The 72,089-nt window shown below is 37.8% G+C and overlaps 3 non-coding genes across 3 annotated transcripts; all 3 read left to right on the top strand.

Moving 5' to 3' along the window:
- Positions 1 to 13,431: 13,431 nt before the first annotated feature.
- Trnat-ggu (transfer RNA threonine (anticodon GGU)) lies at positions 13,432 to 13,506 on the top strand. Its single transcript has one exon. It is a non-coding gene; the product is annotated as a tRNA-Thr (tRNA).
- Positions 13,507 to 27,045: 13,539 nt separating this feature from the next.
- On the top strand, positions 27,046 to 27,117 carry Trnat-cgu (transfer RNA threonine (anticodon CGU)). The gene has a single exon. It is a non-coding gene; the product is annotated as a tRNA-Thr (tRNA).
- Positions 27,118 to 34,319: 7,202 nt separating this feature from the next.
- Positions 34,320 to 34,392, top strand: Trnas-cga (transfer RNA serine (anticodon CGA)). The gene has a single exon. It is a non-coding gene; the product is annotated as a tRNA-Ser (tRNA).
- The last annotated feature ends 37,697 nt before the right edge of the window (positions 34,393 to 72,089 follow it).

Here is a 72,089-nt window from a genome sequence, read left to right as displayed (position 1 = left end):
GGGGCACCCGGGCGGAAAGTGTCCGTCTGGGCGTCCCAGATACCGCTGGAATGACGAAGCCCTAAAAGACCTGTCCGCTCTCGGAATACCTAACTGGCGTGAAATGGCGCAGGATAGGGCAGAGTGGCGCTATCTTGTGTCAGAGGCCAATATCCTTTTTGGGTCACTGAGCCAGTGAAGTAAGTAAGTAACTAATGCCAGTGAAGTAAGTAAGTAACATGCTAGAAATAATGCAAGATACCGTCAACTGATATTGTTTGTTCGTCTCATAAATGTACACGATTCAAATTTTATTTTTGCTTACACTTTTGTAACTACTGTTAACATAAATCCTATGCAATAATATTATGTTTGCGGGTGACGAATCTTACTTCACCGTGATACAGTTTTAACTAGTACGGGGAGTAAAGGACTCATTCTTCTCATAATGTATAACTTTGCAACTAAATTAGTTTATTTACGTACCTAAATCAGACTGATGTATGTACCTCCATCCTTACCTATTTATAAGTAATGTAACTTTTAGTTGTGTTATTGAAATAAAGAAATTTATTATTATAATTTATATCCACCTCATCTGCCCAGTTGCACCTGCTGGTAGTCTTTTAGCTAATAAATAACGGTGTAAACTAGTTTTTACATTATCTTTTTAGAATTTTTCTTTTGGAGAATTTTTAGGACTACACGTGACATGGCACTTTATTACTGGCATTTTTAATAAAATACATTTTCTCGACATGGAGTTTGAAATACGTATTTCTTATCGAATGCTAATTTTATTTACTTAATAGGATTTTCTTTCAGTGAATCAATCCGGCTGAGCTTTTTCCTTAATGGAGTAGATATAAATTTGAAAATGAATATAAAAGACTGTTTGTTTCTTAAATAAATAAATAAATAAAATAAAATAAAATAAAATAAAATTGGAAATGTTTGGAAAGGAATCGACTGAATATTACCTACGTAGTACTTGCTTTATTATTTAATTATAGAAGAAACTATGGCACAGAATAAGTAATAGTATTATCATACAGAACGGCCACGCACCGCCCCGCCCCGATTCGAATTACCTCGCCCCGCGACACCAGATTGACGAGCTTTTGGCGAACGCTCAGTTCGGTTTTCAAGCAACTTACACAAAGACGCATGACGCGTGTACAGACGTGGCGTTCACACATAGAAATGCAAATGATTTTTGATGTATGGCGTGTCCGCCCTGTGACTGTGGAATGTACTGACACCCGCGGTATTTCCGGATCGATACGACCTTCAAACCTTCAAGAAAAGAGCGTACTCCCTTAAACTTCGACGGAACATAATAATCCCACCGAAAACATTTTCATGTAAAATGTTGCCACGACGAAACCATAAGGCTCGCACTGTCAAAAAGTTATCAGATCTAATGTAGAGCCAAGCTTCTAACTCTACTAGCCCTAACTTCACAAACTACACCTTAGTCAAATTATGTGGCTTGGCCGTTTCCTTACTACAAGAACCATTGTACAGAACAACAGTGAATACATTTTTCACCTTACGCCCATATGACGATAGCCAAACACTGTATCTTAATAATTCTGAAAGTATACTTGTGTTCTAAAGTTTGCAAGTAAAATCTCTCGCCTATTATCACTAGCCTATTATCACAAGCTGTTTCAGACTAAAATTATAGGTAGGTGCTCAACTGCTATGGTTTGCACAGGACAACGCTGCGTCTTAAGCGAGGTTTAGACTAGCAAGAACTTGCATTACGTTACATTGCTGACTACTAAGGTAAACTGCATTCAAAATGTTTATCAGATACCGCAATGTAATGAAAATTGCATGCAAAGTTCTTGCTGCGGCGGGCCCACGGAGTTTGCGTTCGCAACGAGATCGCCCACGTAGAACACTTCTATAATAGGTATCATAGAGTAACTTATACTAGAGCGGTACTGTCATAGTAAATTTTGTAACCCCAGTAAATTCACTGCCATCTGTCGACACACTTTAAAACTAAAAATAAATATTTATAAAAATACGATAAAATGTATTTAAATATGGATAAATGATTTTTTTATTTGCATTAATTATTTTTATATGATTTTGACCCATGTTCTTTCACTGATATGCGTTAAAATTATAAATAACAAACGAAACAGTCAACGCCCTCTATACGAGTGTAGGCCAAAACTAGTGGCGCCATCTGATCGAGAATCAAATTTTCGTGATTTTCGAGGCACGTTTTTTCCTTAGACTGTATCCATCTATTACGGAGTTATATCTATCTTTGATAGGTATCAAAGGATCGATTCACCTCGTGCCGCATCGCTTCGCTTCGCGTTCGTCGTTCGCCTACGTATGTAAATGATAATTAGACAGATTTAACCAACTTTAACCTTTTAAGGTTTTGGTTATAGTTTGCCATTGCTAAATAATCTAGTTTCCGTAAAAAAAAATCATGGCATTCTCCTTTTACTAAAACGTGTAAAAATCAAAATCAAAACCTATAAACACTACAATTTTGCGTTACCCCCTCTCAATAAACGGCGTAAGTGAAGTAGGGGGTTGGAGGGAGGGAGGGGGCTGTGTGTCGTGAACTAGAAAATGCTTTGTAATGTAACGCGGATCGCTCAGTTGTTAGAGTTGAACTAGGCTTGAGTGGAGCCACAGAGTATTAAACAGACAGAGCATCACCACCGACTCCACCGAGCTTATTGTTCTTATATTCGTAATTTATATTTATATTTTAAAACCGTTTATTACCAATTTTAAGGAAGAGCGGTGCCTCTTAACACAGGTATAACAGGTATAAGGTAGGTAACAAAGAGGCACCAACACTTACCTGTATAAGTAATTCTTAAACGAAATAATCAATTTTTCATTTTCATTTTTTTTATTTTCGTGTCAGCGAACGGTCTCGACGAACACCTAGAGAGACTCTCGCTGGGTAGTTGGATCAAGGGTCAGATTTATTTATTATTATTTCAAATAACAAATTGCACAATATACAGCTAATGCCAAAGCGGCACAAATTAGAACAGATTAACAGATGCAGAAGGCGGTAATTTTGGACACGGCGCGTATATAGTACGTCGGTTCCTCACTGCGGTCCTGACCACCGGCAGCTTGTGCCTTGCCCCGCTGCCGGCGGCACCCTAGGTTAGGTTTTTAGGGTTCCGTACCTCAAAAGGAAAAAAACGGAACCCTTATAGGATCACTCGTGCGTTTGTCTGTCTGTCCGTCTGTCACAGCCTATTTCCTCCAAAACTACTGACCAATTAAGATGGGTATACATATGTAAGTTTGTGATCCAAAGACGGACATGTAACGTAAGTCGTAAACAAATGAATGTTAAACATGGGGGCCACTTTTGAGGGTAAATGAGAAAATAAAAAAAGAGCTTATTGTGAGAATCTCAAATATATTTTTTTTATAATTTTAGGATAAACAGTTTAGAAGTTATTCAAGAAAATAGGCAAAAAATTACAATTTTGAAAAAATACACAAAATAGTTCTTTACCTATAAATTACAAAAAAATCTATTAGAAATGTGCAGTCAAGCGGGAGTTGGACTTAATTAATTAGTTTTTGATCCGACCCCAACGGGTTATTAAATATAAAAAATAGGTACATTGTTTAAATTGTGTAATGTACCCTTGGAACGCGAGTCCGACTCGCACTTGGCCGGTTTTTATAATATGTTTATATATTTTTTGTTTTTATATTTTACTTTTATATCCATAATTATAAAAACTCTAACTTAAGAAGAAAAATAAATAAAGGAACGAATAAATAAATAAATAATAAATAAATATCAGGGGACATCTTACATAGTTCAACTTAGCTCCAAACTCAGCATATCTTGTATTAGTTTACGTAGCTAAAAAAATTAGTTTTAAATTTACCTCCGACGTTTCGAGGACGGCGTTGTCCCCGTGGTCTCGGAGAAGACTCCTATCGTCCTATGGGAAAAATCGTCCCATTGAACTGTTACTCTGCGAGATCATTACTCTGTGTAAGTGTTGCGCTTAGGGTTCATTGTTGTATGTGTTAACTAAGTGCCTATCGTAAGTATTTCAAGTGGAAACCTACCTACTTTCTATTTTTAGGGTTCCGTACCCAAAGGGTAAAAACGGGACCCTATTACTGAGACTCCGCTGTCCGGCTGTCCGTCTGTCCCTCTGCCCGTCTGCCCGTCTGTCCGCCTGTCTGTCACCAGGCTGTATCTCATGAACCGTAATAGCTAGACAGTTGAAATTTCCACAGATGATGTATTTCACTTGCCGCTATAACAAATACTAAAAACAAAATAAAATAAATATTTAGGTGGGGCTGCCATACAACAAACGTGATTTTTGCCCTTTTTTACGTAATGGTACGGAAGCCTTCGTGTGCGAGTCCGACTCGCACTTGACCGGTTTTTTAAATATATTTAACTCTGTCAACAGAAAAACGCAAATTATAAAAAAAATGGGCGTGAAGAGTTGACTTCCCATAGAAAATTAGAATTTCGCGACTTTTTTTTCTGACCAAGTGGGTGTGTTTAAGTATATATAACAATATATTTTATTATAATTTAAACATGCAACAACTCAATATAAATCTCTAAATTAATAAAATCTAAATTCTTAGCTATGTAGATCTGAGTTGGCTCTTTTTTCGTAAGAATACCGCTTAATAATATAATACGATACTCGTATCGTGTCAGCGAGTCGTGAGTCAAGAGCTCAGCAAACATTGCGAGACGACCTCTCGTCTCGAGTGCGCTCACATGTCACAATCTCACAATTTACATGTATAAATATAGAGCCATGCACGTTGGAAGGTGTGCCATCTTGAGACTTGAATTGAAAACGGGGTTCTCCGAGGAAGTGTTCGGATTAATCCCTGCCGCTTCTTTCCGCGATCGCTTCGTGACAACATTTCTATCACCACTGTGATGGTTGGCAGTCCTCAACTGTGCGTTTTTCCAGAAAATTCCTGCCTCGCACAGCTAAACCACAGAATAAGTAATAGTATTATCATACAGAACGGCCACGCACCGCCCCGCCCCGATTCGAATGAGGGCTATCGTTTTTTTGCTCACCAGTTGGCGCCTCTGTTGATGGTGGTCCAAAAGACCATGGAGACTGTATAAAGGAGCCAAATCTCTATGTATGAAAAGTGTCCATCAAAAAACAGTAATTAGGCGGCGCCACCATACACCGAAATACTACCAAAAACAACCTACGTAATTTAATCGGGTTATTTGTTGCCTTATATGGTTCATGTTATACTCATGTCCCAGAGCCTAACTAGAGCCACCGGAGAGATTAGGAACTATTATTTAAAGCTTAACGCGGTCACTTTTACAATAATTCTGCCATAAGAGATTGCGATCCTTTCTATACCATCCATACAAAAGAACAGCTGTCAGTCATTGAAGTGACAAGTGACATTTGACATTTCGAACTATGGAAAAGACCACCCACAGACCTAGAATGTTTATGCTTGTGAGACCACCATCTACACTAGCGCCCCTAGCGGCGAATTCATACGCGTTAGCCCTCATTACGCCCCGCGACAGCAGATTGACGACCTTTTGCCGACTGCTCAGTACAGTTTTTAAGCAACTTACTCACACAATGACGCATGCCGCGTGCCATTCACACAGAAACGCAAGTGATTTTTGATGTATGGCGTGTCCGCCCTGTGGCTAAACTATGGAATGAACTGTCGCCCGATACAGCCTTCAAACCTTCAAGAATTTCCCATCTTAATGGCCGGCAACGCCCTTGCAACCCCTCTAGTATTGCAGGTACCTATGGGATTCGTCTACTCGTTTGCCTCCTGTCATAAAAATATAATAAAATTAAAAACAGACTTCCCTAAGGAGCTTACGCACACATTGATGCGTATACAGACATGTACGACATAGATTCTCAAAAGATTTCCATTGTAGGTATAGTCGAAATCTTTAACTTGGCTTAAGGCTGCCTTTCCAGGCGCAGATGAGCGGAGATGAGAGATGACGGGCAGGAATCGTTAATAGCATTTGTTGTTTTTTCCGCTCCGCTCTTCTCCGTCTAAAATATGTTATCACTCCTCATAGTTATTATTACTATAGAAAGCTATACCAAACAATGAAATTGTCGCAATCGCAACCTGTACCACGCGACCAAAACGTCGTAAGCGCCGTAAAATTCATGGCGCTTACACGTTTAGGTCGCGAGACACGCTCCGCTTCTATGGTTTGTTGACAAAACAACATCAACTCACGGCGCAAAATACTGATTCTCTGTGCCGGTTCTATATGTAAGCACAGGGCGGACACGCTATACATTAAAAATCACTTGCGTATCTATGTGTGAACGGCACGTCTGTACACGCATCATGCGTCATAGTGTGAGTAAGTTGCTTAAAAATAGTACTGAGCGGCCGGCAAACGGCCATCAATCTGCTGTCGCGGGCGGGCGGGGCGGTGCGTGGCCGTTCTGTATGATAATACTATTACTTATTCTGTGACGTAAGTAAGTAAGTAAGTATTTATTTGCAAAGTAGTTACAATAGTGTCGTAGAAATAATTATCATGTCAGCCGATAGACGTCCACTGCTGTACATAGGCCTCCCCCAAGGCCCGCCACTCCGACCGATCCTGTGCCGCTCGCATCCACCGAATTCCCGCGACCTTCACCAGGTCGTCGCTCCACCTCGTTGGAGGCCTACCGGCAGGTCGTCTTCCGGTACGCGGACGCCACTCCAGAACCTTCCGGCCCCACCGGCCATCAGTTCTGCGAGCAATGTGCCCCGCCCACTGCCACTTAAGGTTTGCAATTCTGCGAGATATGTCGGTGACCCTAGTTCTACTACGGATATCATCATTTCTGATTCTATCACGCAGAGAAACCCCGAGCATAGCTCTCTCCATTGCCCTTTGCGTGACCTTGAGCCTTCTTATGAGGCCCGTTAGCGCCCACGTCTCAGATCCGTATGTCATCACTGGCAACACACACTGGTCAAAGACTTTTGACTTAAGACACTGCGGCAATTTGGACGAAAAGATACTGTGGAAAGAATAGTTCAATGAATAAAAGAATAGTTCGTAGAAATAATAGTTAAATGTAATACATACAAAAGATCATTCTCAATACTAGACAGAACGAACTTTAACCAACTTGTAGACAGGTACAAGATTTAGAACAACAAAAGTAAAGTCAAGCACTGCTAACATCTCTGATAACTAGTTTGTACTTACGTACGTGGCCGGAATGAGTTTCAAAGTTGGCCTATCTGTAGGTTTTTTAGGGTTCCGTACCCAAAGGGTAAAAACGGGACCCTATTACTAAGACTCTGCTGTCTATCTGTCCGTCTGTCTGTCACCAGGCTGTATCTCATGAACCGTGATAGCTAGACAGTTGAAATTTTTACAGATGATGTATTTCTGTTGCCGCTGTAACATAAGTCTCCGACACCGGCCCCTATTTCACCATGGTGACAGGTGCGTCAATTGCCGATATCACTCTTACTGACGTCACAGGCCTCCATAGGCTACGGTAACCGCTTACCATCAGACGGCTGGTGTGCTTGTTTGCCACCAACATTTTAATTATAAAAAGACAGAAATTTGAACCTATAGTGTAGGAAATAGTTGATTTTGCGGTGTTGGAAAATTGAACGAAATAAAGCAAAAGCGACTCTGTTCCAATTGAATAGGATTTAAATTTCATTGAACTGAAGAGATACTATAGGTAGGACCTTGGCCCTTAGGAGTGGTCGTATCCGATATCGGATCCGGCAATGCGAAAACAATGGTTGGTTGCATACAACTTGGACTCTTAAATCGGTAGATTTGCAGCAATACAATCAGCAGTAATGTGGCGTTGTAGTGTAAATCCGAACAGTACTTTTTTTTTTACGAAATAGGAGGCAAACGAGCAGACGGATCACCTGATGGTAAGCGATTACCGCCGCCTATGGACACCCGCAACACCAGAGGGGTTGTAAGTGCGTTGCCGGCCTTTAAGATGGGAATACGCTCTTTCTTGAAGGTTTGAAGGTCATATCGGTCCGGAAATATCGCAAGCGACAGTTCATTCCACAGTTTAGCTGTGCGAGGCAGGAAGTTTCTAGAGAAACGCACAGTTGAGGACTGCCAACCATCTAAGTGGTGAGGATGGTAATGTTGTCGCGTAGGGCGATCTCGCACTCCCCGTTATACACGCGAACTTTAAACTTAGAAATAAATTAAAAGTGGAAAAATTCACTGTCTTGGGAGGGACTTGAACCCACCTACCTAGTAGTAGTAGTAGTATGGTAGTAGTAGTAGTACCTTTAAAGTACGTCACGCTAGCGGATCCGGTTCTTGCTGAGATTCAGGAAGCCGAGCGGTCGCTTAGCATTCAAGTCGTAAATTCAAACGGAACAGTTTACGTTTAGGTATAGCTTGATAACAGACATTTATGCAAATAGATTCCGAATGTACAGTCAGCAATACTACTCGCTTAGCACATTTGCATACAAGCTTCCATGCAGGGGGGGTACCTTTTCTCGTACCACAGCTGATTGTACCTACCGTAAAATTTAAAGCAAAACAAGCAACGTGTATTGCATTGCCTACAAGCTATATTATGTTACTTGATAAAAAAAAAAAAAAAAAAAAACTTAACTACACATTTACAATATGTCAGTGTCAGTATCTTTCATGCTGTAAAACCACCCAACTAAGTATACATAGTCCAATAGCCCTCCAAAAGAACTATGGTCCAAAATTAACTCGACTTGTATTTAAATACCAACAGCACGCCGCCCGGCCGGGCGACCTAGGTACCGATGGGAGGATGTGGTGCACGCTGATCTACGCGAGCTCCAGGTCCAAGACTGGCGAGAAACGGCACAGGACCGGGATCAGGGGCGAACTGTCGTGATGGAGGCCAAGACATAGTTTGGGTCGCCAGAGGAGTAAGTAAGTGTATTTAAATATCGTAGTTCTATTGCAAAATAGTTTTATAAATAGAAGAGAAAATAACATTTAATGAAATGAAAAGAAAAATGAAATGAAAATCTTTATTTTCAGGCAACTATTGACCCATAGATACCTTAAAAGTAGCATACATATTATTATAAAATATATCTTAAAACTAAAAATAAATAATTATGGCTGCGATGCAGTTCGCAACCCCGCAGTGTCATGGAGCCGTCCGTGGAACCGCCGGAACTTGACACTCTTTGGCCAAAACTCCTCCTTGGTGAAGGTCGCTAGGTGATCAGTATAATTTCTATTTATTCTTAATTTCGTGTAGAACGTGGTTTTACGGTACATCTATGTTTCGGTTGCCTCATAAATTAAAAGAGTCCCTGTGGAGTGACGTCATAATACGCTACGTATTGTGAACGTCATTACAGTATTTTCCATACAGTATCCCCAATCAACTTTTTGTATTTGCAGATCGATTAAAAATCGTAAATGTGCTAGCACGCAGACTATGCTCATGCGCTGCCTATTTAAACATATATCTGCGCACGTGATTTATCCCGGACATCCGGGTTATGCATTCCCGATTGATTCGGTTCGCTTGTGGCCGTTTTAGCGGGAAAATACTATGCACGAGTTATGGCAAAATACGGCGGAAAAAAATACCGGTAGTTACACCAGTTTTAAAGATTTATACAACCGGGTAGTGCTAGTTTGACGCGCATATCGGAGCGGTTTAAAAATTTGCATAGTTTTAAATTTCGTATCTTTATATTCCACCACCCACTTTCGAGTATTATTAAGATTACGAGTCGAATGAAAATAAATTTATGTATTGAAATCGTGAACTTAAATATGTAACTTTTTAAATATCTAGGTACATTTCTGTATTTTTATTTGATCAGATCGTCGGTTTGTCATCAACATCAATATATTTTCACCACACCAGCCTGGTAAAGGCTCTCTTGATTGTTCAAAACCTGATAAGAAAGTTGCATTTTAGTCACATGTGAGGCAAAGTAATCAAATGCAAATTTTGAATTGTCTTCTTATGCTTGCTGGTAGAATTGACTTTTAAATGATGATTTCGAATGATAAATATTTTAATAACATTAAATTTGAATCGATTTGCTTTGATTTTGTTTGATATTTTACAGTTCGTTTTTTCCTTGTGTTGGTGTGGTGAAAATAGAGGGTGGCAAAAAAATAAGTGCATTCCCGTTACCAGGGAGGTTTTGGGATTATACTGAACAACTTTTACTATGGGACCAACCACGAAATCGCGAAAAAAATTTTACCCTCCCATAGAAAATGGACCAGCCAAAATGTATGAAACAGCCAAATTCTTTTCGCGATATCGGGGTTGGTCCCATAGTAAAAGTTGCTTAGTATAATCCCAGAACCTCCCTGGCAACGGGAATGCACTTATTTTTTAGCCACCCTGTATATTTTTCTACTTTTTCTACTTCGCCTCGTACCCTCGTCGTTATAAACCCTCGATCATTCGAAATTCGATTAAGACTTTTTTACGTGATCTTAAAGTTCGTGCTATCGAGGTTCTACTGTACTTTACCCAAAACACAATTTACTACATAATGGTACCCATTTCGTGGTCATTTCGACAGATTGACGTAACCATTCGAGTTCCGAGCCGGCTGCGATTGAATCAAACTCGCATTACGGTGTTTGATTTACATTCACCCTGTATTCTGATTGGTACCAAAAGAGAATACTTATAGTTCCTATTAAATCCAGCGAATTGTGACCTCCAGCGGCCCGATTCGAACAATGCTTTAAGAAGTCACAGCGGTACGATACCGTACTTTCAGTGTCAAAAGTGACATTTCCCCAAAAAACTTCACGTTTAATACTGACAGAGCGGCTGTGAATTCTTATAGCATTGTTCTAATCACGAACTGTCGAACCACGTTCGACATGTTGCCCCCCTGTCACACTTACGTACGAATTTACAAGTGCGACAGAGAGGCAAAAAGTCGAACGCGGTTCGCGATAGCTTGCTGAGTTTTTCTTACTTTCTTCAGGAGGTTATAGTGACAATGCATCACACTTCGAATGCTATATGTGCGAAACTAATATAGTTAGAGTGGGACGGATATAGTTACATGGATCGCGCTCTGCACTTAGCGCATATAAGTATAGTAATAGTAGTGGTAAACTCTTTATTGTACAAATATACATATTAAAAATTACATGGTACAAATAATAAGATGTACAAAGGCGAACTTATCCCTTTGAGGGATCTCTTCCAGTTAACCTTTGAGTAGATGAGAGGAGAAAGTGAAAAGAGGGTGACAAATGTAGCATAATGTACAACAAGGTACTAGAAAGATAAAGGATATAAATACATACAAAATTAATAGGATAAACATATAATATATTACACAAAAAGGAATGGGGAAAATACATTAAAAATTGGAAAGAAGTAGAAAAATATAAAGCAACATACAATACAAATATAGGCACATGAATCAATCAGATAACCATAGCTTCTTTAACCTCTCCTAAGTAAAGTAAGTCTTTAAGTATAGTCTGGCAAACACAACTTGTCAGTCAGTTAATAAGAACCAGGAAAATCATACTCATCACTTTATTTTGGGTCTTTGTCTTTGTCTTTATTTTGTGTAAGACAAAGGCAGTATGATTTTCTGTCTATTTTTTTTAATGAAATAGGAGGCAAACGAGCAGACGGATCACCTGATGGTAAGCGATTACCGCCACCCATGGACACCCGCAACACCAGAGGGGTTGTAAGTGCGTTGCCGGCCTTTAAGATGGGAATACGCTCTTTTCTTGAAGGTTTGAAGGTCATATCGGTCCGGAAATACCGCAGGCGACAGTTCATTCCACAGTTTAAAACGAGACAATCCTGGGCCAAACTATAATTAGTGACGCAGATATAATCCGAATGCGTAGTGCTCTGTACGCTATACTTGTTCTATACTGGGTAAGGTTAACTGGAAGAGATCCCTCAAAGGGATAAGTTCGCCTTTGTACATATTATTATTTGTACCATCGAATTTGAACTGTTGTGAGACATACTAACATTAAATCTTGCTTGAGAAATGAGACCTAGGCTCCGAAACATGTCGCGCGAGTGACTAAAACAAGTGATTCTAAACTGTAAAATGATTTAATATTTGTAGCATGTAATTTTTAATATGTATCTTTGTACAATAAAGAGTTTACTACTACTGTACTGTGAAAAGGTGTCTTCTTATCGGATCTCTATTGTTTCCCATATAGTTTAAAGCATAGAGTGACTTATACTAGAGCGGTACTGTCATAGTAAATTTTGTAACCCCAGTAAATTCACTGCCATCTGTCGACACACTTTAAAACTAAAAATGAAGATTTATAAAAATACGATAAAATGTATTTAAATATGGATAAATGATTTTTTTATTTGCATTAATTATTTTTATGATTTTGACCCATGTTCTTTCACTGATATGCGTTAAAATTGTTAAATAACAAACGAAACCGTCAACGCCATCTATACGACAGTAGGCCAAAGCTAGTAGCGCCCTCTGAACGAGAATCAAATTTTCTTGGTTTTCGAGGCACGTTTTTTCCTTAGACTGTATCCATCTATTACGGAGTTATATCTATCTTTGGTTTAATTTGTGTGTGATGTATTGTTGGTCCTCATTTTCGTTAGTCATAATTTGGCTTTTTAGAGACGCGTAACTTTTCAGGATTGCCATAAAACACTAACCTAACCTATCTAAAGGATTAATCCTGAGTTAACGGTTTCAGAATTATGACTAACGACAATCTGACAAATCATTACATTATAACTTTCAATAATTGAAGGGTACACGGAAAGAACATGTCTAGACACTTTATTCGGAAAATGAGATTTCATTTCAAAAGAAAAGCTCTTAATGAACTATTAGTTATATATTTTGCTACCACTGTATAATATATGTAACACAATTTTTTTTAAGTTTAAAAAGACCTGGTCACGGAATTACTATACATTTTGAAATTGTTGCAAATTTTAAAACCACGATTACTCAAAATGTTACTAAAGTGACTAGATATGTTCTTTCCGTTTACCCTTTAATTAATATAATTATGTCAAACAACGGGATCCACTTCTTATCAGCAGGTAAGCAATGCTCTTGTTAACCACCATTCCAGTTACAATATTTTTGCGTTCAATATGCTCGAGTTTTAAAAGCGTTGGCAATAAAACAACACGCCATACTATAAGTCATTCACGAGCCCCGAAAGCGGTGCGTTAGATCTCACATGCGATAGTCACGCGAACCGGAATTGCTGTGCTGTGTCGGATAATATAATGAAAAAGCACGAGTGTTATAATATACTGAAAAACACGCGTGTTTAATATCTAGGATTATGAGCCAAAAATCGGTGGAATAAAAACGTCGTTTTGAGCGTTTTGAAAATTATTTTTTATGAAGCAGACACGCCTGCGAGCAAGGGAAGGGATGAAAAAATTCGCACACATCTAGTAGGCCTCCGTGGCTCAGTTGGCAGAAGCCATTGGACCGGTGTTCCAATTGTCGCAGGTTCGAGTCCTGCCGGAGGTGTAAATTTTTCAATTTTTCCTTTAATTTAAAAAATTTAAATTATTTTTGATCGAAGTTTTATAGTAGTTTACAATATATGACTACTACATAATGATAGGCATTAAAACACATGTTTGGGTTTATGAAACGAGCGGAAAGCGAGCTTAATAAAAATATCACATGTTTTTTAATGCCTACTTATATGTACAGTTACATACACTGCTTTATCTAGGTACACAAATACTATAAACTCTTTATCCCTAGTTCATTATTATTGAATATTTTTTAGACGACAATAACACAAAAGCCTCCATTATCAAACTCCACGAATAACCAATAAATCAGCCTAAAACTCGTACAAAATTGGCAACGTGTCGTGCGAGTAAGTTTTACGGTAGTTTTTTAAATATATAACTTCTTTTTGTCTGTTACCTTCCGTGATTCTCACTTGATGGTCTCATCGGAAGATCAGCGCTGGAAGCCGCCAGCGCCGTGAGATGGGGCCATTTCGTGACACTTAATTTTCACTATGTTCTTTTAATGTATTGTCTATTGTCTGTATGTATACGAATAAAAACTATTCTATTCTATTCTACTACATAATAAAAGGCATTAAAATACAAGTTTGTTTATGAAACGAGCTGAAAGCGAGCTTAATAAAAATATCACATGATTGTATATAAGTACACTAGTTACATACACTGCTTTATCTACGTACACAAATATTATAAACTCTCTATCCCTTTTCATTATTATTGAATGTTTTTACAGGACGATAACACAAAAACCTCCATTTTAAAACTCCACGAGTAACCAATAAATCAGACTAAAACTCGTATAAAATTGGCAACGTGTCGTGCGACCAAGTTTAACATTAGTTTTTTATAATATATAACTACTACATAATGAAAGGCATTAAAATACAAGTTTGAGTTTATGAAACGAGCTGAAAGCGAGCTTAATAAAAATATCACGAGTGTACAATTAGATACATTGCTTTATCTACTAACACAAATATTATAAACTCTCTATCCCTTTTCATTATTATTGAATGTTTTTACACGACGATAACACAAAAACCTCCATTTTAAAACTCCACGAGTAACCAATAAATCAGGCTAAAACTCGTACAAAATTGGCAACGTGACGAGCGACGCAAGGATCCGAAGTCTGGTTGTTTGATAGTCATTCATATCCCACAATGTTTCCACCCTGTGGCGTTATTATCCAACGTTTTTGCACGATAATACAAAAGCCTCCATTTCCAAATTCGGCGTGTAACCCATAAATCAGGCTAAACCTACTCGAACAAAAAACATACTTGGCAACGTGTCGCGCGACGCAAGAACGTTCAGCTTATCACGCGATTGTCGCCCTCTTACATATTGGTTATCCATATCGTATCTTTATCAAATTTTTGAAATCTTAAAGTTCGAATCAGGCCGATAGTCCTCCAAGTCAAAATGGGGTGTTAATAGTTAACAGTCAACGAGCTACGGAATGGCGTAGAGCCTCGTAGCAATAATGTGACAACTTCGTAGGCCGTAAGCTACGACCGTAAGAAATGTATTTGATGCAAGTGACTTTGATATCCAAATAGAATACGGAACCCTAAAAATAGATTACATTATACATTTTTTTTCAATAGTGAACTAATCATTTATCATCCTCCATACTATTACCACCACTTCTACACCCTTTAACCGTTTACGTCAACTGTACTTTGTTGTAACGTAACCAGCACCTATACATTATAAGTTTACTTCAAATCGAAGTCTTTTTATTTGTCGTCGAGACCTACGGCGGCTACATATGGTACGTATGGTACAAATATTCCCCATCATCATCATCATCATCATCCTGTCCAGGCCGGTTTCGGCCTCGGCGACTAGGTTTTTCTGGTTAGTGAGAGCGACGATCGTGAGCTCTCAGGTGGCTGACGTAGCCTATTTTCGCAGTAAATGTACGACCACACTCACCGCAGGTCAGCACCCCTCCGACAAAATTATAGTTTATGACCGCAGGTGGTCGGGCCTTTAACTGGTCACGCTTCGCGTCGAGTTCGACTCTCCTCTGTTCTTCAAATATTATACAAATTATCGCAAGGCCCATCACTAGTGTGTGCAACTAATTCAGCTAATTAATACGTGTTAATTTAGTCAGTTCAGTTCCGGAGATAATGCGCATTACTAATGTTAATGTCAGAGCACTTACCCCCACATTTAAATGGCATTCAAATTTAAACTTTAACTTGTTGGAGTGAAGTCGGATTTTATTTGGGTTTGAAATAAGCTTTAGTCAGTTACGGTAATTGTTTGTTAGTCCTGACTTCAAAAGGTGTCTGCAGCGAATGTTGCCTTTGAATTGCAAAAGCATTTAATTATAAAACGCGCAAAATACGTATTAAGAGGATAGTGGACGACCGCTTGCTTCTCCATAAAACGTAGTCCCCATTTTCCTCCCTATATGTAGACATAATGGAAAATATTTTTACAAAATTTATTGTATATTACCTACACACAAAATGGTTACGTACAGAAATAATATACATATGAAAAACCCTGATAGCCCCTATTGACCGGGTGCACGATATCTAGCAGCGTAGCCTGGCGTTCGCAAGAACGTCGGCGCTTATCAAACTTAAGGCGGTTCCCTGAGCCAGAAGGCGAAAAATCTCCTTATATGATCCTGTTTTTCTAAGAGGCGTTGATATTTGTAGACGTAGAAAAAATATATGTAGTTCTTGACTATATTATCTTTAATATCATAGCTTCCGATACACGAATTATGACACTTCGCTCGATACAATTAATCCCCAAAGTAACCTCTAACTCGGACTTTTAATCCAACTTTACTCGGTTATGTATTATGTGATAATATAAACAAAAAAAGAAGAAAAAACAATCTTAATTTAAATAATAATTTCATAATATTGTCTTCGGTTACCGCGATAGTTACTCATGAAATAAAACTATGAAAACGGATTATATCGCGTATATTGAATTTATAATACATCCCGACGTTTCGAACTCTTTACAGCGTTCGTGGTCAACGGGTGACTGAGGAAAAATTACAATCACCTCCTTCGCCTTTGTACCTAAATTTATATGAATTTCATGTTATCAATTTTTGTTTTGTACAATAAAGTGATTTACTACTACTACTACTACAAAATGCAAAAATACCCACATACTAAAATAATGAACAATCATAGACTACAAACTTTAAGGCTGGTTGTACATGCAAAATCGGTTCATAAGGCTAGTTATACACCATAATTATTTTTCAAGTAAAGATATATATATATATACGCGATAAAAAACTATGCCGGCTCCAACCCTACACCACGGACCCGAGAAGATTTAATTCCCTCCTAAATTGTAGGAGGGTATCCCAATATGGGACCGGCAACAAACTCGGCGGGACACATCTTTTCAAAACATCAGAATGTCCAGCATCATCCAACACTACGGTACCGTAGTGTTGGATGAAAATAATTATGGTGTATAACTAGCCTTATGAACCGATTTTGCATGTACAACCAGCCTTAAAGTTTGTAGTCTATGATTGTTCATTATTTTAGTATGTGGGTATTTTTGCATTTTGTAATTTTTTCTCAGTCACCCGTTGACCACGAACGCTGTAAAGAGTTCGAAACGTCGGGATGTATTATAAATTCAATATACGCGATATAATCCGTTTTCATAGTTTTATTTCATAATAATTTCATAGCTTTCGAATTTCGATATTCTAGGGTAACGTTTTTAAAATAAATAAAAATCGACAAAATTCGATCAAAATTGACACTTGGCGCGCATGATCTTTCCCGTTCTTTCTTGCGAAATGTGACAGAAACAGCGGCAAACCGATGGAACGGCCTTAATAATTAACGCTATTTATAGTACACATTATTTTATAAATTTTGAGTAAAAATCTGTTAAAAATATGCTGAAAATAAATGTATAATAAACAACAATTTAGCGATAAAAGCCTGTACCAAATACGAAATTTTTAACAAAAACTTAGTACAAATTTATTTATCAATTTTACGGTTTAAAGGATAACTCACGTTAGATCGGACCGTGTACGGGCCGGAGCTTCCGGCGCTTCGTTTTCTATGGAAGGCATCACGTGATCACCTGTCATGTCATAGAAAAGTAAGCGCCGGAGGCTCCGGCCCGGACACGGCCCGGTCTAACATGAGTCATCCTTAAGTCTAGTCTACGGTTTAAGTCAGAGCTACTAGTTATTCAGTGTTAAATGGTACAGTCAAGTGTAAAAATATGAGTGCACTCATACTCAAAAATATGTCCCATAGCTCAGAAGTCAGCGAATTAAGAACTATGGGACATAGTTTTGAGTAAGTCGTATGCACTTTGCACCCATATTTTTACACTTGACTGTACTTCATTCACACCAATATTCTGGTTCAGTAGATTCAGTTTACTAATTGCAGCTAATTGCTAATGCACCAACGGACTTAATTAATTTATTGCAACAGGGCATGATTTGATACATTATTCATTGCCAGGCTTAGCTGCCTTTGATATAGATTATTACTTTGTACATTAATGAATAGTACATCGTAAAGGCCGGGATATAGGGACTTAGGGGCGTCCCACATATATCCACGCGCAATCGGCAAAAGCCATTAGATAATTGTATTGTATTGTATTTATTTATTGCAGATAACAAGATCCATATTACATTAAAATCACGAGCACAATTAAAATAACAATAAATAGGTACATTAAAACTAATCTTAAAATATAATTAAATTAAATTAAATTAAATTAAATTAAATTAAATTAAATTAAATTAAATTAAATTAAATTAAATTAAATTAAATTAAATTAAATTAAATTAAATTAAATTAAATTAAATTAAATTAAATTAAATTAAATTAAATTAAATTAAATTAAATTAAATTAAATTAAATTAAATTAAATTAAATTACATTAAATTAAATTAAATTAAATTAAATTAAATTAAATTAAATTAAATTAAATTAAATTACATTAAATTAAATTAAATTAAATTAAATTAAATTACATTAAATTAAATTAAATTAAATTAAATTAAATTAAATTAAATTAAATTAAATTACATTAAATTAAATTAAATTAAATTAAATTAAATTAAATTAAATTAAAATTTCCAAAAAAACATTAACGGCCTGATTCAAACTTTAAGATACGTCAAAAATTTGCTATAGATACGACAAAAAGTCACTTTTGACACTGATCCGTATCGTATCTTGAGCTTTTTGACGTATATTAAAGTTCGAATCAGGTGTAAATATGTCTGCACAATAAGAGCGAAAAAAACGTCGTTCGGTTCGGCTCGGCTGGGCCGACGCCTTCCGACGCGACGACGTCTTATTGCGTAAACATATAGCTTCGATGCTAGTGCGGAAAATATGTCATTACTTCACGAGTACGCGAGTTCACGGGACGAGACGACTCTTCTTTGACAGGCATTTCGGCAGCTATTCCTACCTCTACCTTCCGTTCCATTTAGACAACTTATTAAGAACGGTTTTTCAATCTTCAATATTAAAAAGTAAACGTGTTATAATGATGAAGAGGTAAGTAATATAAATATGAAATATGAACATTTTTCGTATTCTTACATTAACATTAGGTTTTTATGTTGGTTACGACGTTTAAAGGAAACTAATATTAACACTCATCAATAAGTAGTCATGAATTGGAACAAGTATAAATTTAAAAAAATTGGAACAGTAAAACGCACTAGTTCGCGAATACCAACTTTCCGCACGCTAAACAGCTACGTAAAGTAGCACTTTTTGAGCAACTGTATTAAAAATGCTTGACAGATGGGGAGACCCTTATCAGCCTATCGTTCGGATTCAAACCATTGAACTATTATTAAAAAAAATAAAAAAATAAAATAAAAATCATTTATTTCAGACTAAAAGGGCCATACATGGTTAGCAAACATTACAATCTTATTACTCGTGTTAGTACCGCATAAAAACTAAAACCATAGAGTAACTTATACTAGAGCGGTACTGTCATATTAAATTTTGTAACCCCAGTAAATTCACTGCCATCTATCGACACACTTTAAAACTAAAAATAAATATTTATAAAAATACGATAAAATGTATTTAAATATGGATAAATGATTTTTTTATTTGCATTAATTATTTTTATATGATTTTGACCCATGTTCTTTCACTGGTATGCGTTAAAATTATAAATAACAAACGAAACAGTCAACGCCCTCTATACGAGTGTAGGCCAAAACTAGTGGCGCCATCTGATCGAGAATCAAATTTTCGTGATTTTCGAGGCACGTTTTTTCCTTAGACTGTATCCATCTATTACGGAGTTATATCTATCTTTGCTAAAACTAAAACTAATTACTAGCGTATAGAACCGGCACAGAGAACCAGTATTTTGCGCCATGAGTTGCTGCCGTTTTGGCATCAAATCATAGAAGCGGAGCGTGATTCTCGCGACCTAAACGCGTAAGCGCCATGAATTTTACGGCGCTTACTACGTTTTGGTCGCGTGGTACAGGTTGTGATTGCGACAATTTCATTGTTTGGTATGTCGTTTCTATAGTAATAATAAATGATTCAGACTACATCAGAATTACTGAGCTGCTGCATTGCAGCGCGTTTTACTGCCGACAGCATTGCCGCCTCAAATGTCAAAAACACATAATAAGATTCTGACTTATGACAAATGTCATCATTGCCGCACATTTTCGAACAAGTTGTCAAAAACACTGCCAATGATTAATACAGCATGTTTCTTTTTGTTGTCGATCATTTTTAGTTAGTTAGTTAGTTAGTTTTTATTGTATATAAGGATCAGGTTACATTGCTGGTCGAATATACAATTACACGTTCAGTTACACTGAGACTTTACCTTTTCAGGTGTACATACATTTGCAACACATATATTTACATATTTATCTAAATACTACACATACTTATGACTAACTTAAATAATCATTAACACAGTAAAACGATTTTTCTATAAGCCACATTTTTGTGTTTGACTTGAATAGTTTAAGATCCATGTCTTTAAAACGATCCGGTAACTTGTAATTGTGATACATATGTTTGAAATTTTTTTTTTATCTTTTGTTCTAATTAAAAAAATATTAACATTAGAGCATTCCTGAGAAGTAACCCTAAGTGGGATGGTGTCCAATGGCTAAGGTATATCGTATATGGTATATGGATAAGGTAGGCTGTATAATATCATTGTTATCAAATCACAGCTAGTAAAAGAAAAACTAGTCTGGGTGTCTGGCGACCTACGAGCTGGCACATTTTTTGCGCAAACATTCAGGCTCACTGTGCAGAGGGGGGACGCGGCCAGTGTCCTGGACATAATGCCTCAGGCTAATTTAGGTTTAGAACTTTAGACTTATGATCATTTGTGTAATCCCTGTTTTGAAGAACAGAGGAGAGTCGAACTCGACGCGAAGCGTGACCAGTTAAAGGCCCGACCACCTGCGGTCATAAACTATAATTTTGTCGGAGGGGTGCTGACCTGCGGTGAGTGTGGTCGTTTACTGCGAAAATAGGCTACGTCAGCCACCTGAGAGCTCACGATCGTCGCTCTCACTAACCAGAAAAACCCAGTCGCCGGGGCCGAAACCGGCCTCGACAGGATGATGATGATGATGGGGAATCTCTGTTTTGTGATAATAAATTAAATTTTATACCGGGTTTCCTGTAACAGGAGCATTAAATTAAACTGGAGGCTGTACTCTTTAAACTGACCAACATTTGTTCAGCAACTTTTAAAAATAACTTGTGTTTTGATTTTCATTACACTTTAAAGTTTATTCTAAGACGCAATGTATTGCAAAATTTGTTATGTTTAAAGAGTGACAAGCAACGCCAAACACACAGATGGCAGCGTACATTGAAAATAATATTTGATTAGTATGAAAAAGGTATAATCTAAAAATTTCATAATTTTAAAAAGTTGCTGAACAAATGTTGGTTAGTTTGAGGCGTTAATGCTCCTGTTACAGGAAACACCCAGTATATTAATCAAAATCACAACTTTAACAAATTACGAAGCCAGAATACCGCCCTCATTTAAATATCGCCAACAATGGAAAATTATAGAACAAAAGTTCCCATTGAAATTCGCCCGACGTCATATTAAAATAGTCCGTTTAATTTATTTTCGGTAATAATCGAATGTGACGATTCAATGAACTTTGGGTGTATTCATATCTTACATATACAATTTGGTTCTTATTCCTTTGCAATAAGGTATAGAATCGACTGAATCATTAATAGTTATTGTGAACAGATTACGAGCCACAACAGGTACACCACTCCCGAAACATTGTAATGGTTTTGGAGGTTTTAAAAGCAATTAGAAAATAATGAATTGCATTATGTTCGTTTTTAGGGTTCTGTACCCGAAGGGTAAAATGGGACCCTATTACTAAGATTCCGCTGTCCGTCTGTCTGTCACCAGGGGGCGATTTTTGAATTTCTATCGCTCGATTTCGTTACTCGAAAATCGGTGGAAAACGGTGAAATGCAAATTTTTAAGGTTCCGTAGCCAAATGGCAAAAAACAGAACCCTTATAGATTCGTCATGTCTGTCTGTCTGTCCGTCCGTATGTCACAGTCACTTTTCTCTGAAACTATAAGAACTATCTGTTGAAACTTGGTAAGTAGATGTATTTTGTGAACCGCATTAAGATTTTTACATAGAAATAAAAATATAACAATAAATTTTGGGGGTTCCCCATACTTGGAACTGAAACTCGAAAAAATTTTTTTTTTCATCAAACCCATACGTGTGGGTTATCTATGGATAGAGGTCTTCAAAAATGATATTGAGGTTTCTAATATTGTCTTTTTCTAAACTGAATAGTTTGCGCGAGAGACACCCCGTGTCCGCCCCCCCCCTGTAACTTCTAAAATAAGAGAATGATAAAACTGAAAAAATATATGATGTACATTACCATGCAAACTTCCACCGAAAATTGGTTTGAACGAGATCTGGTAAGTAGTTTTTTTTAATACGTCATAAATCGTAAACCGCAATTTACCTTTCAGTCACGTTTCACATAAAAAATCTTCTTCTTCCTCGCGTTATCCCGGCATTTTACCACGGCTCCTGGGAGCCTGGGGTTCGCTTGACAACTAATCCTAAGAATCGACGTAGGCACTAGTTTTTACGAAAGCGACTGCCATCTGACCTTTCAACCCAGAGGGGGAACTAGGCCTTGTTAGGATCATTCCGGTTTCCTCACGATGTTTTCCTTCACCGAAAAGCGACTGGTAAATATCAAATGATATTTCGTACATAAGTTCCGAAAAACTCATTGGTACGAGCCGGTTGAACCCGCGACCTCCGGATTGAAAGTCGCACGCTCTTACCGCTAGGCCACCAGCGCTTCGTTTCACATAAAAATACATTGTTAAAATTATGCAATGTACGGAACCCTCGGTGCGCGAGTCCGACTCGCACTTGGCCGGTTTTTTTTAAATACGAGCGATAGAAATTGGGAATCTAGTGGTATTGAATTTAAATGTCTTGTAGTGTATTATTGTACGAAATACACGAAATCGAGTGGTTGCTGCCCTGAGAGCCCTATAGGGCAAAATTTTATTGTTTATGCTTTTACCGTAGAATAGAAATAATTTATTCGTTAGCACTTAGCACACACAAATAGAAAATTATACAAAACAGAGTAACATAAAAAAGAAAAAGTGCCACGAAATGGTCTCACCTCAGCATGTTGCTGGCGACTTCCAGCGCTGATCTTCCGGTGAGACCATGTACCGTACACGAGCTGAAGTTTATTTTACACAATATATTAGTATATTTGACACGTTTGGACGGTGTGGGGGTCGGAATGGGGGTTTATGTTTAGTATAGATAATGTGTATTTTCTAGTCAGTTTTAGTGTTTTTCTTTAGTTTTATGTGTACGTGTTGATTTTACACAAGATTCCACGTGGATCTCACTTTGACGTTGGCGAAACCATCGACAGTATCGATGGAGCCATATTACCTAAAGATTGATTGGTTGATTGACGTATAAATAACACTGGCACTGCGTGTGCTGTCATTTTGAAGCGCGTTTAACCACCATCTTGGAGTCAACGGCCGGTAGTCCACGTGCTTCTTGTAAAGTCTAGCTATCGATTTACAAGAGCTAACAAATCACCGTACACTGTCTTGTACAACCGTACAATTTTTGTCGTTTTTAAACCTCTTAATACCTTGATACTGGCGAAATAGTCCCACTGGGCTGAAGCCATAATTTTAAAAGAAGAAGAAGAAGAAGATGCGTGTGCTGTCAAAATCTCTGCAGACTTTTCTTGGTCTAACTCAAGGGCCTGACACTCTTTGATAGAGAAAGATAGTCTTATTGCGAATCTTATAACAGGAAAGAGAAAATAGTGCCATGCTTTGTCCTTATCACCGACCGGGTTTTTTTTCATGGTCGGGTTATGGCAGCATAGGTTAATACCGAAATTTATAAGAGTGAAAGAGAAAAAGGATTATGCTGCCATACATTAACCTGTAAATACATGAATATGTCTTTCTCTTACCCCTGGTCACTCGGTTTCATGTCTATAACTACTATACTATGTCTATGGTCTAACTAGTTAGTTTCAAAACCATTGCTATTATGGTGCTGCTCACGAGTAACGACCCAATTTTACTACGGACGCAATTTGTTTTGACCTCAGTCAAATTGGATCCATTTCCGGCCGCGTGCATGAGTAAAGTGATTTCAGTGTGTAATAGCCTATTTGACTGCCGCGTCAAATCAGCTACTTTTATGAAAAAAAATGCTAAGTACTTTTTATTACTGAGTTACGCAGCGTACACAGCACACACACAGCACAGCACAGCAGCAGCGTGCGTATGCGGCGCGGGGTGAATCAATCCTTTGATACCTATAGAAGTGTCCTAAGTGGGCGATATCGTTGCGAAGGCGAACGCCGTGGGGCCGCCGCACCGCGCCGCGCCGTTCGCTTCGCGTTCGCGAGTTGTTCGCAGCGTAAGACGTAGCGTTATTAAGGGAAGTATCGTGTGGCGTCACTATTTTTTGTAAGGAATACACGTTACGTCACAGGATAAAGGAGGATGGGCATAATAAACAAAAAGTACAAAAATTTGCCCGCGAAAAACTAGTGAACGAAACGCGCGAAACGCCACGTGACGGCACGCATTCGACAGATTAGTTCACATAAGTGTCATTAGTAGCAAACGTCAGTTCGACCGTCCAAAGTGTGACGTCATCACGCTCTGTCGAATTCGCGCCAAAAATTATGAGTTTCAACCGCTCAAAATTTTTCAACATTTGAAATATTTTTTATTAAATAATGTGAAGGTTTACTAAAGTATTTTAATTTTTTCTGGTGTTCAAAGGATATAAATTACGATAACGAAAAAAAAACATGCATGGAGCTAATTTTGCGTTAGTCCCCTCAGAGTAACCCCCGTACTCAGACTTTGAAACAATTGACAGAGCGGATGCCATCGACTCATAATAGTCGTAATGGATATCACTCCTTGGGGACTACTGAAGTTACTGAACATTGTTGGACTCTATTCTCTTGTAATAAGGGGCACGAATAGTTTGTTGACGTTATCAATAGTACAGGGGGCCTACCGCGAACACCAAAATTCGCAAATGGTGGACATCTTTCTCTGTCACTGTAGTTACGCGTTCATTGGAGTATAAGAGAAAGATGCCCGCAGTTTGCGTACTTCGGTGTTCGCGGTAGGCCCTCAATTACCATTGAGTACGGTTGATTGGACAATTCCTAACTTTATTGTAACGAGTTATGGTTCACTATTGTTTAACTAACTTATTTTTTTATAGCGGTAAGAAACGGATGGCTCGAGAAAAGCTTAAAAGGTTATTTTGATTATAGATGATAAAAAAAAAACTTATCAAGTGATATGTCTTGTACAAAACAAGACGCGAGTTTAAAAAAAAAAATGCGAGAGAAAATGTAAAACAGGGTTTATTTCGCCAGAATAAATGATTATTTTTATTTTTTTTATTTTACAAAAAACAATTAATAAGGTATTATTTTAATTAAGGTAGGACACCCTAGTAGTAGAAATTAAATGAAAAACAGCCTGCATACCTCGTGAATGTTACCTCTTAAGACCCAGGGCAATTTTTGCGCTTTTGAATTTGGAACTTTCTTTTATTTCTATATATGAGTTCAAAACTCGAATTTAATTTGTTGTTTGTTTTTAGGGTTTCGTACCCAAAGGGTAAAAACGGGACCCTATTACTAAGACTCCGTCTGTCCGTCTGTCCGTCTGTCTGTCTGTCACCAGGCTGTATCTTATGAACCGTGACAGCTAGACAGTTGAAATTTTCACAGATGATATATTTCTGTTGCCGCTATAACAACAAATACTAAAAAGTACGGAACCCTCGGTGCGCGAGTCCGACTCGGACGGTTTTTTTTATCACTGACCGTTGAGCGACGTTCTATATGACGAAACCTCGTTATCACGAACTTTTTGATGTTTCCCTTGAAATTCGTACTATCGGGGTTCCACTGTACGTGTAAATTGCAAAATTCATTGATTAGTACAGCGGCACGAAATGTCAATACTAGTGTTTACATCTGTAAAATAGGGATGTGACCATGTCAATCTGTGAATATATTAGCCCGTTGAATTCCTACTCAAAAAGCCTTGCATGAAATCGGGCAGATCTGTTTTTTTATTATGTTCTATGTGATGACCTAAAACCTAAACCTAACCTAACCTGAAAACCGTGAAAACCTAAGCCCTTCTACGTGTACACGTTCAACGCAGCTGGCCAACTTTATTGTCACGCGTGCAATAGAACATTTAAGAACAAGTTCGGCCTGGCCAGCCACATTAGGGCTCACGCTAGACAACGTCCATAATGTTTATTTGGGGTCGCCGTTATCAAAAACGATGAGGAGGACTATATAATATATATATGTGATGAAGTGGTTATGGCAAATCCGAGTTGTCGACCTCGGAAACCCAGCGGATCATTGTCAAATTTTTGAAAAACCTCTAAATTTTCTGACTTTTTTTAGTTTCATACATAGTAATGGAATTTAAGATGCAAAAAATGTATGAAAATGGTCTATTTTTGGTTAATTGAATAATCAAGTCCCCATTTGGTAAAACCGCAGAAGGGTTATCAGGTTTTTCTTTAAATACAAGCTTTCATCATCGACTGTACCTGTTAGGGTTCCGTACCCAAAGGGAAAAAACGAGACCCTATTAGGACTCCTCTGTCCGTCTGTCTGTCACCAGGCTGTATCTCATGAACCGTGATAGCTAGACAGTTGAAATTTTCACAGATGATGTATTTCTGTTGCCGCTATAACAACAAATACTAAAAACAGAATAAAATAAATATTTAAGTGGGGCTCTCATACAACAAACCTATTTTTTTTGCTTTTTTTTGCGTAATGGTACGGAATCCTTCGTGCGCGAGCCCGACTCGTACTTGTCCGGTTTTTTATACTATTGTAGCCCATCCTAAAAACCAGAGAATTTGGGACGGGTACCGCCGTGGCCGGGTGGTCTAGTGGTCAGGACGTTAGCCGCGTAAGCTGAAGACGCGGGTTCGATTCCCGCCTCGGCCACCGGTGGACTTGGTCACTTTTTCTTTAGTGTATGACATCTTTTTCAGTTTATGAACAATTTTTACTGTTAAGCAAAAAAATATTTCAGTGTAGTTTGCTTCAAATAGAATAATCGTAACTCAATAGAACCAATTATCGGATAATCAATTGCCGTCCCATCCCTAAATACGAGCGGATGCTAATCCTAATGAATTGGAGGCCACAGGTAAACAGAGGGAGGGGGCGCAAAGTGGGACAGGGGGCAATGTGGACCGATAGGGTGGAACTATTTGAGGCACTTGCCGCTCATTAAGTAGTTGCTGTCTTTTGACGTAATTACTAGTAATTAAGACACGGTAGTTAAGTGTTTATATGCATCGACATGTATCAATACATGAAGGGTACACGGAAAGAACATGTCTAGTCACTTTAGTAACATTTTGAGTAATCGCGATTTTAAAATTTGGAACCATGTCAAAATGTATAATAATGTAAAACTTATATGTTGTACGTATGTTGCACCAACACACTTGTTTGACCCAATGGTTGACTGGTAGAGAATGCCTTTTGGCATTAAGTCCGCCATTTGTCCATTTGTCTTTGTGCAATAAAGTTTAATTAAATAAATAAATAAAATTATTTCAACTCGCATGTGATTTGAAGAGGTCTCTATTGTTGGACATAATTATTGAAAGTCATAATGTAATGATTGTCATATTATCATTAGTCATAATTTGATTTTTCTCAGAAACGCGTAACTTTTCAGGAATGCCATTAAACAAACCTAACCTAGCCTAACCTATCTATAGGATAACCCGAGGAAAATCCTGAAAAGTTAACGGTCAGAACTATGACTAATGATAATATGACAATCATTACATTATGACTTTCAATAATTATGTCAAACAAAGGGACCCCGATTTGAAGGTCTGTAGAAGCCTTAAAAGCTTGTTACCAAGGTCATAAAGGTCTAGGTTAGTAAGGTCAAGTAATCCTTGAAAACCCGGTAAAACCCGTCAATGCGGGTCCCAAACAGCTGGGAGCCTAAATATAAGCCCACGTCTAATTGAAAACAGACCCCTGATAAATTTCTCGTCACGATTGTTATTGTGTAAACTTTATCTAGTGGTTTTAAGGTATTCACCGCTTTTTAAATATTTAACGTTCTTTTTTAGATCCGTCATGAAGTCAATAGGGAATATTACGCGAAACTCTGCGTACCGGGCGCCACTACCACATTTATTGTTTGACATCATTATTGAAAGTCATAATGTAATGATTGTCATATTATCATTAGTCATAATTTGGTTTTTCTTAGAAACGCGTAACTTTTCAGGATTGCCATAAAACAAACCTAACCTATATGCAGGATAACCCGAGGAAAATCCTGAAAAGTTAACGGTTTCAGAATTATGACTAATGATAATATGACAATCATTACATTATGACTCAATAATTATATGAAACAAAGTGACCCCGGTTCTCGGTATATATCAAGTTTATCATAGCCCTAATCAAGGTAAAGGTAAATTTAATTGAGTTTGGCTTCGCTATACACAATAGATGCCTTAAACTGTCGCCGTTGTCCCAATAATTGGACGCGGGGAGAGGATAATTTGTATTGAGGCCTGAAACAAACAAGATATTTTAGGTTCTAGGTTACACGTGGATAGGAACGTGATGGGTAGACTTATTTGAATGTCTGGGGGGGGCAATTAATATTTTGATTTGTGTCCGTACATTTTAGTATTTCTTGTTATAGCGGCAACAGAAATACATCATCTGTGAAAATTTCAACTGACTAGCTATCACGGTTCATGAGATGCAGCCTGGTGACAGACAGACAGACGGACAGCGGAGTCTTAGTAATAGGGTCCCGTTTTTACCCTTTGGGTACGGAACCCTAAAAACTGTAATAGATGTCATATATTAAAGAAAAAGTGACACGCCCTCCTGCCTGCGCCTGGGCGAGGTGGCCTAGGGGTTCATGGCGTTAGCCTCGATAGCTAAAGACGCCGTTTCGAATCCGGCCTTCACCATTGGAGGGCTTCGTCACTTTTTCTTTAATATATGACGAATGCACACGTGTTTCATACGACGTTTTTCAACACGCGAGGAAAATAAACAAAAGTAATATATTAAGGCGGTTCCCTGAGCCAAAAGGCGAAAAATCTCCTTATATGATCATGTTTTTCTAAGAGGCGTTGATATTCGTAGACGTGGAAAAAATATATGTAGTTCTTGACTATATTATCTTTAATATCATAGCTTCCGATACACGAATTATGACACTTCGCTCGATACAATTAATTCCCAAAGTAACCTCTAACTCAGACTTTTAATCCAACTTTACTCGGTTATTTATTATGTGATACTATAAACAAAAAAAGAAGAAAAAACAATCTTAACTTAAATAGTAATTTCATAGCTTTCGAATTTAGATATTGTAGGGTAACGTTTTTAAAATAAATAAAAATCGACAAAATTCGATCAAAATGGACACTTGGCGCGCATGCTCTTTCCCGTTCTTTCTTGCGAAATGTGACAGAGACAGCGGCAAACCGATGGAACGGCCTTAATCATTTTTCAATTGTTAAAACGGTAAAAGTACAAAAAAAGTTTCAATCGGAATATCATACATTGCCGCACAAGTTGTATAATTATTATGAGCCTAAAAGCGATTCAATAAGTTCTACATTGCGAGGAAGTGTGTTGAAAAGAAAAAAGAAACCCTAAGAGATTTTTTTTTCAGAATATAAAGCTTTCTACAATAATTTAAACGCGTACAATACCTAAGTCGTATGTTTTCCACTTTCATTGTGAAAATAAAATGAATTTCAAGGGAAAATACGTTGCATTTCCTTTTGTTAAAAGCAGGCAAGCCAGGCTTCAATTCTGTGACTTGTAGTTTAATTCCTATTAAGAATTTGTTACACCGACACTAACAAAAGCTTTTTTCTACTCGTCGAGTATAATCTGTGTATTACGACTTCATATGCAACACTACAACCTTACTCTTTTCAACGTTGGATAGTCTATGGCACTTCCGACTTAAGCATAAGAATTTTATCGATACGGTTTAGTCAAGTATAAAAATTTTGAAAATAGAACTTCATACATTTCAGTAAAATATTTCTTGTTTAAGGAGACTCGATTCAATGCAAATTAGCCTACTTAAACACGCTGCTGCGTCGCATCTGCTGTGTGATTGGTTGGCAATCTCGTACCTTAACCTAAGCAACTCAGCAAGCTTCGTTGCTTAAACACGGTACTCGACTGAAAAGCTCTCTATTATATCACGATTGTATAAAATACTATTTCACTTCTCATGCTCTGAAAGCGGGTCGTTGTTGTTCTAAAAAGTGTGCAGAAAATGATACGTTTCTGCTCTAGAGCACTTTTTCAGTAGGTTTTTTTCTTTTTTTAGGCTTCCGTACACAAAGGATAAAAACGGGACCCTATTACTAAGACTCCGCTGTCTGTCTGTCTGTCCGTCTGTCACCAGGCTGTATCTCACGAACCGTGATAGCTAGACAGTTGAAGTTTTCACATATGATGAATTTCTGTGGCCGCTATAACAACAAATACTAAAAAGTACAGAACCCTCGGTGGGCGAGTCCGACTCGCACTTGTCCGGTTTTTATTATACTATATAACCATCTGTGGCCTGATCAGAACTGACGAAACGCAGGTTCGAATTCTGCTTCAGGCAATTATTTTCTTTACCCTTTCTTCATAAAATACTCCAATCTTTCATATTCTTTCAATAGTTCCGAATAGAGCCATAGGAGAGTACCACATATACACCTACGTCATAATACGAAAACGAGCAAGTTATATACTTCCATTCAATAAAGATTGCGAACAATAGCTGTCGACGTCAAAAATAAGTAATCACATTCCCCCTTATTACTAAGAAATACGGTACAAAATTGTTTGCATATTTCTGACGCCATCACGATCGCGGTTCGCGGTAAGCCGGAAAACATGGAGACTATACCTAAAGGAGCCAAATCTCTATGTACGAAAAGTGTCCATCAAAAAACAGTAATTAGGCGGCGCCATCATACACCGAAATACTACCAAAAACAACCTACGTAATTTGGTCGGGTTATTTGTTGCCTTATATGGTTCATGTTATACTCATGTCCCAGAGCCTAACTAGCGCCATCGGAGAGATTAGGAACTATTATTTAAAGCTGAAAGCGGTCACTTTTGCAACCATTCTGCTATAAGAGATTGGCATCCTTTCTATACCGGAAAGTACAATATTGGCATTTTAAAATCATTTTAGTGTAAAGAGGTTAGGTACTTGAAGTATGTATGTGTGAGTTTGCTAGTGTTAGTTACGTAAGACTCGAGTCCTTTAAGTCCCCGGCAAGCTCGGTTCTCCATACAAAAGTAGTTACGCTCTCATTTTACAATGACTCGCTAGATTGCTGTGAAACTTTGTACTTACAGATAAGGTATATCTAGGTCTGTAATTAGTTTATGTAGCTTCAGATACCATAGTAAAAAAAATACAGCGAATTTAAGTTTTTCATACATAATTTGTTTTTGCTCTATTTTGTTTGTTTTATAAGTTTATTAAGTGGAACTATATAAACGAATTAGAGACCTAGATATACCTCATGTCATTTTTTATGCAAAGTTTCGTAAAAATCCAACACATACTTTTAAAATGAGAAAGAAACTCCGTTTGTATGGGAAGGTGAAATTCGGCCGAGCTTGATAGGTAAAGCGCGGCTACTAAATAAGTCGAAATGTTGTGTAGCCTGGCGTCCACTAGACTTGGCGAGCCGAATCGAATCGAATCGCAATAATTCGCTTCCTATGCGCACGCACGCACGCAGTTGCATTAGAAAATATAGGAAGCGAATTATTGTGATTCGATTCGATTCGCCTCGGCGAGTCTAGTGGACTCCAGCCTTAAATTTAGATGGCTTTGCGGGCCAGTGTCAAAAATGACGTTTTTGTTTCAAGAAACGTCATTTTTGACACTGACATATCTAATCCATATCGTTTCCAGAACTAGAAGGCGGTTCCCTGAGCCAGAAGGCGAAAAATCTCCTTATATGATCCTGTTTTTCTAAGAGGCGTTGATATTCGTAGACGTGGGAAAAATATATGTAGTTCTTGACTATATTATCTTTAATATCATAGCTTCCGATACACGAATTATGACACTTCGCTCGATACAATTAATTCCCAAAGTAACCTCTAACTCGGACTTTTAATCCAACTTTACTCGGTTATTTATTATGTGATACTATAAACAAAAAAAGAAGAAAAAACAATCTTAACTTAAATAATAATTTCATAGCTTTCGAATTTCGATATTGTAGGATAACGTTTTTAAAATTAATAAAAATCGACAAAATTCGATCAAAATTGACACTTGGCGCGCATGATCTTTCCCGTTCTTTCTTGCGAAATGTGACAGAGACAGCGGCAAACCGATTGTTCGAATTGGTCTGTTAGTTCACTTTTCTTTTCTTTTTCTTTGGCCGATTTTTTACTACTAAGAGTTACTGACATATCCACGGACGGACAGAAACGGATACGACGAAATTATATTACGTTTCTTTTTAAATACCTTTTTAACAACTGTAACATAAAACTGATATTAAACGTCGTATTTAAAAAAATACATCTGGAATGGTGAATACACCATTCCCAGCTGTCAGAAAAATATGCTATAAAAGAACTAAAGTTAATTGCATATCAAATTCAAACGAGAGCACAATTAGAAAAAAAAGTATAATGGAGGGCGCAAATAATGCGCTCTCATAAAAAGAAATGCAATACTCAACAAACATATAAAACGGCGGCCCGATTCGAATCGTTTGGATAACGACTCGTGACACTGCGACTTATTCACTTGTGCGACAATGCTCCGTGACTGAAATACATGATTTAAACTGTGTATTTCATTAGTTTAATGTTAATATCTCGACAGATTACTGGAATGGCACTTTATGTAAAGCTTTAAACTCTCGCGTTTTGAATTATACGAACGGGGCTATCCGAACATTTTTAGGGTTCCGGACCCAAAGGGTATAAACGGGACCCTATTACTAAGACTCCGCTGTCTGTCCGTCTGTTAGTCTGTCTCCAGGCTGTATCTCATGAACCGTGATTTTCACTGATACTGTATTTCTGTTGCCGCTATAACAACAAAAACAGAATAAAATAAATATTTAAGTGGGGCTCCCATGCAACACACGTGATTTTTTGCCTTCTTTGCGTAATGATAAGGAACCCTTCGTGCGCGAGTCTGACTCGCACTTGGCCGGTTTGTTTATAATCTAATTTCGGGTAGTTTAGTGTTGTTTACTTAGATCTCCGTTGACATTTTGCTGGGACGTCAGCCTTTTCGTGTCCACAGCTGGCGCAACTCAGCTGAAACGTCGGAATTTAAGATAAAACAATAAAATTCAATCGCGGTAGACCCGTTTGTATAATAAAAAAAAATAAAAAAAAATAAAACTTTATTTTTCATAAATAACAAGAATTACAATATGCCTAGCTCTAATCTTATATTTTTAAGATTATATGGGTTAAGGGATAATTAAATACGCATTTCATGTATGTTAAATGTTATATTGCAACCGTTGTATCCAAAAACATGTCAATTTCTTAATAACAACGTGCTGTAGAGCAGCGATGTCATAAAAAGTTATTAAAACATATCAAATCGGGTTGCTCTCATTTCCACCCACTCTTTATAAAACCCCCATTTGCCAAAACAAATGAAATCAAAAACGCACGCCCTTCAGTTAATTAATAATTAAAACAAAACGAGCCAAATGACAAATGAAAGGGTCGAAACAATAGGTACGGAATTAAACACAAATAGGTATGTCAGTTTGAAAAATAAATGACCTATTTATAAGTGAATAGGTATAACCACAACTAGGGAACAAATCATTTATAAAAATAGCCTCGAAAACGAGCCAAATGACAAATGAAAAGGTAGAAACAATAGGTACCTACGTTTTTAGTATTTGTTGTTATAGCGGCAACAGAAATACATCATCTGTGAAAATTTCAACTGACTTGCTATCACGGTTCATGAGATGCAGCCTGGTGACAGACAGACAGACGGACAGCGGAGTCTTAGTAATAGGGTCCCGTTTTTACCCTTTGGGTACGGAACCCTAAAAGCTGTAATAGATGTCATATATTAAAGAAAAAGTGACACGCCCTCCTGCCTGCGCCTGGGCGAGGTGGCCTAGGGGTTCATGGCGTTAGCCTCGATAGCTAAAGACGCCGGTTTGAATCCGGCCTTCACCACTGGAGGGCTTCGTCACTTTTTCTTTAATATATGACATCTATTACAGTTTTGAATTTATATATAGTAGTGTGGCTACTTAAAAAAAAACCTTCTTTTTCTTATTGTGTTTAGCATACCCTCCTAAGTCCTGCGGTACCAAATTTTGTACATAATAAAAGTCACCCTTCGGTCCCAGCATTAAGTAAAATAGTATAGTAATAAACACTGATAGTACATATTTCGGTACAAATGTTTAGATGCCCCCCACTTTCAAATTTGAATGCTCGCGCGGAGTATTCTGACAGTCCATAGAGTTGTAAATAGTCTGTTCAGGAAATATTTATTATGTGCAAAAAAATGAACAAGAGGCCTCTAGGACTATCTTCTTCCTGCCCTTAATCCCAACTTCATTTGGGGTCGGGCCTTCTTGTGCGCTTGCGCCAGGCCAGTCTGTCCTGGGTTGTCAACAATGGGATATTCTGGGTTTTTAGGTCCCTCTCGACGGTGTACCACCAAGTGGCGGGCGGTCTGCCTCTGCCTCTTGGTCGCTGCGTGCTATTAATGTCCAGCACTGTTTTTACGGGATGGCTATCGTCTCGCCTCATGACGTGCCCGTACCATCTTAGTCGCCCCTCCTTGACCTTCTCGGCTATTGGTGCAACTTTGAAGGAACCTCTTACATATTCGTTCCGCACTTTATCTAAGCGCGTCACGCCTCCTGCCCACCGGAGCATTTTCATCTCTGCTGTGTGGAGTTTTTGCTCGTGCTTCCTCAAAGTTGCCCAGCGTTCGGAACCATATGTCATGGTAGGTCTGACGGCCGCCTTATATACTTTGCCCTTAGTTTTTATTGGCACTTTTCTATCACACAGAACGCCGGACAGCGTTCTCCATTTAAGCCAAGCCGTATTAATTCGATGGTCCAGGTCCAGAGGCCTCTAGGACTATGACGTTTAAAAAAAGCTGGGACTTAGGAGGATACCATATAAACAGTTCGAGCGATGTGATGCATTTGTACCACGCATAAACTTTTATAAGTTTCTATGGCGCATCTTAGCTTTAAGTTCTTTGTATTGTGTTTAGCGATATAAATAAATAAATAAATAAAATAAAATAAATCTGACCCCGCAGGTTCCTGTTCTTCTCTCACTGTCACCGAGCGAAAGCGTGAGCGAGATGGATGTGCGTTCTGGGAGCGCGGATATCACATTTTTAAGGTTCCGTAGCCAAATGGCAAAAAACGGAACCCTTATAGATTCGTCATGTCTGTCTGTCTGTCCGTCCGTATGTCACAGCCACTTTTTTCCGAAACTATAAGAACTACTGTTTAAACTTGGTAAGTAGATGTATTCTGTGAACCGCATTAAGATTTTCACTCAAAAATAGAAAAAAAAAACAATAAATTTAGGGGGTTCCCCATAGAACTGAAACTCAATTTTTTTTTTCATCAAACCCAATACGTGTGGCGTATCTGTGGATAGGTCTTCAAAATGATATTAAGTATTCTAATATCATTTTTTTTCTAAACTGAATAGTTTGCGCGAGAGACACTTCCAAAGTGGTAAAATGTGTGTCCCCCCCGCCCCCCTAACTTCTAAAATAAGAGAATGATAAAACAAAAAAAAATATATGATGTACATTACCATGCAAACTTCCACTGAAAATTGGTTTGAACGAGATCTAGTAAGTAGTTTTTTTTAATACGTCATAAATCGTAAACCGCAATTTACCTTCCACTCACGTTTCACATAAAAATACATTGTTTAATAAATTGTGTAATGTACGGAACCCTCGGTGCGCGAGTCCGACTCGCACTTGGCCGGTTTTGTATTTTAATTTGTAGTTTTAACAAAAGAAAAGTAATCGATGAGTTCCCGCAAAATTGAAATTGCGCATTGTAGAAGCAATTTTCATATTCTTGGCCTTTGTGCAAAAATTGCTACACATCTTTGAGATACGTTTTATATTTATGTAAGTACGTGTTTTTAGGGCTCCGTACCCAAAGGGTAAAAACGGGACCCTATTACTAAGACTCCGCTGTCCGTCTGTCCGTCTGTCTGTCACCAGGTTGTATCTTATGAACCGTGATAGCTAGACAGTTGAAATTTTCACAGATGATGTGTTTCTGTTGCCGCTATAACAACAAATACTAAAAAGTACGGAATTTTCGGTGGGCGAGTCCGACTCGCACATGTTCGGTTTTTTTTTTCTATCTAGCGAAAGTCAAGAAATCAGGTTTCGAATCGATGAAGTCACTAGAGAAAGGCCTTATGATTGCTATTAATATTTTTTTGAAACCGTATTTTAGTCTAAAAAAAGCGTTACGAATTGCTGGTTGCTGGCTGAACCTACTGCGCCTTAAGGCGGTTCCCTGAGCCAGAAGGCGAAAAATCTCCTTATATGATGACGTTTTTCTAAGAGGCGTTGATATTCGTAGACGTGGAAAAAAAATGTAGTTCTTGGCTATATTATCTTTAATAAGCTTCCGATACACGAATTATGACACTTCCCTCGATACAATTAATTCCCAAAGTAACCAACTCGGACTTTTAATCAAACTTTACTCGGTTATTTATTATGTGATACTATAAACAAAAAAAGAAGAAAAAACATTCTTAACTTATATAGTAATTTCAAAGCTTTCGAATTTCGATATTGTGAGGTAACGTTATTAAAATAAATAAAAATCGATCAAAATTGACACTTGGCGCGCATGATCTTTCCCGTTCTTTCTTGCGGAATGTGACAGTGACAGCGGCAAACCGATGGCCTTAAGCAAGTAAAACAAACAACCTCAACTGCGGGAATGTACGCGTCGACACTCATTGAACACACGCGTTTGTTGCGCGACACCTGCTCGACGTTTCCGCGACACCTGCTCGACGTTTCCGCGACACCTGCTCGACGTTTCCGCGACATTGTATCGCGCGTGTGAATGGACTTTATCGTCTGTCGCTTTTGATACATTTATATGAAATAATATTTAAGTAGGAATTAGTAGGAATAATTTTAAAAACTACACAGATCGAAACTCGCAAACAAACTGCAATCGCAGATGGTTGTAGCACAATTTGTTATATACCTACTTTGTGATAAATAAATTGAAAAAAAGAAGTTTAATGGGCAAGAAAAGGTATGAAGAAAAAAAACATATACAGGGCGGTCTCGAAATAGGTCAGTATGGAGAACAAGTTTGGGAACAAATCAAATTATTTTATTAAATATTTTGATTTGTGTTTTTTAAAGTAGTCACACTACTATATATAAATTAAAAACTGTAATAGATGTCATATATTTGTAGTATGGAGAATTCAGAAACTATGAGAGATAGCGAAATCGGTTCTTGTTAACCATGGCGTCGATTTTAGACTTAATAATAACGTCATTCAAACTTTTTTAAACTCTCATACATAACCGGGAATCGAACCTGGTCAATATTCTTTATGTAATCGTGTGTAGAATTTGTTTGTTTGATCCTGAAAGTATAAGGATCAAATTTTGCTATGAAATCTTGTGTAAATCTTTTTATCCCGGAAATCATCCCCTAAGGGGGGTGACATTTTTTTCGGTGGTGGAGACGCTAGTGTTGAATACATTGTGTGTGTGTGGTGTGTGTGTAAGTATTTCATATTTGCTCATATATATTCATATTTCATATTTATTTATTTGTATTAATCATACGTTATCAGTGTTACAATTAGGTACACAGGTGTTCGGTGTACTCCTCAATTAAGCTCTTCTGATGTAGAATGAAGGAACTCCAGGATAGTACTAATCTTCTTTTAATTAACTTAACAACTAATAGGTACAAGTAACGTTTAGGTACTCGATATATCTATATAAAATAATTGATATGTGTAGCCGCTTCGGCTGTACCGTGCAGTCTGAAATGTAGGTACGCGGAACGGGGAGCCGTGACGTATGCGTGTGACGTCATGTGCCGTCAACTGGTCTTCGCTGGTACTTATGTTGCGCCAACAACAGGTATGCCAGATGGATGTCAAAACATAAATACATTAATACAAAGAAGAATGCAACAATAAAATTTTAAGGATATCATTAAAAAAAAATCCAAATCTTCTCTCAGACTTAGCCTAATCTACACTCTAATAGTAATAAGAATAGTTAATCGTCGAGCTATTCATCCAAGAATTCAGCTACGGAATAATATGCCTTATGGATGCGAACACTGTTTTACTCTTCAGAAATGGTATATTGTTAACCAAGGGATGAAATGATGCCTTTCATCCGAGTTAAACACTAATCGAATTTAAACTGTTGTGAGACATACTAACATGTCGCGCGAGTGACTAAAACAAGTGAGTCTAAAGGTGACTGTCCATTTGTGACTGCCGCTGCACTGCAGTTGCGACGTTACGCGGTCCAGCACTACTGTAGCAGCACGACTGCTGCTGTTGCGGCGTGCAGTCGCGACAGCGTTAGTTGATGGCTTGTCAATGTCAAGTCATATAATGTCAGACGTACAAATAAAATACTTATTTTAGTTTTGTATTTTTTACGAGAAGAAGCGAGTGACGATAATGCTACATGTTACATGAAAAAGAAGACCAGTTTGCCTTTCTACAATAGTACAATAGTCAGAGTCCGACGAAGGCAGCTACGCAATATTAATATAAAATCTGATATTTAATGGTGATCGTTTATTCAGGGAATATTGCCGATTAAATGAAAAGCAATTCAACATTGAATGAGACTTAATAATTGACGAAATACAACCAAATTCCTCAAATGAAATTAATGCAGAAGAAAAATATTATTCTTAACATTAAGGTAAGATCACATTGTGAAATTTTCTTCCCCATCCTCTTGCCTGAATGCGTGACCACCGCACACAGCAAGCCGACGTAAACGGGACTCATGTAGTTCGTGATATATACTACTTAATCCACCTGCATCAAGTATAGGTACCTACTCGGCCGTCAGAAACGTGCGGCTGGATTTAGAAGTCTGTGATAAACGTCCCCTCAAAACCATGCCAGGTAGGCTCTTTATCAGGTCTTTCATTGATTTCTGCAGTGATTCGTGGGTTCCGGAGATGGCGATGCGACACGTAACAATAAATTATCCAATGGTGGGCAGACAGTCGTTCCGTATTAGCAAAGTATTACAGATTTATCTTTCTAAGTATTCATATTAAGCCAATTTTACTTTCTTTAGGTACCTAACAATGAAGTATGATGAATAAAATAATTTGTAAGAGCTATAAGTAATTGCGCAATTTACACTTCATATTGTCCAGTTTCGTATTTCAAACTGAAACACAAATTTAAATCTTATAATTCCTCTCGTGTTGCAGGTGTCCCACTCTTCATGATATGACCGCACCATCCATATAAAACTTGACGGGCGAGACAAGAAATCCTTAAGCTATTTCCCTCACCTTGGCCGATAGAAAGAACTTTTAATAAATTAATTTGAATAATAAATGGTTTCCTCGTGTTGGTGTAATGAAAAATTACGTGTTGCACTGTAACAAAGTTTGTTTAACCCTCATGCCTTGAGATCCCCGCAACTGTCAATATTCTAAATTTTAAAGCATTCGCTTCTCTCGTAGTTCAATTTTGTATCCTTTCGTACGTTTGGGTATCAATACCATGAGATATTAAACAACATCTTTGCCCCTTGTAATAAAAATTAATGATTGCTTCTTTTATTTAGCTCAGGAATGGCTTTGCAATGACAAAATGAGAAAGTGTCACCATAAACGACATCATATAATTATAGTTTGTCAAAGGACTGTCTCATTTCAAACATTAGATGACCAACTATACTATGATATTACGACTAGAGTTGCCAGGAATATTCGCAACTATTCGGTATTCGGCCTATTCGGCCACTTTGCCGAATATTCGGTATTCTATTTGCCTCTCTATCGCTCGTGCCCTGTCGAGCTTATAGGCCTTATGGCTATCTTCGCAAAACTACGAAAAAATATAAGAACAGTTTATATAATGAATTTATCATGAAATGTTAAAAAAATCACATAGGAAAATATAGGGACTGTCTCAATTGAAACAGACAGAGAGAATCATATACTATCTTTGTCGTGGGCTAGTATACTATAGCACCCAAAGGAAATGGATGAGTAGATTTTTGGTTGTTCTTATTTACTGACAGATTTGGTTTGCCCTTCGAGCAACACGGAAGGGAGTCGGCATTCGCACTATTTCCCCTCTGTCGAGGTACAAGATCAATTGTGCATGCATACAACTAGCGCGGTACGTACAACACACACCTCGTGTTGCACACAATAATTGTGTAATGCGCTCTTTATTATAAAGAGATCGAGGTGTGCAAGACTTGTCTTTGACGTGTGTCATTTTCTATGTATTTGTGTCATCATTAGAGATTGGATTTTGTAAGTAGTGAGTGAGACTGTGTGCACGTTTTCCTCCGTAAAAAATGGCAGAACGATTTGTACGGTAAGATATCGCTTGGGCTCCTCCCTTCCGACGTGTCGGAAGCCGGTGTTGCTCGAAGTGTTTGCCAGACTATAGTTAACTTCCGAATTTGACGCTCTCTTTTCGGACCTATCATTATAGTTTCCTGACTGGCTCTGTGACATGGCTCAATCTAGGAGGATATTACCAAACGGAGCCGCCACGTCTGTAATTTGCGGTACATAAACGTCTGCCAATTTTTGCGGGGGAGGGGAACGTCAAATGTATACGTAACGTCAAAATAGCCATGTCAGATAAACGTCAGTCCATACATTGTGTATGACCATTGGCCGACTATTTTCGACAGAGGGGAATGCCAATGGCTACTCCGTTTTGTTATATCCTCCTAGGGCTCAATATAGATTAGCAAAAAAGTTTACAGTAGGTACAGTCGCCATCGGATATATCGGAGCGACCGAGGTGCTAAAAATATCTGAACATGCACTCTAGCGCCTTGACAATAAAGGCGTGTCTAGATATGTGTGACCTCCTTGGCCGCCCCGATATATCTGCGATATATGGCGACTGTACCATCGGGATTCTTTGTCCGTGGGTGTAATAAGCTCCTTAGAACGTAGTGGTTATATCCTCTTTGCTTAGAACTACTAATATCTGTGACCAAAGACATTTCAGTGCAGGTGACAGATTTGACGTGCGGTCTGCAGCCGCAGTTGCAATAATACACCAAATACGCAAAAATGGCCATGCTACGTGCGGTCGGTCTTGTCATTCATTTTACTATGGAAATTGACAATAACACCGACGTGTCGGAGCAGTAGTGCAGCTGCGGTCGGGAAAACGTTAAAATCACCATATTACGTGCAGTCGATATCGTCATTCATTTTACTATGGAAATTGACAATAACACCGACGCGTTCAGGCCGCTGCAGTAGTGTCGGTGCAGTCGCGCAGCTGCGGTCAGAAATGGACTGTCACCTTTAACCGTAAAATGATTTAATGTTGAACACTCTACTTTTTATTTCGAATACGAGGAAAGTAAAATGCATGTGTTTTTTAGGGTTCCGTACCCAAAGTGTAAAAACGGGACCCTATTACTAACTCCGCTGTCCCTCTGTCCGTCTGTCCATCTGTCTGTCACCAGGCTGTATCTCATGAACCGTGATAGCTAGACAGTTGAAATTTTCACAGATGATGTATTTCTGTTGCCGCTATAACAACAAATACTAAAAAGTACGGAACCCTCGGTGGGCGAGTCCGACTCGCACTTGGCCGGTTTTTTTAAAACATGACCACGTATAAATTTTTATAGTATTTTTTAAGGGTATTTTCAGTTAACAATTAAGGCAAGTGTCGTAATTTATGGAATGGAGAGTCAAATATCAGAATGGAAATTGTATAACAAATTCATTTAAACTCAATTTTTAATTGCTTATTGTAAAAAAAAAAAAAAAAACGTACTTCGAACATAAAATGCTCTAGTGCAGACACGTATCGTTTTCTGCACACGTTTTGAAACAACAATGACCCTCTTTCAGAGCATGAGAAATGAAAATATAGTTTTCTAGCTTGTGCTTTTCAGTAAATAAAATAACGAAACACATTTTCTTTTCATACACGGCTCTTTCAGCAATTCTTTTCAGCCAATACTATAAATTTCCGCAATAAACCAACATCCACAACACGTGACCGATTGATTTCCGGTTTTTTGAAAATCTTGGAATGCAGTTTATGTTGCTGCAGCTTCTTGTAAAGGTATCATTCCAATTTCCGCAGCAAATATAAAATTGTATATCAACGTAGTAAGCTCAAGTGGGTACTCGGACAACGACATAGATATATACTTGACGGCGGGATGGCCAAAAAGCGAAGGGCGCAGTACCTCGATGTATTAACTTCACAGTTTAAGTGTACGCTAGCAGTTCATGAAATAAGCATTCGGAAATATTAACTAGCAATATCAAGAAAACACTGCTTATAATTGTATTATTGAGGTAAATTCGAACAACTTAATTTTAATCACAAGTCAACATCAACTAGGTAGTTCTAACGAAACGCGGTACAGTTCCTAAGAGACTAGCGCACTGTTCCACTGCTGGAAGTAGAATGACCTCTCGCCATTCTCGTGCCCCCTCTCATAGACTCCGTACAACGCCACAGATGGCGCTGGCGTTCCGCAGCAACTTCCGACGAATCATGAGTACGGACTCATGACCATTTCAGTCATTTGACTATCCGTAATCATGACTAGGATGCGACATACTTGTATGTACTATACAAATACTTAAAGAACACAACCATGACTCAGGAACACATCTATACTCATCACACTAGGCTTGTGCCTGCTCGGTCACTACAGAGAGCGCTCCGCTCTCGGACAATCGGTCAAACGAACTAGTTCGGTCTTTTAGTTCCTTTAGTTCAGTTGCGGTCAGAGCCTGGAATGAATATTAGGAATCGGTTTTTCATTAGATATTTTTCAATATTTAGTAACTGAATACAATTTAATTTGTACGATACGATGTGTCGACATTAAACATTAAAACACCTTAACAGAATAAAAAAAAAAACTTAAAAAAAAATACATTTTTCTTCATATTTTACGGGCTTAGGAGTGTCACGTCGTTCTTTCATCTCGTTTACACTCGTGCCAGCGACATTGTCAACCGTTTCGTTCCATCCATTTACCGTTTTAGTCAGTCAAGCGCTCTCCAATCCCACTGAACTAAAGGACCTAAAGACCGATTAAGAGCGTGCAAAAAAAATAGTTCCTTTCGGTCCTTCACGGGATTTCATTCTTAACAGTTCTTAGTTCATGACCGACTCAAGCCTACATCACACAAATAAATGCCTTTACCGGGATTCGAACCCAGGACCATCGGCTTCATAGGCAGGGTACCTGCCGACTAGGCCAGACCGGTCGTCAAACTCTCTTTACATAATACTTAATACAATTTTCATCACACTTGCTCGAAAAAAATCTTAATATTATTTCATGCAGGTGTACTGAAGGACAAAGGCCTATATTGTTCCCGCGGGAGTTATGGGTTCTAAAAAAAAGAGCTGTAACTCACTCGTGAGTTACTTATAACTTTTTAGGGTTCCGTACGCAAAGGGTAAAAACGGGACCCTATTACTAAGACTCCGCTGTCCGTCTGTCTGTCTGTCTGTCACCAGGCTGTATCTCATGAACCGTTATAGCTAGACAGTTGAAATTTTCACAGATGATGTATTTCTGTTGCCGCTATAACAACAAATACTAAAAACAGAATAATATAAATATTTAAATGGGGCTCCCATACAACAAACGTGATTTTTTTGCTGTGTTTTCCGTAATGGTGCGGAATCCTTCGTGCGCGAGTCCGACTCGCACTTGGCCGGTTTTTTTTTTAAATAATGTCACTAATTCATACGAACCAAGTAGGTATAAGTAAATGAGTTTTACTTTGAAAATACTGACGTATATAAATTATTATTTTTTGTTTATGCTTTAAAATAATTAATTTGATTAATTTAATAGCCGTCTCAAATATTTTTACACAATTTTCAATTGTGGCTGAATGCCGATGGGTCTGTGCCTTCGTTGTCTAAACTGCCAAAAAATTTCAAAATGGCGGACGAATGTTTGAAATGTCACCGTATAAGAATGATTTCGCTTAAAATTTAGTTTTTTCTTCGAAAGTATGATGAAAAACATTGTGTGTAACTCCGGGGGTAAAAAAAAATCACTTATCCCCACGTTGCATAATGTACTATTACATATTACAATTGTACATACACTTGAAAATCTCGAATACGGTGCTATAATACATATATAAAGACAATGTTTCTATCTTCGTGAATTCCCGATCCCCTGAATAATTCATCGTAACCGAGCGTTCAAGCGGGCAAGTCTCCTTTTCCCGGCTGCATTTCGGGAAGCTGTTATTTTCTGGCGCCGTCATTTGTTTTATAATGACGGTAATAAGTGTAATGACTTAATTTGCCGTAATTCGTTGTTGATTTGAGACAACAATGTATTTATTGGGTTAATTTTCTATGAAGTTAAATACATTGCTTGCTTTACATTACATTGTGGGTCGAATAATTTTATATGGTTAATTTAAAGCCGTTCCATCGGTTTCCCGTTGTCACTGTCACATTTCGCAAGAGAGAACGGGAAAGATCATGCGCGCCAAGTGTCCATTTTGATCGAATTTTGTCCATTTTTATTTATTTTAATAACCTTACCTTACAATATCGAAATTCGAAAGCTATGAAATTACTATTTAAGTTAAGATTGTTTTTTCTTCTTTTTATGTTTATAGTATCACATAATAAATAACCGGGTAAAGTTTGATTAAAAGTCCGAGTTAGAGGTTACTTTGGGAATTAATTGTATCGAGCGAAGTGTCATAATTCGTGAATCGGAAGCTATGTTATTAAAGATAATATAGTCAAGAACTACATATATTTTTTCCACGTCTACGAATATCAACGCCTCTTAGAAAAACATGATCATATAAGGAGATTTTTCGCCTTCTTATTATCATTGTATTTCTAAACAAAATTATTTATCCTATGCTGACCACGTTTAAATATTCGCCTGTAAATCCATTACATACTGTACGAGTATGATTTTTGAGTTTAAATTGAATTAATATTAATTAAAGGATCATTTAGGAATAGTAACCGAGCCCGATGGTTGCGTTTAGCTACTGGATGGATAATTTATATAATTATAGAATTGCGTTCGCAACAGATAATTTTATACCTAGGTACTACACTTTTTTATTACCAAAATGTGTTTTATCTCAGAACACAGAACCGCGATTATGGTTTAAAATTTAATTCAATTTGCTTTGACGGCAGAATGAAATATAATCTCGTGTTCGCGGATGTTCGCGAGAGCATCCGTGCGGGGCGTATTATTAGGGATGTGATGTTGGAAATAGTATTGATAGAAACTTGAGTCTTTTGAGTTTAAATTTGAAATACTCGATTTAGTGTAAGAGACAAGAAAAACCGCAAATCGATGTACAGTTTAGCAGTTTTCTTCATCTATCGATAAGCTAATTATTTGATATTAGGTACTATTTATTCTATTTTTCCAGTAAGTTTTTGCTAGACATAACAAATACACGAATATCTGAGGGATTTTTACGAGACCCTAAAAAAGTTTTGTAGCCATTGAATATAGTTGTTTTCTAATAAATCGGTGATCGAAAAACAAGGCCTATCGAATAATATATATTCAGTATCTATATAAAACTTCTCAAATAGTGGAGTCAATATAAAGTTTAAGTTACATTAAATGCACACTCAAATTTTTCTACATGGGTGAATTCTATATCATATTGAATACCCGTCTGTAAAGTAACAACTTGATATCAGTTCCCGTTTTTGAGAAATAAAACTTTTTTTCAAATCTTTTATACTACTTAAACAATAATTCCCACATAAGATATTTTTCGTAGAATGGGTTATGAAGCTTATACGACTACACGGTCAGAATATCTCTCGACAATAATGTAAATTATAGATTTATTGAAACAAATTATTATTTTGTAAGTTTTTCATGACCGAGGAACTCCCACACCGAGAGAAAAGTTTACTATGGTGGTTATGAAGTAGTTGTATCGATCATGTTTAAAAATCTCCCGAGTCACTACTATATTTGTAGAATAGCAGCAAGATTTTGGAAACAAACAGCAAATAATGTTCTGCACAATTAATGGACATTTCTAGTTTTTTGCCAGTAACTGCACAAGTTATGGAAGAATAACGTATTCATTTTTCTCTCGATAATTAAATCAATTTCCAGCATAAAAAATTAAAAAGTATGCGGTATTTCCAGGCATTCACAGAGGCCAATTCGAACTTTATTTAAGATGTCAATAATATATCATTTTGTTATCATTCGCCCGACCGTCTCGCTCGCTCCAAAACATATTTTAACTAGTACGAGCGAAACGCACACGCAAATTAAAAAAATGATATCTTTAATAACAAAGTTCGAATTAGCCTCAAGGTATATTAGGAAAGTATACCTTATGGCTTATGGCATTGCGTTAAGGTTCAATAGTTCAATGCATTAAGTGTCTGTCTTTATATGAAAAACGATAGCTGTCAAATTTTTATATCTATTCACAAAACGTTTAGAATACTGGATGCTGCGTCAGATATAAATAGACCCTTGGAGTCTTACAACTATCTATTATGCTTGATCTGAATCTTACTGGTTAGTAAGGACCGTCCACTTAGTTATACTTCGAATAGCCGCCCGGACAAATTATAATGCTAATTTCGAATTTTAAATTTTGACAATTCACGAGAAGAGTAACGTAACGTCAAACGATATGTTTGTCCCTTTTCAACGATCCTGTCATCCGATGCTTTTAGTAGCGGGAGCTGTGAGAGTGAAAAGACGCAAATGTCAGCAATTCTTACCGCTTGGTATTTGTCAGCGAGCGCATCGCGACATGAAACCAGTATGAACCTGGCCCTCGATTACGTATAATTTTAAGGAAACTTGGGATCAAGTTATATTAGTCTAAGGTCTAACAGTTGAGAATAAGACGTGCTCTGAATATACAGTGTGGAATTTTTTTATGGGCCCTGAAGGGAAAGTGCCTTAAAACCTTAAGTTAGCTCATTTTATTTTTAAAAAGAAACAAAACTGCATTCAAAGGTTTTTTGAAATTCGCTTGTCTCGCCTGGGAATCGAACCGACTAAAAATTCCAAACAATAAACACTCCCTATTTTATTCTACTAGTCGATACCACGTCGATACAGTTAATGTTAATGATAACATTTCTTCAAGAAACATTAGGTCTTACACTCGTCTGTCGTACAAAATTTCCATAAAATCGAATATTTAGTACTCAAGAATATTTTTAGACAAGCAAAATTGAAAAAAAAATTAAAAACCTTTGAATGCAATTTAGTTTCTTTTTAAAAATAAAAGAATGTCTCCTTTAAGTAAAATGAGCTAACTTAAGGTTTTCAGAGAATTTCCCTCCAGGGCCCATTAATTTGAATATTAAATTATAGTGGTAAGTAAGCGCATTGAGTATGCACTTTTGTCTCAGGCGATGCCGCTTGGCACGATTGATTGTTCCTTAGGGCAAATAAAACTGATTCAGCCCGGTAGCCACGAGATCGTAACGCCCCCCAAAAGGGGGTGAAAGGGTCGGCTCCCCAAGTCCAATCTATGCTATATTTCTTCCTGTTCTTAGCAACTAGGGCAACTTATATATCATTTTCGTATAATTTATAAACGAGGAATTCATTTTTGAAAAAATTATTAGACCTTTCCATACAAAAAAAATGAGTTGTTTACAAAAAATTTAAATGTTATGTAATTTTTTGTGACAATTTTCCCTGTTACAATTACAGTGTGGCGATTTGCACTAAATAAAAAAATGGACAATGTAGCCCATTTATTGTTCATTCTGGAAAATATCACTTTAAAGGAATAGCTGCCGAAACGCCTGTCAAAAAAGAGGCGTTTTTTCTTACTAAGCGGCGTTTTAAGTTTCCAAGTTTTTATTCCTTACTTGTTGTTTTTATTCCTCACTTGTTGTTTTTATTATTTTTTCGCAACTGTGTTAAAAAACGTCGTTCGATACACGTGCGGAAATGTCATTCTTCACTCGTCCCGAGTCTTGCCAAGATACCTATCTCGGTACTCGTGAAGTAATGACATACTTTCCGCACTAGCATCGAAATGTACTTTTTATTTCATTTGGGCACCAAGAAGTATGTTGGTAGTAAACCTTTTTGCGAGTAAAATAGTATGTAATAATGATTTAATATAATATTGTTAATTAACTAAAGTTTCATTATTGCGTCATTTCATCTCATAACCCTACTACCCATTGAATTGAATGACCTTTTTCACGATTTCTGCAGCAATGCAGTCGACTGCAGCAATATTGAAGCGCGACATTGCTGTCGACTGCTACGGCAGTAGCCGTAAATGTCAAAATCAAATTTCCTGTCTGGATTTTGACGTTCATTTAAAATAAATAATCAAAGGGGATCATCGATTTTGGGCCCGGAGGACAAACCATCGCGTATATTATGGTACACTACATATATACAGTAATTATAAACGCATTTGATTACGGAAAAAGATATAATATTGGGTGTAAATGAAACGGGAATGTATTATACAATAAAATAAATTATATCTATTATTAATTTCCGTAAATCACACCATCATCTTTATTAGCATAGCATAGCATAGCTTAACGCTCAATTTCGCACAAACCGTGAGGTTTTCACTAAGGAGTTTAAAATTCTCTTTGCACTAAACTTTATGGTTGGTAAAAAAGTCTGTATTCTAATTTGGCACTAACTGCCACTGTCTGTCATTGCTATGTCATAGCCTCATAGCTGACATACGTGAGATATATGCCGCAATGTATGCATTGCGCGTTTTATCGGAGCTTTGCCTGAGGTGTGTTAAGTAAGCGCGCAATCAAAATTAAACATGCGTAAACAATCGTTACGCGTATCGATGAAACTGGGTAAGTTAGTCATGGGAGAATTAACGGTCGACCGCATCGCGAACTCTCGGCAGTTCAAGCGGACCGATCGTCTACCACGAACATTGAAGTGAGACGGAGATATGGAAGTCGATCAAACGTTCTTTACAGTGAATCAGTACCCGTCAGTTAGTGCCTGCGTGGGTAATTTAAATAGCTTGGACGTCGTAATAATTATGGTTGTATTCCATACAATATTACATATACGTGAGTTTTTTTTTGTTATTACACTAACATGAGTAAGAGATTTATGAAGGTGAAACAAAAGTCGAGTGTCCATTTTCTATAAGCAACAAAAAAAAATTCGAAACAAAAATGGTTAATAGTAATTAAATGGATTCATTTACGTTAGAGATTTTTATGTAGAATATAGTAAATATAAAGAGCTTAATTAACATGTAATTTTTATGCACACATTAGTTGTTATTTTTATGTAAAAAAAAATTTAATAAAGAAAGTTATTGGGGGCAGGTTTCTGTGCCAAGCTGGAAGAAAATATAAATACTTAATGAGTATATGCCTGAGAACAGCATATTAGAAAATCTCTAGTGTGGGGATTGATGTTTTGGTTTATTTCTCTATTTTAGTAATAATTTGGATTTATAAAAACAAATTGACATATTTTGTGGAGATTTTTTTCAAAATATATTATTTGTAACATAGGTAATCACATCTCAAAAAATCTCTAATGTGAGAATTAATGTAGATTTCTCATACATTTTGAACTGTGCGGACGGGCCTAAAACGTATAACAAGCCCATCCGCTATTAAGCTACTTAAAGTTTTCGCGCTACAAATTCAAAATTTCTATTATGCGTGGGGTAAATTTACAAACATAATTCGGAATCGTAATAAATATTTATCACAGAAAGGGTTCGAAATACCCTATCGTTAGTTCACAAATGATCTCCGCCCACTTACAAAAAAAACCATTACAAAATTATACCACCTGTGACGCACATTTATGTTTTAAAGAGATGAGTACCTAAAGATAGATGGAAATCAAATAACTGATGTGGGGGGTCACTACCCAATGATTTGATAATAATTGTGGGTCATTTCCATAGTTGATAGTAAGTGCGATAGCATCATACAATTTTTCAAGCAACTAGGTGGGCAATTTTATTTAAAGTGGTACAGTCTTCTAACGATAAGCAATAGATTTGACTTAACTAACTTAGCGGTTTCACTCACGTATTTTTAATTCGATTTCGAATAGTTTAAATTCGATTAATAGAGATTTGAGTTTAAATGGATGTGTTATGCAATTTCCATTCTGATATTTGACTCCCCATTCCATAAATAATGATACTTTTGCCTGAATTGTTAATTGAAAGTACCCTTAAGAAATACTATAAAAAAGTATACTTAGTCATTAAAAACTGTAATAGATGTCATATATTAAAGAAAAAGTGACGAAGCCCTCCAGTGGTGAAGGCCGGATTCGAACCGGCGTCTTTAGCAATCGCGGCTAACGCCATGAACCCCTAGGCCACCCCGCCACGGCGGAGGGCTCCGTCACTTTTTCTTTAATATATGAACATCTATTACAGTTTTTAATTTATATATAGTAGTGTGACTACTTAAAAAAACACAAATCATAATATTTAATAAAATAATTTGATTTGTTCCCAAACTTGTTTATACTTAGTCATGTTTAAAATAAAACATGTATTTTACTATCCTCGTATTCGAAATGAAAAGTAGTGTTTAACTCGGGTGAAATTCATTTTCATCCCTTGGTTAACAATCTACTATTATCATACACCACACATCGGTACAGTTTATTGCGTTACTTATTTAGGCGCTCCGCAGAGCTATAAAAATGTACTGCCAAGTGTACTGTTCACTGTAAAACACACCTTATTGTTGTTTAAATAAGGTCTACTTTTCTAAAGAATTATAATTATGTTCAAATACACGCACTTGAGCCAAATCCCTAACAGCATTTATACGTCATTATGACGTCAGCGACGTCATTATGACGCCATAATTACGTCATAATGACGTCGCTGAGGTCAGTTTGCTACCTGGGATACAATGATTATAAAGTTTAAAGACATTATTGTGTACATTATCTCGATAAGAATTTACTGATTGCAGCAATACTATATACCTATATATATATTAAATATATACAGCAATATATTACATACTATGATTGTATATTTACTCCATACAGTCCATACATATAGGCAGTAAAGTAAGAAATGTATCAGATCAGAGGGCCTAGCAAAGATGCCAACCGTTTGCGCCGTAGCGAACAAAAGGGTAATGGTCTCTATCACACTTCCATAATACAGGGTGGGCCAGTGATAAATTAACTTTTCATCTCGACCTCTTTCGTTATTTATGAAATATAGGCAATTGAGAAAGATGTCATTTAATAGAAAAAAAAAGAATTTTTTATTCAAAATGGTGCCTTACACGGGGGAGCAGCGAGCGTTTTGTATTGAAGCCTTTTTTGAAAACAATCGTTCTTATGTGACTGTTCGTCGGCGTTTTCGACTTAAGTTTGGATTACGCAATATCCGTGAGTGTCCACGCACAAATTTAATCAAACAATGGATAGTTAGATTTGAGGCTACTGGATCGACACTAAAATATCGACGCCAAGGACGTGCACGGTCTGCGCGTACCTATTAATGAAAACATGGAACGGGTGAGAGCGTCTGTGAGAGCGGATGCAAGGAACTCAACGCGTAAACGAGCTACAGCTTTGGGGTTGTCCAGAACAACTTTACGACGACATATTGATGATTTAATTTTTAAAACGTAAAGTTTATTTCTTTATTCCTAATTCTAATTATAATTTTTATTTAAAAACATAAAAATTGATTATTTATTGAATTTTTTTTTAAATGCATTTTTCATTGGCCCACCCTCTCTGTTTCTCATTAGCGTTTCGTCACAGAATAAATAATAGTACTAGGTACAAAAGGTGAAATGATATTTCAAGCACACAAGCATTAAAATCGTTATCCAAAGCAAATCGAGAGCAAAGTCCAAATTTCCTCCATGAAATCCATCTCTTTTGGTGTAAATAAACTTTGACCCCTCTTACCAGGGTAACTGTGTGTGGAGAGGGCTCAAGCGTAACGGTGATAAATCAATACCGCTAATGCGTGGGGTAAATTGGGGGTAATTGTACCGCTTTTGATATAACCGCTTGTAAATAGGAATCTAACGTTAAGGAGTGGAAGTCGAGTAGGGTAGAGGTTAATGCGCGTTAGATTTTTGAAAATACATAATTTTTATGTAAGGTGAAATTTTGATATAATAGTATTTTATCCAATCGTGATTTAATGGAGAGCTTTTCAGTCGAGTACCGTGTTAAGGCCACCAATCTTGCTGAGTGGCCTTATTAAGTACGATATTGAAAAGTAACAAGCTTTGCGATTTCGGGGTTAGGCCCATAGTTAAAGTGGCTCAGTATAATCCCAAAACCTCCCTAGCAACGAGAATGCACTTATTTTTTAGCTACCGTGTATAATACTAATAATTGCCTCGTTGCTCTGCAGAGTGGGGGCTAGCTCCAACCCCATCCTGGCTACTGTAGCGGGCCGATACGACTCACCTATAACGGCCTGGCCACGGCATTGCGCGACTGGCTTCGGCTAAGGCGACAACCATAGGTTGGAGCGAGACACAGCGATCGGACCTTTCGTTCCCACCTATGGTTGTCGCTTTAGCCGACGCCAGTCGCGCAATATTTGTCATGGTCAGGCCGTTATGCGGCATTTTGAGTGTGTCATAACCGCTACTAGGTGATAGAATAATTATATTATTAATACTGCTGTCTGTTTTTGTTTGTCGCTTTCTGTTTTTGTTCCACTAACACTTAGTTTTTAGGGTTCCGTACCCAAAGGGTAAAAACGGGACCCTATTACTAAGACTCCGCTGTCCGTCTGTCTGTCTGTCCGTCTATCCGTCTGTCCGTCTGTCCGTCTGTCTGTCTGTCACCAGGCTGTATCTCATTAACCGTGATAGCTAGACAGCTGAAATTTTCAAAGATGATGTATTTCTGTTGCCGCTATAACAACAAATACTAAAAAGTACGGAACTCTCGGTGGGCGAGTCCGACTCGTACTTTGCCGGTTTTTAATTTTAATTGTTACTAAACATTATAGACCATTGTCTTTTGAATGAATAAATTGAATTGAATTGATATACATGGGAACAGGTTGGTCTATGTACGAAATTCCTTGTGCGAAGCGTCCTTTTCTTAGTAGTGCAGAATTTACGGAGTGATTCTTGTATATCAATTACCAGCTCGGTCCCTTGGTGATTGCACTGCAAAGTTATATTCAACAGAATGCCCAAGAGTCATCTTATATTCAGTGGAGTTATATTCTAGTACCGGTGATCTCAATGGAGTGTCTAGAAATTAAATTGCAAGCCAGTGGTACCCAGGTAGCAAAATGACGTCAAATGACGTCAGCGACGTCGTAATGACGTAATAATGCCGTCATTATGACGTCGCTGACGTCATTTTACGTCATTTTGCTACCTGGGTATTAAGACCATTAAGACAGAATTATAACACTTTAAACTCGAGTTTTGTACCCATAATAAATAATAAATACTGAAATAATTACTTTGAGAACTATTTGATTAAATAAAACAAATACATAGGTATTATCATTTGATATTTACCAGTTGCTTTTCGGTGAAGGAAAACGTGAGGAAACCGGACTAATCCCAATAATGCCTGGTTTCCCCTCCGGGTTGGAAGGTCAGATGGCAGTCGCTTTCGTAAAAAAATTAGTGCTTACGTCAATTCTTGGGATTAGTTGTAAAGCGGACCCCAGGCTCCCATGAGCCGTGGCAAAATGCCGGGATAACGCGAGGAAGAAGAAGAAGACATATAGGTATTATCTTTTATACAAGTTAAAAAATATAGTTATTTATAGTAATAATGTTTCGTAATAACGTTCAAGAGAATAATTTTAAAACCGGATATCGTCGTCGTCAGGTTTTTAGCGATAAAGGATCTCACGTTTGACCGGGCCGGGTCCGGGCCGGAGCTTCGTTTTCTATGGAAAGCATCACGTGATCACCGGTCATCTGTCTTAAAAAAGTAAGCGCCAGAAGCTCTGGCCCGGACCCGGCCCGGTCTAACGTGAGTCATCCTTAAGACCGGCTGTCGTTTACCTCTTCTTGGACTGCTGTATTCTGTTCAAATTTCTTTTCGTTGTCTTGTTTCTGACTACTCTGTCACGCTTCTATTTTTTTAAATACTACATCGGTGGCAAACAAGCATACGGCGTACCTGATGTCAAGCAGCCTCCGTAGCCTATGTACGCCTGCAACTCCAGATGAGTTACATGCGCGTTGCCGACCCTAACACTCCGCACCCTCGTTGAGCTCTGACAACCTTACTCACCGGCAGGAACACAACACTATGAGTAGGGTCTAGTGTTATTTGGGTGCGGTTTTCTGTAAGGTGGAGGTACTTCCCCGGTTGGGCTCTGCTCTGGATCTGGAATGACATCTTTGTTCTGTGTCCTACGACACAAAGCGAGATGACATTCACAGTGCCCATACCCTCTCCTTCGGACGTAGTTTAAGGACATACCCGGGTCAACATTTTTTGTCTTATATCAAATAAATAAATAAAGTTGAGTGCTATTGCATGTCTGTAGCTGTAGATTATAATTTATAATTCTACAAGCAATAAAAAAAAAAGTTTATTGGTTCCTTACAAGTAGTTTACAGCATGGGATGGGATCTTCTTTTAAGCATTAGATATGCTTGTGTCAGAAAACCCCGCTCTTCCGAAATCGCTAGGGTATAAACCATTATGTTTGTGTCTTTAAATCTAGTATTTAACACTTAAATCTAAATACTTCTTAATACTAAATATAAAAACATAAACATTAGGTATTCACGTATCAAACTCTATTTGCATCGGTTCAAAATGTAAGTGAAATCCAAAATAACGTTTTAAATTCTAAACCTTCTCCAGTTGCAGCGTAAAATTTTGCAGGAAACTGTCCAAATATCCGTTGAGATACAACATCGTACTACTATCGGAAATGCACGATTGCACACCTGTCACCGACATCTATGGATCGTGCGTGTTCGAACGTTTCAATACCCGCTTTACATTGATCGTCTATGAGGCCAATTCTGGTTTACCGATTTGTTATATGTCTTTTCTTTCTTTTGTTTATTTCTCCATGTTTTTCTTAATTTTATGGTTATCTTTATAATACTTGGAGGAGTTGCAGAAAGCGCCTGTCGGACGCTTGACGCCTTTGGCTATACGCGGAGCTCGGCATTCGTTAATTAAGTATGTAGGTAGGTAAATATTTTTTATTTTGGCCCATAAAATTGAAAAATACACAGAAAGTGAAATACAAGCTTAGACTAGGTAACAACAGGCGGTCTTATCGCTAAAAAGCGAGAGTTAACATACTTGAAGCGAAAAAATTTCATACCTACTTTAAGTGTGGGCGAGGTAACGTAATTTTTTTCTACGTTTTATTTAATCAGTTTCATGAAATAAAACTATGAAAACGGATTATATCGCGTATATTGAATTTATAATACATCCCGACGTTTCGAACTCTTTACAGCGTTCGTGGTCAACGGGTGACTGAGGAAAAATTACAAAATGCAAAAATACCCACATACTAAAATAATGAACAATCATAGACTACAAACTTTAAGGCTGGTTGTACATGCAAAATCGGTTCATAAGGCTAGTTATACACTATAATTATTTTTCAAGTAAAGATATATATATATACGCGATATAATCCGTTTTCATAGTTTTATTTCATGAGTAACTATCGCGGTAACCGAAGACAATATTAATCAGTTTCAGTTTTATGTACAGTACCGGTCAAAAGTTTAAGTTCACTCTTTATTTCGGTACAAATCAGGGACCGGCCCGCTATCCCTTATCGGGGTTTTATAAGGGTATTGCATAAGGCTTAACTCACCATACCCTTTGCCAGACGAAACCCTTTGTTTTGGTTTTAAAAACCCTTATATAAAGCTACCACATTTGAGTAATCGGTAGCCCAAATACCCTTACAAAACCCTTATCATCCGCTCACCAACACCTTGCATATTGCTTATAAGGGTTAGCCTTATAAAGGGCTTCCCTTTTAGCATATAAGCGTGCTAATTTAAGTCGTCTACGTTGTTCATAAAGCACACATTACTTCAAATCCGAGCGATCGTCGGCGGCGGCGGCAGCGTTCTTTGACTAGGCACGTATTTTCTTTCCTTTTCATACACTACCGTAGTACTATACTAATCCTGTCTCTTTCACGCAAAGGGAAACCTTTATAAAAAGCGCTTAAAGATAAGGGTAACCCTTATTAAGAGCTAGCCTTATTTTTGGTTAGCTTTTCGGTAAGGGTTAGTCAAAGGTAAGGGTATGAATGGGCTTGCAGTTCAAAAGGGAAAGTCTTTCAATGTGTTAGCCATGTTTAAGTGTCGCCCATTGAAAGGGTTTTATCGCGGAAAGGGTTGTCCGGTCCCTGGTACAAATAAGTACTTTTGTGCTATAATTTTTTCGAGCTTGGATGTCGAAATTCGTTTCCAATCGATCCGTTGTTTCCAAAGATGTTTTTGATTAGTCAGACACAATTTACGTACAATTCTAAACTGCTCATTCCCTAAAATCTTATAAGTATGACGGCAAATGCTGAGCCATGTGGCCTCGCCAGTTTCAACGTACATACAAGCTATGTTATGTCGGTTACCTTAGACCAAAGGTAGATATAACTCCGTAATAAATGGATACAGTCTAAAGAGAAAACGTGCCTCGAAAATCAAGAAAATTTGATTCTCTATCAGATGGCGCCACTAGCTTTGGCCTACTCTCGTATAGAGAGCGTTGACGGTTTCACTTGTTATTTATAATTTAAACAATCATTTAAAGAACATGGGTCAAAATCATGTTAAAATAATTAATGCAAATATAAAAATCATTTATCCATATTTAAATACATTTTAACGTATTTTTATAAATCTTCATTTTTAGTTTTAAAGTATGTCGATAGATGGCAGTGAATTTACAGTGGTTACAAAATTTACTATGACAGTACCGCTCTATATTATTATATCCTCTTTGCTTAGACGGTTAATTAGTGCCTAGGGCACAAAATTATATTATTTACTTAAAATAACAAAAATAAAAATAAGTAGCTATGTTAATACAATAATTTTCACCTCAGCAGCTCGAACAAGCCTATTTTCGTCACTCCCTGGACGCTCAAGATTCTAACTTAGAATCACGCGCTTCGCTGTGATTCAATTATAGAATCTTTCGCTTACCCGGGACTCAAAATCAACACTCGCAAGAATAGCCAACTTTCCTCTGTTGTTGCACAAATAACTATTGATTAGTTTTCCAGTTACAATGTTTCTCGCTCTGAAACAAGATCCATGTTTGCAACTCGCAACTAATCTCAAACAGAACACGGCGTTTGTAATGATTATTCAGTGCAAAAACTAGCGTAGGTACCTAGTTTTAGAATGCAAAATTTAGGCAGAACTAGGTCAGCGGAAAACAGTGGAAAAATTCCTGTGATTACACCACCCGTACTCATTCAGGGACACGATGCCATGCCACTATTAATTTGAAGAGAGTTTTCACATTCTCCGATCCGATATCGGATGTCGGAACGAAGTAAAATGTAAGATGTGTTTTTCTGTATTTATTTATGCATTTAATAAATCATTATTACTAAAAAACGATAAATAACACAGAAAGGGGAACTTTATACCAATGGCACTCTCGTGCAGCTGTTTTTGTCATAGGCGCCTTCCGACATCCGATATCGGGAAGGCGCTAGCGATAAATTCAGCTATATCGGAGCCCCCCGTCAGCGTCAGCTGTATACAAAATGAGACGTGTACGTACGTCACGCTATCGAATGAAATTTACACTCCGTACCGATGTCGCTAAGTTTGAACACGGCCCGAGGCGGAAAATATCGTGGCCCGGCCACGACATCGCGCGGCGGCGGCAGCGGCGAGCGGCGGCCATAGGTGCACGCCACTGTTTGGTTCTCCGTTTGAAAACTATGCGAGTGGACTCAAACACAGGCTATTGAACTATAAAGTAACAAAGATAGATATAACTCCGTAATAGATGGATGCAGTCTAAGGAAAAAACTTGCCTCGAAAATCAAGAAAATTTGATTCTCGATCAGAGGGCGCTACTAGCTTTGGCCTACTGTCGTATAGATGGCATTGACGGTTTCGTTTGTTATTTAACATTTTTAACGCATATCAGTGAAAGAACATGGGTCAAAACCATAAAAATAATTAATGCAAATAAAAAAAAGCATATTTAAATATATTTTATCGTATTTTTATAAATCTTTATTTTTAGTTTTAAGGTGTGTCGATAGATGGCAGTGAATTTACTGTGGTTACAAAATTTACTATGACAGTACCGCTCTATCCTATTATGGATGGTATAGAAAGGATCGCAATCTCTTATGGCAGAATTGTTGTAAAAGTGACCGCGTTAAGCTTTAAATAATAGTTCCTAATCTCTCCGGTGGCGCTAGTTAGGCTCTGGGACATGAGTATAACATGAACCATATAAGGCAACAAATAACCCGACCAAATTACGTAGGTTGTTTTTGGTAGTATTTCGGTGTATGGTGGCGCCGCCTAATTACTGTTTTTTGATGGACACTTTTCATACATAGAGATTTGGCTCCTTTATACAGTCTCCATGTATCCTATTATATCCTCTTTGAAAGTAACGTTCGAACTCATGCACCAGCATTACCTACTGGCAGCAGTGTTCTGGCGCGACATTACTGCCTGCAAGTTGTGTTACTAGCGTGTTGTTTTCTTTCTTTCTTGTTATTGTGGTCGTATAAATAATCATTGAAACTGATCAGTACCTAGAAAACTTACTGTTCGCTTGTAATAATATTGTTTATGGAATGATCATAAATTAATTCAGTTAGGTGTTTCATGATTAGAAATTTCGACTATATAAATTATCTTAAGTAGGGTTGCCTGGTGAAACCCAATAAATATGAGAAACCTAGTTTCGAGAAAAACGATGTTAAAGGTGAAGTCATCAAACACTAATTTTGATGAATAAATTCGTAGTTTTGTAAGTTCTTCGTGTAAGGTAATTTCATCCACTTTAAGTAAATTTGTGTTTTAGTTATACAACTCATTTAGTTTTCCTGTAAGAAGATGTCTTTTCTTTTAACCAGGTCTTGACTTATTGGGTTTACGCAAAAATAAAACAGCATATTTCCGTGATACATGTCAAATCCGCTTATCCGATATTACCTACCATTAGATTAAGCGATAGCGAATCAATCTAAAACTGTTTTTACTTTAAAATCTCACTTTTCGTCACTTATTGGGTTTCACCAGGCAACCCTCTTATATCTCCTTCCCCGGGCCACAAAAGATAGACAGACAGGGAGACATACAGACAGACAGACACGCAAACAGACAGACAGACCCACAGACAGACAGAGCTAAGTACATTCGCATTTGTAATATGGGTTATATGGGTAGGGATAGTAGATTAATATGTCAATGGGATAATCTAACCCTTCCCAAAGTCAGGTAAATTGGCAGTTTCATACATTAACCTGTGATCCGTATCCAAATAGCCTTACGCTCCTGCAACAGCCCGTGACGTCACTTCATTCCCGATTTACATGTCAAAGCCTGGATTAACGCTAACGTCATTATGCTAAACTCAGGGCCTACCGCGAACACCGACTTCGTTGGGAACTTTCCCAAACTGCGTCTTTCTCTGTCACTCTAATTACGCCTTAGTTTGAGTAAAAGAGAATGGTGGCTGCAATTTGCGAACTGCGAACGCGGTAGGCCCCAGCCTTTAATAATTCACGCTATACTGACACTTATGTTTGAAGGAATACAGTTGATAATCGCGCGGGAAATGACGTGGAGTTATTTGGTTTTAGCGGTATGTAACTTACTATTAAAACGACGTAACTCCACTTTGTTCCCCATTCGATTAGCATACTTATAAATTGTATATATAGCTGTTGGAATAGCGTGAAAAATGACGGAGATTTGAGACTGTTACGTTTTTGTGTGCGGAAATTACTGCGCTCTGTGCTGACCCTGAAATATAGATTACTTCTCGTAGATGGCGTTTAGTCTCTTTCTTTTTATATCTGAGGTCTTACCGAGAAAACGAAAATCGAAATTACGATATCTGCTTCTCTATCGTTCTTGCAAAGAGCGATAGAGAGGTAGACCAAGTTTCGATTTTCGTTATTTGCGGTAGGGCCTCTGGATAGGCGAAGTCGTCGTTCGTTTCAATTAAAATGGAACGTAACTATTAGGCGTTTTATTTTCGTTTTTTGATCGTGTATAGTAGCGAAATAGTAGATTGTTAACCAAGGGATGAAAGGCACTTATTGCCGCCGAGGTATTTTGGCGCTTGAACGCAATGACGAGCTTGATGAACGCTTGAGCGCCAATAGTGCGAGGCTGAAATGATGCCTTTCACCCGAGTTAAACACATTTCGAATACGAGGAAAGTAAAATACATGTGGTTTTTTAAAAACATGACTAAGTGTACATTTTTATAGTATTTCTTGAGGGTACTTTCAATTAACAATTTAGGCAAAAGTATCGTTATTTATGGAATGGAAAGTCATATATCAGAATGGAAATTGTATAACAAATCCATTTAAACTCAAATTTCAATTGCTTATCGTAAAAAAAAATAAAAAAATCGTACTTCGAACGTAAAATGCTCTAGTGCAGACACGTATCATTTTTTGCACACCTTTTAGAACAACAATGACCCTCTTTCAGAGCATGAGGAATGAAAACTATTTTTCCCGATAAGTACTGTAAAACCACCCACCTATCAAGTAATATGGTCTACAGGTTAAGTATGTAATTAAGTATGAATAGAAAGTTTCGTTTTGTTAGTCTTTTCTTCCATTTATAACAATATCTTCTTGTCAATAGTCACACCTAAACGAATATTCTAGTAAATTTTCCACCATAGACTGGAGCTTTTGGACCAGAGTTATGGTATTTCAACTTATGTAGCTAGAATGATCGATTGTAAGTTTCACAGATATAAATTTTCGGAGAAAAAAAAACATAACCTTCTCAGAGTTATGAATGATTCACGGTCAGTTTCACTAGACTTATATTGACCGGGACTGTGATTACCTTTTGTTGTTGCGGCCGACGCGCACGAATGAGGGTAGACCGAGCGCGGTCTACACAACTTTGACACCCACCCACTATCTTCAGTTACCCGTGAACAAGATGTATGTAACTCCTTCGAAATATCGCGACCTCGAAAACAATACAAAAGGTAATCACGGACTATATCCCGATCAATATAAGTCTATTGATAACCTTGTAAGTCCCAAGTCAATTTGTGCGCTTTTAAATTTATAACTCTCTTTTATTTCTCCAAAAGCTCAAAGCTAGTATTTAATTTGTACTTGTACAAGTACGCGGGGACTTGCGAGCATAAATATGATCATTATATGCTCCATCTGACGTGTAATCTGTGGTGTGGAAGCAAATTTGCATGTATTTGTCGTTGATGCAATGATAACTTCCAAGGAAGCTTTCGTCTTATGCATACCACCCTGTTTATAATGTTACGTTCTGGCTTAAGGACCCGAAAAGGATCTAGGCATATGACACAAGAACTCACTCTCACTCACTCTAACTCGCTCTCACTCACTCTCACTCACTCTCAGTCACTCTCACTCACTCTCACTCAGCACTCTCCCCTGCCCTATTCTATGATTCTCGCCAGTTGTGTACCTACTGTGAGGGCGGACATGTCTTTTAGGGCTTCGTCACTTCAGCGGTATCTGGGACGCCCGGACGGACGTTTTCCACTCGGGTGACCCAGATATCCTATTCTCACGGCTCGATCCTCTAGACTTATATTGACCGGGGTATAGTAGTGTAGTGATTACCTTTTGTATTGTTCACGGTCTATATCCCGGTCAATATACGTCTAGTACGAAGTTGTGTGACTTTAATCTCGCCAAACCTGCGCAAATAACGATGTAATTATAACTATCAAGACAGAAGCCTTCGTCCTATACATACAAGACTGTCTAACTGTGTTTATAATGTTACGTTATCTATAATGCTCTTCCGGCAGATATAAAAAATTCACCAAGTGATGCAATCTTTCTTAGAAAACCTAAACAATATGTCCTAAGCATGGCCTTTTATAGCACTGATGATTTTTTCAAATCGTAAAGTAGATATCATCACTTATCCAAACGAATTACAAGTAATTAATTATAGATATAAATATATAATAATTAAATGAATGTAAATATATAATAATGAAATTAATGTAAATTTATAATATTAATATAAATATGTAACAATAATTAGTTAGTACCTACCCAAAATGTGTTATGTAAATTATTGACTTGTAAAATGACTGCCTTTTACCAATAAAACATCTGAATCTGAATCTGAATCTGTTGGAAGCTATGTCATCATCATTGGCCTTATCGTCTGTTGCAGACGATTTATGGTGTAAACACACTTAAAAGCTATTAAACGGATCGATCCGTATGTAAATTTTCATACAAAATAACCCATTTGCAATGACTTATATTGACCGGGATATAGTAGACCGTGATTACCTTTTGTATCGGGAGCTCACAAATAATACAAAAGGTAATCACGGTCTATATCCCGGTCAATATAAGTCTAGTGAAACTAACCGTGAATCATTCAAAACTCCATTTGCAATGGTCTTCACTGCATGAACCTACTAATTTGCCTGTGCGACTGACATAACAATGGTTATAGTTAATATATAAACCAGAAATTACTAATTACTACGGTTATGTTCAGCCAGTAATACGCTATAGAATTTAAGTTTGGGGTCACACATATAAAGCTTTATGATGCATTTATTTGACTTTGATGGCAGATAAATGGCAGAAATTGGAATTTATGTACAGGATTTCAATAAAATAAACACAGATTAAAGTACATTTCGGAAAAAAAGGCAGGTTAGTTTTAAACAACCATTGCAGCCAACAAACAAGTAAAACATTAATTAGTTTGCCATCACGACTAATTTCTCCATTTTATTTTCCGCTCTACATTGCACCGCCTGACATTAAAAAAGAAAAACAAGTTATAATTAGCGCACTCTCCTTTCAAGGCGCTGAAAAGACGCTATGTTTTTCTTTACACTTGTTTTAAAATACTTAAATAACTTTACAGAAAGTTTAGCTTTCTCTTTCTTTAGTATACAGTTTAGTCAAATCCGCTTAATTACCATTAGATTAAGCGATAGCGAAACATCTAAAACTGTTTTTACTTTAAAATCTCACTTTTCGTCACTTATTGGGTTTAACCAGGCAAGCCTCGGCTTGGTAATTATTTTGCAATAAACAGAGTTAATTTTTTTTAAATCGTCCCCGCCCCAAAAACTCCGATGTATGGCTATTACGAGTAGATTGTGTTAAAACGTTTTTAACCCATTCACAGTGAGTATGCAATTCACTAGACTTATATTGACCGGGATATAGACCGTGATTACCTTTTGTAATATTTGTGAGCTCCCGATATTTGCCCGAGAACCCGTGAACATGATGCATGTAACTGCGTCGAAATATCGGGAGCTCACAAATAATACAAAAGGTAATCACGGTCTATATCCCGGTCAATATAAGTCTAGTGAAACTAACCGTGAATCATTCAAAACTCTGAGTATGCAATTGACTGTTGCGCATATTTTCAAGTTGTAAGTAAGTAAGGGGGTGACGTCACGGACGTCTGCGCAAGTACACGTAAACTCTGTGTCATTTCAATTTAAAAATAGAAAAATGCATAAAGTGATAAAAACAAGTTAATGCAATCAGTGACTAAGTTACATTTCGCAGTAAAGGCGGGGCTTCCAGCACATTAGCTGAGACTGTCCTATTGTCACGTAGATATGTAATCTGAACTTTATTATACATAAATTGTCTAGATTAAGTATAGCATAAGTGTGTAAAAATAATTTGAAAAAAAAAACCCTTGTTGTGGCAATAAATAATTTATCTATCTATCTATCTATCTATCTAAAATGTACACGTGTACAGTATACAGTAAACTTGTTGTTCAATTGAAAGATATCCCTTATAATCCGCGTTCCCCGTACACTTCAGCTGACAAATTAATTTGTTCACTAAAGTTAAACAAGGGATTACAGCTTACGACCCAGCAATGACAAGCTTGTGGACTTTCCTGTACCTTAAGTTGTATAGTGTAAGGTCGATATTCCAACAGAAATGTAGCTGCTAAGGATGTGAGTATTTTATTGCAAAATGGAGAGGTTAGGCTAGGCATGGCTAGGTGACACATGTCGGGCGCACGACTACGTTAATAAAACCGTACACGTGTGTGCATACGTGAGAAAAAATGCAAAATTAGTTTTTTTTAAAGCTTCTAAGCTTGTAAGCTCAAAACAGTGGCAGAAAGAAGAACGGAGTGGCGGTTAAAATAAATAAATATTATAGGAAATTCTTACACGGATTGACTAAGTCCCACGGTAAGCCCAAGGAGGCTTGTGTTATGGGTACTCAGACAACTATATATATAATATATAAATACTTAAATACATAGAAAACACCCATGACTCAGGAACAAATATCTGATGTGCACATCACACAAATAAATGCCCTTACCGGGATTCGAACCCAGGACCATCAGCTTCACAGGCAGACCACTGTCAAATCACGGACGGCAATTGTACTTAAGGAACGTTTTGTAATAAAATTACCGTTTCTTGTAAACTCGATTCTAACTTTTGCGTTGCTTTTATCCATTTGGTCCAAAAAAAATTACATTTCCCATATAAAACATCCACATTCGATCAGCATTTTTTTCGCAATTTCACTTGTTCCTATAGTAAAAGTTGTTTACTACCTATAACTACTCGTGTATGGCTAAGGTCACGTACCTTTACTAAGACGTGATATTTCATACTTGAATATTTTATTTTTAAATACCGACCTTCTTAATGTTAATTGCTATTTAGACCTGTAACCATTAACCGCCTACAAACGCCTACCACCAGTGTCGGGTTCACACCTACCGTACTGCCTGAAGTCGTTCTGCATACTAAAGGTTGACTCACGATAGAACGGTCCGGGTCTGGGCCAAGGTGTCCATCACTTTAGTTTTCTATAGAAAGCATCACCTGGTCACTAGGATGCCCCGGCCCTGACCCGGACCGTTGTAATGCGAGTCATCGTTCAGGCCACCGGAAATAAGTGATTCAATGCAACCTAAGTTCTTTTGCTGACTAAACAGCACAGAACTTTTAAGGGCAGTACAAAATTGAAACAGAAAGCGGTATTTATTTCCGTTCTTTAGGCCGTTTCAAGATTTGATACTAAAAAAAACGGCCCAGTGCGAGTCGGACTCGCGCACAAAGGATTTAGTACCATTACGCAAAAAACGGCAAAAAATCACGTTTGTTGTATGGGAGCCCCATTTAAATATTGATTTTAGTATTTCTTGTTATAGCGGCAACGGCAACAGAAATACATCATTTGTGAAAATTTCAACTGTCTAGCTATCACGGTTCATGAGATATAGCCTGATGACCAGACAGACGGGCAGACAGACGGACGGACGGACGGACAGCGGAGTCTTAGTAATAGGGTCCCGTTTTGCCGGTTTCTATTATACTAAAGTTACTAAACCCACGATTTTTGACCACCACACACAGTCATATTCATTATATTTTAAGAAAGGTTAGACAAATTTGAACTTATAAGAGCGGCCTCAGTGCACGGTAGGTGTGGACCCGGCAGATTTTCATCAAGAATTTACGCGCCGCCTCAGCTGCCGCAACCTTAAGGGCGTTCTTGCAACTCGTTATGATTTAGTTCTGATGTACAGTTGGCTTAACAACTTCTGCTAAAGATACGAGTAGGTACAGTCAAGGGCATAAATCCATACTTCCATACTAATATTATAAATGCGAAAGTCTGTCTGTCTGTCTGTCTGTGTGTTCCCTTTTCACGCTTAAACCGCTGAATCGATTTAGATGAAATTTGGCATAGAGATAGGTTGAGTCCCTGAGAAGGACATAGGATAGTTTTCATCCCGAAAATCATCCCTTAAGAAAGTAAAAAGCGGGATGGAATTGAGATAATTAATGAAGTGTCTGCTAATTTGTGTGCATAATATGCTTAAATTGAATAATTGCTATAAGATTTTCTCCAGGCGCTATTCTTACTCTAGCTGGGGTTACTAAGTCCACGCAGACGAAGTCGCGGGCAAAAGCTAGTATATATATATTCCCAAAGTTTCAAAAATATGTGTAAGCTCTTGCACCTTAGACAATAAAGTCGTGTTCACATATTTTTGAGCCATTTGTCTGTACATTACTGCTGCAGCCGTAGATGGGTCAAAATTATTTTCGTTGTCTTGTTTCTGACCACCCTGTCACGCTTGTATCTCCGTCTTCTATCGAATAAATAAATAAAGTCTTGTGCTATAGCATGTCTTTCTAGCTGTAGATTAAATTTTACATGAGAAAAATTAAAAACTTAATTTCACTCCATACAAAAAGCTCCACTCCGTCCCATTTTTTGGGGACAAAAAACAAAACGAAAAGAATTTTGACCCAAATGTCAAAATTGATGTTGATGCCCCGGCAGCAATGTTGCAGCGGTAAGCGTTCTTACAACTCGTTATGACTCATTCACTGATGTACAGTCAGCTTAACAACTTCTGCTAATAGTACCTAATGGTGGTCCCACGCTGGCTGTTATACAGGTCGGCTAAGAAATAAGTGTATTACCGTTGCTAGGGAGGTTTTGGGATTATACTGAGCAACTTTTACTATGGGACCAACCCCGAATTCGCGAAAAAAAATTAGACTGTTTCATACATTTTGGCTGGTCCATTTTAATACAAATAAATACAAATACAAATACAAATGTTTATTTCATAGAATATGGTACAAAGATGGTCAAATTACAATAAGTGCGGCATATTCTGCCTCTATCGGCGTAGAAATATGTATTACTTACAACTAAGTTGCTATACCTACTTGATTATTACTAACATGCATATAATATATTTTAATATTTACATATCGAGTTTTTACAAACCTTATAATTACCTAGGTATTGGCACAATAGTAGTTAAGTCAGGAATAAATTACAATACATTAAAATTATATTACAACAATAAAATAATTAGTTTTTTCTATGGGAGGGTAATTTTTTTTCGTGATTTCGTATTAGGTCCCATAGCAAACGTTGCTCAGTATAATCCCAAAACCTCCCTGGCACCGGGAATGCACTTATTTTTAAGCCACCCTGTATAACGTTATATAACATCGTATGACAGTTACAGCATGATAGTATTTCATTATGTTGTCCCTGTCACACAATGTTATATATAGGGAATGCGAAACCGGTTTTTATTTGTATGAAATCTCGGTTAATATTCGGTTATTAACCGATTTTTTCATACAATTAAAATTCGGTTTTGCATTCCCTAGTCATATAACTTGTGTGGGACCACCATAACATAAACTAGGTACATGTTGTACAGTTTTTAAACAAGCTTATTTTCATGTAATTTAAGTATTTCGTTTTAAAATGAGAGCGTAATTTCGATTGTATGGGAGCGGCTTTTTGGTGGCGGGTTCTTGTGATTCTTAAGTTATACATACTTTACGCCCACATTTTGACCTTGAAAACCGCACACAAATAAATCTATCAAAAGGAGAACGCTTGAAAAGTCAAGTTACCAGGAAAACGTCAAGCAAAAGTAAGTACGATTATATCCGTCTCCAGACATCCTCTTTAGCAAAAAGCAGTAACTTAGTTAGAAAACCTAGGCGCTTACGCCTTTTTGTAGCTAAGATTAGACGTAAGCCTCCGTTATTTATTACTCACCTTGAGGTATATTCGAAATTTGAAATCTTCACTTGATTTGATGATTCAACGGACATGACAAGCTCACAGTGCATCTCATAAGCAAGATGTACGAACTACGAAGCAAGGAATGTAAACTGGTTTTTATTTGTATGAAATTTCGCTTAATAACCGGTTGTTAACCGTTTTTTCCATACAATTAAAAACCAATTAACATTCCCTAATACGAAGGACACTCATCATAACTCTTAAGAGCCTGGCTATTGTCGGTGGAGTAACCGCCACTCCGTTCTTCTTTCTGCCACTGTTTTGAGCTCCTGATACGTCACTACGTTGATTTTCTCCTTGGCCTGGTCCAAAAACGCACGTCTCGGTCTTCCTCTGCCTCTCCTTTTTTCTATTCTTCCTTCTATTATAGACTTTATAAGTAAGTATCGTGCCGTATCAGGTGCCCCAACATGTTTCCCTTTTCTGTTTTCAATCATTCTCAGCAGAGATCGCTTCACACCTACCAAATCCAATACTTCTGCATTCGTTTTCCTCTCCTTCCAGCTTATACCTTCCATTCTTCTCCATGTCCACATTTCAATAGCGCTTAGTCTGTCTCTATCACGCTGGGTTAATGTCCACGTCTCTAGCTAAGCTAAGGACACTAGCGTGCGCTAAATTGTTGGAGCCGTGTACGCACACACACGCAAGCGGTGTGCCATCTCGTATAAGGATCTGCATATTACAACGGGCATGTGCACATCTACCGATATTATGTGAATTGTCATACCGATGTGCACATGTGCACACAAACCGCCAAGTTTGGCAAACATTAGATTAAGGTACTTATAATGTAATACTTTTTGTTGAATTAAAAAAAAAAAAAAAAAAATAGGATTGTCGATTTTCGTACTATATTGGCCGAGAAGGAGAATGTTTGGGTTGTATATTTGTCACATAAACTGTAGTTTTTGGCATCTGGGATATATAAATACAGAGCTTTGAGCGAATCTTGTCATATAACGCAGCGTACTACGTAAGCGAACAACACGAAAACGTGAAGCGAAGCGATGCGGCGCGGGGTGAACCGATTTAGTTGATATTTGGCATTGAGATAGTTTATCCTGGGGAAGGACATAGTTTTATTGTCGGAAATCATCCCTATTTGTAGGTGAAATGTTGCGTTAATGTATATTGTTGCTGTACAATATATTTATGTACAATATAGGCACTGAAATCGCTCTATGAGGATTCCAGTGCTTGTGTGAGGGTAAACGGGTCGTACACTGAGTGGTTTAGCATCGAAAAGGGTGTTAGGCAGGGGTGTGTAGCGTCACCGTGGCTGTTTAATCTGTTCATGGACAGTAGTTTGCATGATTTGAGAAATGATGAATGTGGGCTGAGAATGAGTGGGTTACCCGTCAAATGTCTTCTTTACGCTGATGACCTGGTATTGCTAGCGTCATCGGGTGAAGAGTTGCAGGAGATGGTAACTAGAATGCATGGATCTTTTGAAAGGAAAGGAATGAAAATAAATGTAAGTAAGACGAAAGTTATGGTATTTGAAAAGGAGGAATATATGACAAACTGTGAAATTTTGATTGGTCAAGAAAGAGTAGAACAAGTGAAAGAGTTTGTGTATCTGGGAACATTATTCACTAGGAACGGTAAGCATGATAAAGATATTGAAAGGAGAGTGAGTGCTGGAAATCGCGTGAATGGGGCACTTAACGCTTTTATGAGCAGCCAGAAGGTGTCGCAAAAGGCACGGTTGGCTGTGCATAGAGGGGTGCTGGTGCCTACACTTATGTATGGTAGCGAAAGTTGGGTATGGCAGAAGAGGCATCAGAGCCAAGTGAATGCAGTAGAAATGAGAGCGTTGAGAAGTGTGTGTGGTGTGAGATTACAAGATAGAATTAGGAACAGTGTGATAAGGGAAAAGTGTGGACTGAGCGAAGATGTAGTGACAAAAATTGAGAAAGGTATGTTGAGATGGTTTGGACACGTGGAAAGAATGAGTGAAAGAAGGCTAACAAAGAGAGTGTATAAGGGAGAGGTAGAAACGGGAGTTGGAAGGGGCAGGCCTCGGCGGACTTTCTCTGATCAGATCGGGGAAATCCTGAAGAAAGGCCAGGTCAAGAGCACCCTAAACCGGCGAGCGTGTATGAGGAATGTTATGAAAGTGAAGGAAGCGAAAGAGGTATGTCAGGATCGTAGCAAGTGGAAATCCGTGGTCTCTGCCTACCCCTCCGGGAAATAGGCGTGATTATATGTATGTATGTATGTATGTACAATATATTTTTTAATAAAATGTTAATTTTCCTATTTGAAAGTTAAAAAAAAAGTTTTTTTTCGAAACTTTGAGGTCTTGTATTTCTTTATTTGTTAGCGACGCTCTAACACGACAGTAGATGATTCTAAGTTAATTTAAATCGAATAGTTTAAGATTGTATTCTTAATAAAGATTTTATCGTTTAGGTAGGCAAATTCGCTCTAGATTGTTATTAGTTCGTAAGTAACATGTATATACGCGTTATTTTATAGCCTAGGATTAGTTATGTATCTAGGTTTCATTCGATTTCATAAGAAAAGGTCAAATTATTTCCCTTGAATTCCTAATCCCATAGTAAAAAGAGTGAGATAAAGCATTAGAAAGAGATTAAAATGTAGATTCGTTAATTGGCTCACGAATTATAGCCAATCATAAGAAAATGTAGACAAGGATAGGTAAGAATGAGCAGGACGCACGATCAACTTCTCATTGGTCACACAAAATCCGCCGAGCATTTCGATATCGCTCAGATTTTACTATGGAGTTAGTACGTTCGATCAAATATCACGTAAATTATAAATATCCGACCATAATAATGTATGTAGAAATCATAGAGAATAATATCGTTTATCGATCAGTGCAGGTACTATTGTCATAGGCCTAGCCAAAGTATTGTATTCGGCCAGCGAAAGGGCAAAAAACCCGCGCTATTGTCCTCGACGCGAGCGGACAATAGCCCGTATTGTGTGAGTATTACCGAGCAGAACAGAAGAGATTCGCTAATCGAGTAGCCTAATGGTTTAGATGTTAGGATACATAAGTTTTAATTCGATAATTACGTGATTAATTAAGTAAACATAATGTAAGCGATAACGAGATAACTAAAATCGAGGCGATGGCGGCCGGATAGCGTCATTAGCCAATCAGAGCCCTTCGAATCGAACGAATGGAAATCGATCTTATCTCCTTATCGTAGGAGCTTTCCTTTTCTTAAATTTTCGTATAAATACAGGGAAGGACGACTGGGTAGACACAGTATCGGAAAAGCAGCTTCTACTATCAAAAAGTCCTCAAGAAAACCTGAAGAAGTTTAAAGTGCCCAGTCGTTCTACTCTCAGTTACCGTGTTAGGAGTATTTTTATACCTTGTACCGCGATTAATAAAAGTCAGTTTTTACAAGTGTCGTAATTAGTTTAATTCGAATTCGTGGATAGTTATCCTGGTCCTTCGAGGGTGAGTCGGCGTGGGAACGGACACGTCTCGGCAGTACGAGTGGCGGCGGCAGGGCGTGCCAGCGACCAGACTCTACAACTGAGCTCCGGAGGCTATAGTGCGTCGCGGACTGCATTATTTTCTGGTCCTTCGAGGAGCCGGATTTCCTGTCAGCCCATCGAGACGTCGTGTTCAAGCCCATGTCTCTCAATATGGTAAAAACGAGGTCGAAGTCAGCGTCGCGGATCGACGAAGACAGGCAGCGCTTCCTAGACGAGGGCGCGGCGGCGGCTCAAGCGCGTGAGCTCGCCCGCGTAGCTGCAGAGAGGGCCGGAGGCGCCGACGCGGAGCGTCTCTCCCCTCCACCTGCCGAGTCGACCGGCGCAGAAAGGACCAATCAGCGCGCT

The sequence above is a fragment of the Cydia strobilella genome, chromosome 5, assembly GCF_947568885.1.
Source record: "Cydia strobilella chromosome 5, ilCydStro3.1, whole genome shotgun sequence".
NCBI classification, from domain to species: Eukaryota; Metazoa; Arthropoda; class Insecta; order Lepidoptera; family Tortricidae; genus Cydia; species Cydia strobilella.
Note: the sequence above shows the minus strand (reverse complement) of the source record. Positions and strands in the feature narration are given on the sequence as shown.